Source organism: Sceloporus occidentalis, unplaced genomic scaffold (assembly GCF_023333645.1).
Source record: "Sceloporus occidentalis isolate IW3139 unplaced genomic scaffold, rSceOcc1.0.p SCAF_43, whole genome shotgun sequence".
Taxonomy (NCBI): domain Eukaryota; kingdom Metazoa; phylum Chordata; class Lepidosauria; order Squamata; family Phrynosomatidae; genus Sceloporus; species Sceloporus occidentalis.
In genome coordinates this window covers 4860328-4932416 of record NW_028317023.1, presented here as the reverse complement: position 1 = coordinate 4932416, position 72089 = coordinate 4860328, and the positions used below count along the sequence as shown (strand labels likewise).

At 37.2% G+C, this 72089-nt stretch overlaps 1 protein-coding gene across 1 annotated transcript; it reads left to right on the top strand.

The window, feature by feature from the left end:
* The first annotated feature begins 13973 nt into the window (after nt 1-13973).
* LOC149289747 (phosphate-regulating neutral endopeptidase PHEX-like) lies at nt 13974-70765 on the top strand. The gene is made up of 21 exons (XM_089490262.1): nt 13974-14145; nt 18035-18196; nt 20505-20591; nt 20994-21220; nt 22819-22887; nt 29984-30100; nt 31740-31823; nt 32538-32683; nt 35451-35544; nt 37141-37269; nt 38483-38584; nt 48777-48854; nt 50205-50308; nt 52914-52972; nt 60051-60105; nt 66532-66599; nt 67247-67377; nt 67704-67769; nt 68405-68509; nt 68728-68804; nt 70663-70765. Exons 1-21 carry the CDS (start codon nt 13974-13976, stop codon nt 70763-70765), a joined length of 2235 nt encoding a protein of 744 aa, XP_089346388.1.
* Nucleotides 70766-72089: the final 1324 nt, after the last annotated feature.

Below are 72089 nucleotides of genomic sequence, written 5' to 3'. Positions count from 1 at the left end.
ACTAGTTTGCATTTTGTCTCACTAAGTTGAATCTTCACAGGACTAAAGTTTTGTTATATTTAAGGTGTGATTAACATTCAGGCATCACCAGGCACAAAAACCACCGCATATATTCCAAAACATTCTCAACAAAAACTGGATGGAGACTAAGCAGTATCCAAACATCTCACAAGGAACCCAAGAACCCTTAACACAGTGTGTGTCCAACCGTATGAACCACTCATCAAAAGTAACTAGCATACTTGGAAACTTCCCAGAGTTGGCTGTCCCGACATTAGTCTCTCCTGGGCATGATAAGCAGTCAGGGCTAGCTGAGTGTGAGAGCAGAGCTAGACCCGGTTAGACTTCAACGGGGTGGGAGAGTAGGGGAACCAGGGTAGGGAGTGCGTGTGATCAAACACAGCTGCCTCGCCTGAAGATTAAACATATTAACCCAGAGACTCGTCAAGTTCCTTGGTATGGTGACCAGGCCAGGTCCTTTAATCAGGGACACACATAGAAACTGTATACAGCAAGACTACAACCTAATCAGTAATTCTGCCTAAAGACCTCTTTTTTCGGGCTCTGCCATGTGTCCATTTGCAGAATTACAAAAGGAGTCTTCAATCAAAGTATTTAACTTTTGGGCTAACACAGAAAAAGATTGATCATAATCTTTCGGGGACTGTGTTGGTGGCATGATGTTTTAAAACCCTAGAAGGATATAACATGTAATAATTATTAGTGCTAGTATGAAAAAATTAATTAGGATTTCTTCTACAGAGCAGATGCCACTGCTGAAAATAATCCAATTTATGTTCAGCAACATTACATGATTACAGGTGATAACCCTACATATTTCTAGAGGGGCACATCCTTCCCTCATATAGTACCCTATACTTTTAATGGTTTTTGTTATTTTTATGGCTCACTTCTCTTATTTATTAATTTTTTAACAATTTTTTTTATTATTATATTCTTTTTTTTTACTTTTCCCAAGGAAAAATGGATAGAGACCTCAGGGATCTCTCTCGTTCCTTATAGAGGCCAGTGACTTCTGGGTCTCTACTACTTCCCGGAGCCCTTCTGTTGGTGTCAATATTGATGTCCACTGAAATGAAATGCCTGAGGCATTCAAACAGTAACGGTGTACAGGCGCTCACACCAAGCAGGGCTAAAACAGATCTGTCAGGAGGATGCTGGCTCCTTCTAACAAGGGAGACTCCAGCCTTTCTTTAGAGAGCCTGTGGCATGGTGCAGAGGCTTGTAGGTGATCATTCAACTTACCCGGCAGCCGTGTTTGAATTTTTTTTTTTTAACTCTATGCCCTCAGTGCCTGACAGCAAATATATAATAGGGTTGAATTCAATCATTTATTTTTAAATTAGCTGGCACAACATATAAGCGCAACGTTACCCCTAGAAGCTAGCACCCTGTATTGTTTTAGTGACTTGCTTGAAATTCTCAATTCTCAAGACAGTGGCAGACTAAAGACTAAAGGAATACGGTTCTCGGTAACAGCGTAAAGGATGACAATGAGAAATTGAGTCAAAGGATATCCGCAGCAGATAAGTGCTTTAAAATGTCCTTATTTCTGGGCATTGGGCTATGGCATCATATCACAACGCCCATAGTGTTAATGGGCTGGTAGGGGAGATCAGTGATCTCCCTCTTAATCGACCTTAGTGGCATGGCAGGGAGCCTAAGGCTCTTTGTTATGCCGCAGATAAGCTGCTGCCCAAAACTGGTGACAGACAGTGAAGCAAATATTCTTTTGTTCCCTAATCACTGCAAAAAATTGGATTATTAGCCCTTTAATTGTTTCCAGTTTGAGAGAAACATTCATACAGAGAATACATGCCAAAAATCACAGAAAGCACAAAGGTTGACTACTGATGATATAATTGGAATTCATTCTTTAAAACAGACAATGATTCAGAACATATCTCGGAGCAAACATTTTTCTGTCCTAATTTTCTTTCTATTTAACACTATGCTTTAGTTGCTTAGAATCATTAATCTTTCTAATGCTTCCAACTGTAAACTGATTTCCCTGATGCCAACTTGGAAAAGAATGCTACATTATTAGTGTGTATTGCTGTGATGGTTAAAACAGTTCTTTTGACTATGTTGGGCTTATGGCTTCTTCAATCATTATCCAACAAATAATACATTTGAAAGCACTTATCTGTTGCGGATATCCTTTGACTCCATTTATCATTGTCATCCTTCAGGGTGTTGCCGAGAACCATATCCCTTAAGTCTTTAGTCTTTGCTATAATTAGCTGCATTCCATATCAATTAAATTGTTCAGACATATGCAACTACTTGACTTAATTTAAAGTTAAATAATATTTTTATGTTTGATTTCATAAATCTTTTTATTGGAAGTTGTAGCATTTATGTTCATATAATACATATAGATAATACATGTATTTCTACAGTAAATAACCTTTACTTGGGTACAACTTGGGTAGCACCAATGATTCTATCATTGTGACCCTGCCTCTGATAAGACAGAAAGGGGGGTAAATGCCCTAATATTTATTTTACAACATCTCACTCTTTTAAAGGAACTTAAGAGGACGCCTGGAAATCATTTGTTAAAGTGACAGTTTAATGTACCTAACGGCACCACCAAAGAAAAATTCACATTAAGGTATATTATGACTACTTAAATAAATAAATAACGCACATATCATGGAAAGAAGCTGCAGCTCCCCTTCTATTCCTATATTTTTGCACGGAAAATAGCGGAGAGCGGTAAGGGGCTAATGCATATGGAGGTATTCTGCAGAATATCCCCCATGCATTTGCAAGGGGAGACACCATGTCATCGTTATAATATGCATTAAAGTTCTTATGATGGCTAGAGAACTCCTTTAATGAGTCTGAAAGTTTGTTATTCCTAAACTCCCCATCGTTTGATTTTCACCTCCCGTACAACCCTCCAAACCTTTCCTCTTCTTTTCATTTTATTTATATAACCCTGAGCTGAGTTTTCTGGTCTCTCTGCTTTTCTTCATAGAACTAAACATAGATTGTGAGTGATAGGAACGGCCTTGTATACAGAGTAGGTAGGTCTGTAGGAACTGACCTAAATAAACATGACTAAATTAACCTATAGCCAAGGTACCTTGCTTTTTTTCAATGACTCAAATGTCTTATTGTTTTCACAATTCTCAAAGCCAAGACCCGATGAAAGTAAATAGCACAGGGCTGATGGCATACAGATCCCTTGTCTGCAGGAAAATGAAGAACAAATGAGATTGGGCAGACATTTACCAACTCTATTCCGGACCCGTATAATAATAAACCCTTACGAAAAAATTACTGCAGTTTTTCTGAAGTAATACTGCAGTTTTTTGGACATGAAAAAACTGCAATATTGCACTTTTACTGCAGTATTACTGCATATATTTATTGGTATTAGGTCACCTTGAAATATAACACGCATGCTATTCCAATAAATGAATCCATATTTCATGGCAATGTACCCAGTCTAATACTTTTTAGGAAAAAGTCTACCATTGACTCATAGAATTCAATGTACTTTGTCTCTGTAAATGTGTCTGTGTCACTGTATCAGGTGCTAGGTGTATTTATTACTGTATTTCTGTGGGTATCTACCTCTGCTTGACAAACTGGCCTGGGAAACCCCACAGGGTGAATATTTCCCTCTTGGGGTATTCTGTAAACGGCTACAAGGCCCAACCCATCTCTTTTCTCAAGGGAGGCTGGGCTGGTTTATTAGCTGCCACCCTGGCAAGAAAAACAGAACTTGCTGCAACTCATGAAACCTCAGAGAGTCTAAGAAAATTGATTTTTTTTATATACTTGTGTTCTACAACTTAACCATTTTGCTTCCTGCTCCTGTACCTACATTTTATTTTTTTATTTCATGGTTCAAAAAAAAAAACTAATCATGATTTTAGAAATACCAGACGGCCTGAAGATATATTTGCAGATATAGATGACAACCGATAGTTGGAAAATCTCGTCTCCGAGAATTACCAGATTTTACTATTTCATGATTTTATTAATGACACGGAGGCGAGTATTATGCTTTACTCTTTCTTTAATTCCCAACAGCAGCAAAGAGATATAAACAAAAAAACCACATAGCATCAGCCAATAAGCAGATAGCGCCTCCAATATCATCACGCCCAGTCCCATAATCCTCCTCTTTCTTGCTGGAACCGAAGATCCCGAAGACGAAAAACACGAACAACTCCTCAACAACCGCAAAACAGGAACAGAAGAAAACTCCATACCGATGCTTCAGGCTGAAAAATGGAAAAACATACGGTAAAACTGGCCCGAAACACAATCCAGGTCTAAAAAGAATGAAACAAATGCAGAAATGTAAAATACTAATAATAACACACTGCAATAAAGGAAACAATACACATCATTAGAAAGAAATCACCACCGTCAAACAATAGACTTACCTCATGAGAGATACCACATAAACCCCTGGAAAAACACGAGGGAATGGGAGGGAGGGAATAATACTCGCCTCCGTGTCATTAATAAAATCATGACTTTACGTCATGAAATAGTAAAATCTGGTAATTTTATTAAGACACGGAGGCTTCGTATTATGCTAGTTCAAAGCTGATGAACTACACGTAAAGCAAAATGTTGAACGGGCCGAAAATAAAAATTACGGAATGTAGATTCAGATGACCAGTCAGCCGCCTTCATAATGTCCTCCAAACGACACCCTAAAGAGGAAGCTTTAGAAGCCATAGCACCTCGGACAGAATGAGGTGCGAAAACGGAGACATCTACACCAGCCTGAGCCAGTAACCACTTGACCCAGCGAGCGAGAAAGACAGTAGAAACAGGAAGATGAGGTGAACGAAACGATAGGAACAAAGGAGCAACATCGACACCCCTAAGAGAAGCGGTACGATCCTCATAAGCATGGAGACACCTCACAGGACAAAGCCGGGGACGATCAGGAAAAGCCGGATAAAAAACTGACGAAATAGAAGTCTTGGTACGGCGAGAAATATCAAACCGTACACCCTCCGGCACGAAGGAACGAGCAGTGAAATCCAATGCCCTAACATCGGAAACCCGCTTGCACGAGATCAAACAAAATAAAGTAACCAATTTAGCCGACAACTGCTGCAAAGATAAATCCTCATCAGGACCCCACTGATCCAAGAAATCCAAGACCAGAGTAACATCCCAGAAGGACGTATAGCGTGAAGCAGGAGGACGAGAAAAACGAATACCCTTAAGAAGACGACAAACAAATGGGTGACGCCCAATGGGAACACCCTCAAAAGGAACATGGCCAGCCGAAATAGCCGACCTAAACACATTCACTGTACGATACGCTTTCCCTTCTTCAAAGAGCATAGTGAGGAATCCAAGGATATCATTCAAAGGAGCAGATACGGGATCCACGTGTCTTCCCACGCACCACTTAGACCAGGAACCCCATGCAGAATACAAAATTATGAATAATACCATAATATAATACAATACAGTGAGAGCAAAAAATCGGTACTTAGCTGTCTGAGGGAGCAGCAAAGAAAGAGGAGGATTATGGGACTGGGCGTGATGATATTGGAGGCGCTATCTGCTTATTGGCTGATGCTATGTGGTTTTTTTGTTTATATCTCTTTGCTGCTGTTGGGAATTAAAGAAAGAGTAAAGCATAATACGAAGCCTCCGTGTCTTAATAAAATCATTGCTTTCACCAATACTAGACAGATGAAATAATAACCACTAAAAATAAGAAAATATAGTGTGTGGCAAAATTGTGGCTATTGAATAATGGAAAGCCATCATTGAAACCTTCTGCATATCCAAAATTGACGATGTTTAAGGACACATAAATATTTTTATAATTTCTGTGGTTGTAGATTACTGTTTTTTTCTTCTATTTCCAAGCCAATATGTATATAAATCATAGTAAAATCAACATTAAAGTGTAGGTAAACTTGGCGTGCTTGTTCTGTGTATATTTGCTTGTTTGGAAGTACGTTAAGGTTAAGAGATGAAGTATAGATGTCTGGAGAGAACATAGCAATTTGGTTGGCTGAAATAATTATATTTAGTACATTAATTACAAGTTCAACTTTCTCTGTGTTGAGAAAGGAAAACATTTGGTTTCGATTATAAAACCCTACTGGACTCTTTGCGGTTTTCTGATTACCAAGTGTATGTGGCCTCCCCACATTGAAAGAACCTCAGTGATTAGGTGGGATTTAAATTGGCACTAAATGTTTTTGTTCTAAACCTGTCATGTTTTTTTAGATTAAAACGGAAACGCCGGCCAAGACTTAACTGCCTATGACGTAGTAAGCATTAAGCAGAGATAAGATATATTAAGACTTGTTTTCCATGGATGTGCATAGCTGCTCTTAAAGGCTACATTTTTAAAAATGCCAAGAACAATTAAGACTTACTATAAGTTATGTGTGCTATAATTGTTGAAACTAACTTTTTATATTTTTAGAGTACTTATTTTTGTTATATCCATACAAATGAATGGGCCACTGAATGTGCATATATATATATATATATATATATATATATATATATATATATATATATGTATATATATATATATATATGTATATATATATATACATACCAATATATACATATATGTGTATATATATATATATATATATGTGTGTCGATACCAATAGTTATTGTTATTTCAATAGAGTATCAAGACTACAATCACAAACAAACACACAGAGTTTGGAGAACATTCCATTGATAGATTATATAATTTTTGGCAATCTTGAATTCTGTAATTTGTAATTCACTTGGCCAATTTACTCACTCCTTTTTCACTCTCTCTGGAACTGAGGTGGTTAACTGTTTAATAACAAAGCCTGCTGTGAGCAGAACATCACACACATGGATGGAGTAGTTAAACCATCTGAACATGTGGCTAATAATGTGAAACCCTGACAGGCAGGGGAGAGGGGGTCATGACACTGGCACTTTGATGAAGTCTGGGTGGATATCACAGTTACCAGTTACTTTGTCAAGTTTCAGCTGATGACTTCTTCACCCCCATTTAAAAAGCAGAGTTAGGGTTATTGTGTGCCTGTTTTTTTTTTCTTTTCCTTATCCCACCCCTCTGGGAAGGAGGAGAAAGAAGGAAAAGTCTGATGTCAGAAAACTTGTAACATGTGTACTGTGTAAGGAAGACGTGGGAATCCAGGACTCATTTAGAACATGGATCTGTAAATAAAAGGAGTGTGGAGAAGTACTGCTCCTCAAGAGGTATCTGTGAAGTATGGAAGTAGAAGTGATGGGTACTACAAAGCCTAACAACAGGAGACCAGCCACTAGAGCCACCAAAGTGGCCCTTGCATTCTTCATTATCGTTACAGGAGTTCTTGCCATTCTGCTTTTACTGGGTAAGCCTTATATTCCCTTTTTATTTAAAAGACCTCCTTTATTATAACAAAATAGGCTATTACATGATATTGTTTCTGTACGTCATCTTGTTATGTTATATACTCATTGTTGTGTCTTGTCCTTTTGTACAGCGCTGCGGAATATAATGGCGCTATATAAAACAATAAATAATAATAATGATGCAGTCATATATAGAATGAGTGTATGTTTTTGTGTTTATATACAACCATACACATATTTATGTGTATGTTTACCATTTGGATTTTGTTATTTATTTGCTGATGTTATATGTTGGTTTATTTTGTTATAACAATGTATGATATAAGGCAGAATTACATCAGATATTTCCATAGATGGTCCTGCTCAGAAGTATGTCTTTGGCATATGCTAAGCATCCCGTGTGTCTACAGGTTACTGCTAAACCTGTGATTATACCATGTATTATTGTTATAATTTTTTTCTCTAGTAAATACATACTTTTTAAAGCTGTACATAGACGCTTGTGCCATAATAATATGTATAAACATAATACTTATTTGTGTTATGAATGGAATGACATTTTTTTGGATGTGATGGATAATTTTGTTTTGCTTTGGTGCAAAATTCTGTATGAGATGTATTATGTTTACAAATGTTCATTCGAGGATTTGCTTTTCGGCTTTCACAGTCTATAAAGTTTTGTCAGAAAGCCATTCACACATTGGCGCAGTTGCTATTTTGCAAGTATTTTGCCCCGGTCTTTGTACCTGTAGAAGTCATTCATTCCTTAATAGATTTAGGAATATTTTGCTGTGTTTATATTAAAGGAATAGTCAATTCAGAAAAATGTATATAACCATTCCTAGGAACTCTGGCTCCAGCTACCCAGAGCCCCCCTCATGGGATGCGAGTGGAAGGTCCCACTGATGTCAGTGGGCAGTCCCGCCGACGTTGCGGAAGACACTCCATTTTTGGAGAGAGAGTGGGCGGGTAGTGGGGCGTGCCGAAGCACCGCTCCTGCGACCCAGAGTTTCCAGGCAGTGACCCGGAGACCTGGAGAAGTGGCGCTTCAACTGGAGTCTCCGGGCAAAACCCGGAAAGTTCCCAAGTATGTATATAACATTCATTTGTAATGCTCACGTGGCACTTGGAATACCCCTTCCAAAGGGTTGGTGACATCACAGAGTAAAAGTGATTGACTCTATTTGTTGGCAAAACATTAATATTTCAGAAAAGTTCATGCATTGCAAAACTCATAGACATTCTAGCGTTTGATGGCGGCCCTATGGATGAAGAATGCTTATACTTTTATAATAATAGTACCTTTTATTTATATACCTCCAACAATGCATGCAGCATTTCTTACATACATACAGTGTATTAAAAGGGTACGACAAAAGTTGGCTAAGACAAACCGATAAATTAGGTAAAGCCAGCTCTACTCACAAGCTTACATGTATTCTTTAGCCATGTATTACAAGGCAGTTACCTTTAGGGGAAGCTGCAGCTCCAGAGCTGCAGGACACCGCTCCTTTCTGTACATCCGTGGAATACTCATTAGAGCCGCCGGGACTGTGTGAGGCAGTGCTGGAGCTGGATGGTGGTGATTATACTGTGTGTGTGCACATTGGGGGGCAGGAGATGCTTTTGACCAAACACATCTCGTGTAAGAAAGGAGCTGAGATACAGCGAAAAAGGCGAATACACTGGGGAGATCCTGCAGAACCCCCCATGCATTTGCATAGGGACACAAACATTTAAAGTGCATACGATGGTTGGAGGGTCCCATTAAATATAAAGCTAAGGGGCTTGCTTTTAGTACGGATCTGAGTACATTTTCAGTTGCATGCTGGGATATATCAGCTGTCAGCAACAGAAATGGGGGATATAAGTGCATGTCCCGTATTACAGATATCATAAATGTCTTATTGTTTTGTATAAATTGTAGCTTAACTGAAAACTTTTATGGGCTACTGATTAATATTACGTTTATTTTTGATGACGGGTCAGTTTTAAGCTATAATTTACATACATTCCAAGCATAACATAGGAGAAGTGTAGATGTGGGAGTTTTCTTCTCTTAAATACCGATGCTCTTTATCTGAGGTTAACTAGACCTCTTTCTTCATGAAAGGCTTGAGAACATATGGTACTTTTTACCATTAACTGGATAAAGGCTGAGTTATGGCTGTGTAGGGAAGTACTATAACAATAGTGGATGTCATAAATATAGTGTAGCCATATGGGCAATTAGTTTAGCTTAGCCGGCAGTATATCATTTTCCCGTTATGTACTATGGATGTCAGTATGATTCCATAGAATAAGTATCTGCACACCGCCTATGTTTCTCTGTAACCACATTGTCACAATGACTACGTTTGATGTCGCTTCCTCCTTTTTATTCTTAATAGTGGTATTTAATCCTACGTAAGGTTTTTACAGATTTCAGGTCCATATAGATGATACTTCATGCTGAACCATCTGCTGCTTGTAGCAGCACTTTATTTCTAGCATTTTGTGGCCTAGGGTATCAGCAGTGGCGTCACTACAGGGGGGCAAGGGGGGGCAATTGCCCCCCCAGGTTAATCCTTGCTCCCCCTCTTGCCCCCCTGCCGAATTTGGAATAATTTCAAATCCCGTCTTTTTTTTTTTTTTTTTTTTAATGCGGAGGAGAGAGAGGGTGCGGCCCGCGTAGGATCGGCAGCCAGGGCAACCGATCTTACGCGGGCCGCACCTCGAGCCAGGCTACTTACCTGTGGGAGGGTCTTCTGTACTGCATAGAGGAAGCGGAACCTAGCACAGTTCACGTGACATCACATGACTCTGCTCCAGTCCTGCTTCCTCTGTGCAGTACCAGAGAACGCAGAGGGAGGCCGCACCCTCTGCTGAAGTCTGTGAGCGGCATCGAGGAGCTGCAGTGCAGGTAAGAGGGTGGGGAGGGTGTTTGAATGAGTATGCGTGATTGAGGGAATTAATCTGTGAATGAATGAGTATATGAATGAATGAGTGTGTGTGTGATAGCATTGGTGTGTAAGTGCTGGAACCTAGGCATGATGGGACTGTGATTGCTGTTAGCAATCACACTCCTATCATGCCAAGTCAGCCAGTACATGCTGAAACCTAGCTAGCTGCCCCCCTTGTGTATTGATGCTGCCAGCAGTATGCGGTCTACACATCACTTACAGCCACCCTGTACCAGCATGTACTGGCTGACCTGGAATGATAGGAGTGTGATTGCTAACAGCAAATACAGGATTTATCCTGCAAATACAGGATTTATATGTCTGATTCTGTTTATTTTATATATACCTTCAGTGCTGAGATCACAAGTGAATTTCAGTTGATCTATACATGCAAAGCTTGGTTTGTGTGTTAATGTGTTGATCTATACCTGCTATCGGCAACTGGGGCTAATATTAATATATATGGGCAGCAGGGGCATCAATACACAAGGGGCAAAAACACTAAGGGGGGTATAAACAACAATGCAGTGCAAAAAAATCATCCTGATGTAGACGTCTGTGACGTAGATTGTGTCCTGCTGTTTGTGTATTTTTGGTTATCAGTGTAGCAGAGCCTGTCCCCGGGTGTGTGTGTATAGGTGTTGGTGTGGCAGTGCCTGTCCTGGTGTGTGTTTGGCTGTTGGTGTGGCAGAGCCTGTCCTGGTGTGTGTTCGGTTGTCAGTGTGTCAGAGCCTGTCCTAGGGTGTGTGTTTGGGTGTCAGTGTGTCAGAGCCTGTCCTGGTGTGTGTGTTTGTGTTTGAATGTGGGTGTGTCAGAGCCTGTCCTGCTGTGTGTGTGTTTGGATGTGGGTGTGGCAGAGCCTGTCCTGATGTGTGTGGGTGTCTGTGTGGCAGAGCCTGTCCTGGTGTGTGTGTGTTTGGTTGTCGGTGTGGCAGAGCCTGTCCTGGTGTGTGTGTCTGGGTGTTGGTGTGACAGAGCCTGTGTTGGTGTGTGTGATTGGTCATCTGTTTCCTGGCACTTAACTTACAGTAGGAATTATGTAATTTATATTTATCCAGAGATAAAATGCCCTCCTGAAGTTGTAGTGACTTCAGGGGACAAAACGTTCAAGGCCCTGAAATCATTTAGTGGAAAAGTTATTTATTGTGTTATAATATTTATTTCAAGGATTAGTCGCACTCAATTGTGGCTTCAGGCTTCCCATGTTGAATGATCAAGTATTATTTTAGCCCAATAACAAAAGTATAATTCCATAGCACATTACTTTTGGAAATTATGAATGCCCCCCCAGTTTGACTGTGGTATCTTGTGTGCCCCCCCTATATATTGTTTCTAGAGTCGCCACTAGGTATCAGTATCTCCTAAATAATAATGAAGGTGGCCTGGCTGGCTATATAATAGACCCTTTAATAATGGTTTCAGCTACTGAACCTGCTACTGAACTTCAGTATAAGTAGTTTTTTTGTATGCGTGCCAGCTAACCAATATAGGTACCTGGGCTGATTTTTAAGATAATATAGAGGGTACTTGTGAATAATATATTTTATTATTATTATTATTATTGACAATCCAGACGTATGCCATTTAATTACTTACAATAGCCGAACAAAGTTTTGGGGTTTTAAGGGTGTATAAGTGAAAGGGTATTGGGAGGCCCATCTCTAAAACAATCATGATAATTACGATGGCAAGTTTGTGTAAAAAAAAAAGATACATTATTGTGAAAAATACATTATGGAGAAAATAACATCTGATAGGGCCGTAATAACTGTAAGATCTAAAAAAGAAACTATTGTTTCAATGAAGACATATTAATACACATTAACCCCATTAACTGTGCATACTGCTAATTAAATTTCTACATTGGGTGTGTGTATATGCATGCAAAATGTCACAACTAACTAGTGTTTCTGAACCAAACAAGCACGATTTGGACTTTTTAAATAATGATACATACATATATATATATATATATATATATATATATATATATACTGTATGTATTTACACACGCACACAAACACACAAGTGTAAATGTGGTAGATGAGATTTTACACCTATGCTTTGCATGCCAGAGTGGTAACATGATAAATGACCCCTTTATGGCACTTTCTGTGCTTGTCCAAATATTTTGTCAGCCTCCTGAGGCATGACTGACCCCAACTGAAGTAATGTAGCAGATAATCACAGGCTGTGACAGGAAGCCAGGCATAGAAGTGCTCTTTAAAAAATTTGCATGATATCCAGCACCGGTGACAGGAACATAATGCATGGGATTGTAGGGAGACCGTCAGAGCGACATTCACATGGCAGATGAGATCACCAGCCAGAGTCAGGCAACATCCGGCACATAGACAAAGCTGAACAATACGCTGCACTCGCCCTCACAACAGATCACTGGTTATGCTCCACTTCAAACCATTTGGGATGCCAGGGCTTGCCTAATTAAGGTAGCCTAACTGGTAATGATATTTATCGGTTTATATAGTGCCAATAAATCTAAAATAAAATAATTTGTAACAAAGAAAATATTATTTACCTTTCATATTATATTAATAGTTCAAGGGACGCTGGAAGGCATATGCTAGCTGACTGTCAACCTATACATTTTTATGTAGATACATACGGTATATGAGAATGCCCTTATGCATTTACTCTTTCCCTGCACCTGGATATTTCCATTGGAGGAGAAGGGTTCGGCCAAACAAAAATGGCACCTGGACCACAAGATGATTAGAAACATTAAAGTTTGCCTGTACGCTGGTAACAATAACCCTGGAACACTTGCATCTGTTTCTATATATCACGTATGTGTTTAAGTACCTATCATACAACACTTTAGGATCTGTTGATGCTTTATAATTAAATACTTATAGTAAAAAGACAGCATTGCTCGAAAAATGAACCATCTGGTCACCCTGTCTCCCAGGTCATAGTAAAATGACAGTAACATTGCAGTTACACATGTGAATTTCTGGGGTGAGTTTAAGTAAATTTTTTATCTTTCTCTGCCTTAATGTATGGTTAGTTCAGAGACTTAGATGCGAAGATGTTTTTACTTTACAGAGAAGGTGTTACATATGTGAAACGGTGTTCTTTCATGCAGTGCTGCATGCCATAGGCCTATGACTATTGTGAAACAAATGACCAGATACGTTTTGAGGTTTTTACAGCGAGAAGTAATCAGCAGAATAGATGAGAAAAATGGTTCTTATCTGCATCTATAATGTTTTAAGAATTTTTACATGCCTTAGGCAGAGCACTAAAAACCTCTGACCATGGTCTTCAATTTATGGTTGTGTCATTCCCATAAAATCCTTATAGTCTTTGTGCCTAAGGTCATATGAAGAATAAACCTGATGCTATCTATCTATCTATCTATCTATCTATCTTTCTATCTATCTTCTGCTTCATGATTCACAAGGGGTGTACGTATTTGACGCTATTGCAACTGGTTTCTGTAAATAGAACATCAGTGGGCTCTGTGAACATGCTTATCTCACCTATTAAAGAGTTAACGTTCTAGGCAAAAAGGGTGTTTAGATTAGGTCAGTAAATTGATATCTCCGTCAAACGATGAACAGAACATTAAAAACAGATGTATGCACAGTAAGCATGTAAGGAGAGGACTGATCAGCAGTATCCATAGCAATGGCTATAGAAGGTAACATTGAAAGTTTTAGGTCTTTGTATTGCAGCACTCTGGCTAATGTCAACAACATGATAACTAATATAACGTATGCCTCTTATGTTACAGTCACTCAAGGACTCATTAGCTTCCAGAAGGAGAAGTATTGTTTAACCCCAGAATGCATCGAAGCAGGTAAGATATTACGTAATATAGGTACTGCGGGATTGCATACTTTTTTGAGGAAAAAAAAAAGATTTATTTAAATGCTTTCAGAGGGAGATTATTGAGCAAAATTCTACATAGGAAGCATTCCTAGATGTAATCTATTTACCGAGAGGTAAACAGCCTCCCGTCAGAAGCGGTAGAGGCTAATACAGTGGGAATTGGAACATTGCTGGGATGGACATAAAGCTATGCTGAATCTAAGAGAAAACCAAGAACTGATTAAGGTCTAAGTCTGTAAGTCTCTAAATCAGGAAAAGATGGTCTGAATTGTTTTTATCTGCCGTCAAATTCTATGTGTCCGTGTATTTTTTCTGTTTGTTTCAATATTTGGTCAACATTCACAGGACAGTGGAGATTATGAATAAACAAAATTATTCTTGTGTAAGGTTTCCATAGAGTAACCCATAAAAGGCTCCAGACAGCAAGAACATTTCAGCGGTTGTTATAAAGATGTGACAGCATTTGAAACGTTGCCCCGGAATCACTTTTATAGATAACCACACACATATCGGCATTCTCACAAAGGCACTCTCGATAATAAGCAGTTTGAAAGGTTTGCTTAGTGCTATACAGGGACTTGGGGTGACGGGGCAGCCCTGACACTTTAGGCCAGTGTCCTCCTAATGACATAATGTGCCGCCGACGGCTGGATGTGCGCAGCTGTACATTATGATACCTAACCATGCAGCCCCCGAGCAGCAGATCAGGTGAATATGATGTGCTCCAATCTGGGTCTTTCCTTTTAGCATATAATATATTTATGACACATTAGTTAGGTGTAAAGCCTGATGTTTGTACCTATTCTAATAGTGATATTACCATTACCACAGGGCCAACGGGCTCCAGGCATTATTTGTGGAAGTGTCTCATTCTATTGTTATTAGCCGTTATTAAATTAGCCGTTAGCGCCACAGTTTCACTTTTAACAACTACTTGAAGAATTTACATGCACGGCAACACACAAATAATTACAATTAAAAGTCTTGCAAAGATTAAAATTAAAAAACGCCCTGTACATAAAATATTATCATATATATGAACATAAAATATTCAAATTGGTAATTAGTTTATGTTCCCTCTCCTTTGCAGTTAATGTCTCCTTACTAGGCAAGACTCATGTAATTAATCCAATAGGAGATTAATTAAAGTCAGGAAATTTATGTTTCCTGGATCAATATCTTTATTAATCATTAGGGTAGTTTTTATTATATCCTTATATAAGAACATTTTACATTTTCACGGTATGTTACATTTGATTTGAGGATGCCCCTTTGCTGCCCATGATCACTGATGCATTTCATGATTTGCCGTGGAGGCTTTAGTTGAAGGTGATACCTTTTATTAGACCAACATAGTAGAAGATGTAGAGTTGCATAAGATCAAATAAGGGAATTAACATAAAGTTATAATCCATAGACAGTGTGCAACCATGAGACAGACATACATATCGGATTAGTGGGGGTGAATGAAATAAAAAAGGGTCTGTCCCTTCTTGACAGGGACACCTGGATAGTATGTTTTTTTGTTTCATATACATCCAATACAAAAGTATTGGGACACACCTCTTAATTATTGAATGCAGTCTGCATTTACAAACATTCGTGAAAAAATGGGTTGTTCTGAAGACCCACCTTTGCAATAAGTCCAATTCGTGAAATTTCATCCCTGATAGATATTTCACGGTCAACTGTAATTAGTATTATTGGAAAGTAGAAGCATTAAGGAACAGCAGCAACCCAGCCACAAAGCAGAAGACTATGTAAAGTCACAGAGCGAGGTCGCTGAGTGCTGAGGTGCATGGTGTGTAAAAATCTCCAATGCTCGGCTGATTCCATAGCTAAAGAGTTCAAATCACTGGCATTAATATTACTACACAAACTGTGCGGCGGGAGCTTCATGGAATGGGTTTCCTCGGCCGAGCAGCTTAATGCAAGCCTCACATCTCCAAGTACAATGCCAAGTGTCGAATCGAATGGTGTACAGCACACTACCACTGGACTCTGGAGCAGTGGAAACGTTTTCTATGGAGTTATGGATCGTACTTGTTTGTTTGGCAGTCTGATGGCGAGTCTGGGTTTGGTAGATGCCAGGAGAACGTTACCTTGCCTGACTGCATTATGCCTACTGTAAAGTTCGCTGGAGGAGGGATAATGGCATGGGGCTGTTTTTCAGGGGTTGGGCTAGGGCCCTTACTTCCAGTGAAGGGAAATGATTATGTTTCAGCATACCAAGACAATGTTTTGTTTTCAACTTTGTGGTAACAGTCTAGGGAAGACCCTTTTCTATTCCAACATGACTGTGCCCCAGTGCACAAAGCAAGGTCCATAAAGACATGGTTGGATGAGTTTGGTGTAGAAGAACTTGACCGGACGCACAGAGCCCTGATCTCAACCCCATGGAAAAGATTGCAAGCCAGGCTTCTCGCCCAACATTAGTGCCTCACCTCACAATTACACTACTGGACGAATGGGCAAAAATTCCTACAGAAATAATCTAAAATCTTGTAGTAAGCGTTCCCAGAAGAGAGGGAGCTGTTATTGCTGCAAAGGGGGGGCCAACTACATATTAATGTCTGTGTATTTAGAATGCAATGCCACCAAAGTCCCTGTTCATGTAATGGTCAGGTGTCCCAATACTTTTGTCTGTATAGTGTAGGTATCAAAGCAGCTATGTTGAAACCTAATGTTGACATTATGCTGAAAATTCTAGCACAACATAGTTGTATGCTCTAATTCTGAGGGGGCCACAGTTCCTCTTTAATGGCAGGGCACATAAACAAACTCTGCTTGACCACATACTACCATGTAACATTTAGTTCTGTTTTCGGAGTGCGACGGTTATGGTCGTTGTGGTTGCTGATAAATGAGTATGTATTTTTGCACTCTCTAAGAGATTCTTTGTTAGAAGTCCTTTTAATTCCCTGATTCAGCTTCCGGGTAGTTTGTGGTATTTGATTGAAATCATCTTTTAAAACAGGATTTTGATGAGCAATCAGTCTGCTTCTTTAATTTCTTTTCTGCCATCATTTTCCTGCATAAAAGCAAGGTTTTCACAACTCCTTTTTTCAATAATGATTGTGCCTTAACCCATTCTGCACCATTGAAGTGAGAAATGCACCGCTCAGGAAAGCTTACCCTACCATCTAGTAATGAAAGGGCTAAATAAGCCATAGCACTACAAATACAATATTTTATTTCTGATTTTGTGGTTTGTTATATGGTACCTAGACTAGAGTCAGGCAATTTTATTTTTTTGTATACACACTATGTGTAGGCTTCCATTTCATCAACTGTTCTTTCTCCATGCTTCAGCAATGCTAGGGTAGGTGCCCTCCCTTTGCACCTCTATTTGGACTTAGTTATTCACAATCACTGCACTTGGCACTGCATTTCACATTTTAAACCTTTAATTTGCTTAAAGGGTAGGTATGTCCCTCTGTACATCACCACTAATGAAATATGCATATTAAAATACTTATGTATGTGCTTTAATATGCATTCTTTGGCTATAAAAACATCTTTAGAAGAAGTTGCTTCCTCTGTGGTCTGGGTTTTGCAGCAGTTTTGGGTGCTTGAGTTGAAATCAAGGGGAGCGCTTTCATGCAAGCGGAGGGGTTTCATTAGACCTGCTGGAACTCTCACACAATCACTCGAGCTGGCTGGCAGCATGCATGGACAAGGAGAAAGGTCCCATCAAGTGCATTGAAGTTGATTGTCCCTTTGTTGAGAAGCTTTAAGAATCCAATATATATATATATATATATATATATATATATATATATATATATATATATATATATATATAGACTCTGAATAATGTATACTGTTGAAATAAAGCTTCTTTCTTATTTACACAGCTGCCCTTATCCAGTTTAAGATGAATCTTTCTGTGGATCCGTGCAACAACTTTTTTGAGTATGCCTGCAGTGGATGGATGCAAGATAATCCAATTCCAGATGATATGTCAAACTATGGGATCTACCCATGGCTCAGGAATAACGTTGATCTTAAAATTAAAGGTAAGCGTGTAAAATGATTAGACAGCTGAACGCACACACTGGGGGAACTAAACTGGGTTCACATTTAAAAAGAAGCAGTAAAGCTACAATATATGAAAAAGTGTTAGCCAATTTGGGCTACTTGCTCACAAAAAGCAGGACATGGTAGGCTATCATGGCTGAATAGACTTTCCAGTCTCACTTAATATGCAAATGTATAGTAGTTTTCTTGAGGATCAGTGGCAGGAGGTTAGGGGTAGGATGGCGGCTTCTAAGTCTCCGTTTTATACTACTATTTCCTTCTTTACAATATAGTTCTCTACTTCCTACCTTAGTACTGGATCATTGTGTAATACACATAGTGAACACTAATTTCTGCCAGAAAAGCTCCGAGGACATATACACCTAATAAAACTACAAGAAGTATATTTAATGAGCCTCACTGAAAATGCAAACTTGTAGGGATTGGTTGGTAGCCTCCCACACGGACCTTTAAGAATGATCCTCTCCCTCTTCAGAATGAATATGAACTCTATATATATATTATAAACTGTGTGTAGAGCCTCGTATTTACAGCAGATTAACATGTGTGTAACCACAGTGTGAATGATGTGTCATTATTATCTGGCCTCTTAGATCCTCGTTGCTTGGTTTATTATTCGGGATTGCTAGTTTTTCTTTTTGGATCACACACTGAAACAAGTGAGCCAAAATCTGAATTCTAGCCAGCTGATGACGCTTTATTACTGCTGTTAGCCAAGAACACTTTGTGAAATATTTACTTAAGACATTAAGGTCAATTTTATTTGTTCGGGATTGTACTAAAGTTCAGTTATAACTGAAAATGAGTTTTTTTCTCTCAGAAAATGAAATAAAGTATGGAAACTGTCAGTCTTGTCATGGAGACTGGTGTCTTTGTACAAACATTCTGCCTACCTATGACACTGACGTTTTTTATTTTGTAGGTTAATTATCTGTTCTGCGTTCTGTAAGGGGCAGGTTATTAAAAATTAAGTTTTGAAGGTGAGGCAGGCACAGAGTTTACCAAGAAATGTCTCCTAAAAATTTCCACCATCCTTTATGAATTTTGATGTTCTTCTACACCCTTCCTTGTAAAGTCTTACGAACAGCTGATAATGCATTTTCTCTTTGTAGCTCAACGCATGTAATTGCAGACTTTTTTCCTTCAGTGATGGTATATAAATGCAATGTGACAGGTCTTATTGATAGCCTAATTCCTTCTTAGAACGTCATTCTATGTTCCTGCTCTTTAAAGTCAACAAGAAGATTGGTTAAATAATGAGATACTATATTTGTCATTTTGGGACATTCCAGTGCTCCATGCTGCTCTACCAATGGAGACTTAAATACTTTTATATGTATTCTTTAGCTGAAAGGGAAACTTTAGGAGAAGCTGCAGTACAAAGTTCCCTCCGTTGTGAGGTTTTCACAGTAACTATGGCTGCTAGAACCACCGAATCCCTGGCAGCAAAGCTTTCCCATCTGCATGTGCTCTCTGACACAACCCTGTATGTTGAATAAGTCACTTTTGTTCGGGATCTTAAGCACAATCCTCTTATGCAGGCTTCATAAGAATCCCAGACTCGATCCTCCAACCATCCATTCTTTTGGAAATTTGGGCATTGGGCCGCCATGCTCTCTATGGCATAACATCTATGCATAAAAACACAACAAAACACTTGAGGCTTTAAAGTGTTACAGTGAGCTACAGTCATTGTAGATCACCTGGACGTCTTGCACAAGCCAGCTCCAGAACTTGCTGGGTTGGTGAACATAATGCGCAAGTAGGAGATGTATTTGGCAGATGGTTAGAGAGAGGATTTTGCTAAGTCCTTCTCTGCATTTGCTAGGCTGAAAATGTTCATGTAAAGCAAAAATGCTAGAATGTCCATTAGAGTTAAAAGAAAAATGCTAACAAGCATATGGTTAATTACTGTAACACTTCCCCACATCCCTCTACATGTGGCGGAGCATCCTGTAAGGTTCTCAGGTATAACTGATACGTGTAACACATTACAATGACGGGACTCCAAAATACAAAATGGATTCCAAAATGCATTTAACTTAAAAAGGTTGACCTTTAATGCAAATTTGCTACCTTTAATGATGATTTTCATGTCATGAAGTGAAGGCATTTGTGCTTTTACCTTTTTATTTAGCCTGTTTTGGGTATGCTTCCCTGAGTAAGCTTAAGTACTTCTATACACCCAAAACGTAGGCTTATAAAAAATGAATTGTGATACATATATGAATGTGTGATGTGTCTAGTTACATTTGCTGTTAATTGTATTTTGTTGCTATTGTCTAGCACTCCTAGAGAAACCATTAAGCAAGAGGCGAGATATAGAGGCTGTTCAAAAGGCGAAGATATTTTACATTTCCTGCATGAATGAAAGTAAGTGACATTATCACGTTAATCTTATAGTAATGTCGGTGCGTATGTTTATGGTATACCACAGTTTTTTGTTTTTTTTTAATTGTCAGAACCATATATAAATTTACATCTCTAAGGACATTTCACAAAATATAATGTTGAACACTTATTCTCATAATGCTTGTGAGGTCCTGTTTTGGTCACATGATATCCAACACGCTAGTCTAACATTTATCCAAGGTTGACTTGACTTATGCGTTGAGCTCATACATAAAACACTATGTGTATAAAGTGAATATGAAAAATTTTAATTGCTGCAAGGGCTAGTTAGCAAATAAAATCTTTTAATGGTCAGTACTGCATTTTTGTCTCTGTATTCTAAAATATTTTTTTTTACACATATTTCTTTATAATACGGTCTAGCTCAAATAGAGGAAGCCGATACAAAGCCCATTCTGAAGATACTGAAACAATCATCTATGCGATGGCCAGTACTGGAATCCAATATCGGAAATGATGGGAAATGGTCGGAGAGAAAATTCAATTTTCTTCAAACTCTAGCAGACCTGCGAGGAAAGTACAGTACTTCTGTGTTACTGCGAGCGTTTGTAGCAACAGATGACAAGCTGTCTAATAATTTCATTTTAAAGGTAAGGGTAATGAGTAGAGATCAAATTACAAACATAAATGTTTCAAGAAAATTTTCCAACTTCAACAGCCATTTTTTGGCAACCTGGGTGGACATGACATCCGCACTGATAACGAGTCAAATAAGAGATCACACACAGAGATGTGTTTTAATGTAAAGCATATATTCCACACAATATTGAGTAAATGAGCAAAATTAACAGTTTTAATCATGTTAATATAATCAACCTCCGTTATTAAGAACAATCCCACGCTGGGAAGGGCACCCTACCTTGAACCTCCTCCTAGTAGTATCCACCAAATGCCACCACCAAACCCCCAAACAGTGGATCAGGCACTACCCAGTAAAGCACCACAACTATGGATCCCTTTCCATCAACCACAGGTCTCAAAGGCTTGGTCATGCCGACCTTCTGTCTAGTCTTTTCTATGGGGACCCTTGAAGCTCTTATGTATTGTGTATTCCATCTGAGGTCACTGAGAGATAGAGGGAAGGGTAATAATGTGAAGGTATATTCCTATAGATGGAAGATACATTAAAATGAGTATTGTCAGGCACAACCCTATGTTTATTTTTTATGTTCACCCCCCATGCTATACTATCCACAAGGTCTATCTACAAAAGTTTAAATTCATTCAACTCAGCCTCCATCTAGACTACCAGGCAACATTTACCTTGGCAGCAGCTTGGTAGCTGCTCAGTGCATCACAAAATAACTAAAAAATGTCAGACTCAACAAAATTCACCATCAAGCTTGGTTTTGAGTCGGGTCTATGTATTTTGAGTTACCTCACTATGCTTTTTTATTAACTAAATTAACCACTGTTCTAATTTTCATATTCTCTTATTCCTTCACTTTCCGACCTGTCCTCTTCAGTTCAACACTATGAAAAGGTAGAACACAGTCTAACTGGAAACTGTTTTCTCTGTAATTATATTGAAACAACAGTAGATTGAATACAAATAAATTCCAATTGCAGTAGAGAACATATTTATTTCAGTGAGTGTGCTTGGAGTGGCAGGGACTCAACAGAAAATTTGTAACCTTATTGTTTTTATTTATCTTTTATTATGTCTCATTAAGTCATTTGTGGAATAAGGCTAAATTATTTTCTAGCACTAAATTATATTAATTATGGAAGTTTCTACTACTATGCATTCCCCGTGTGCCTGGCTAGCTGCCTGGTTTACCGGAGTGAGGCATTGTGTGTGTGTGCTGAGGTGGTAGGGTACTCTTTTTATTTTTGTAATTCTTGTAGTTTTCTAGTGTAACAACAGCTTTAGGGTCCCTATCTTGATCCTTTTTTTCCTTCCTTTATGGACTAATTCTAGAAAACGTGGTGATTTACTGTATGTATGTGACATTCTTACATACATTACTAATTTTTGGTGACATAACGTCTTCCAGTGTCTATATATATAACGTTCAACCAGAATTGTTTTTGTTGTTAAATGACAGTTTGGATGCAGTCCTAATCAGCAGCCGACATTGAAATATCTGCTTGTCAAAGCTCTTGGTAGCTGCTTAACATGTTTGTAACACCATCAGTGCATTGCATTATAACGTAGCACTGAATCAAATATGTATCTCATTCACAGCTGGACCAAGCATCGCTTTCCTTGTTATCTCATGAGGATTATCTTGACAATAGCACTACTACTAAATTAGTAAGTATTACCACTGTTGGTCTGTATTTGCTTTTCATTTTGTTTTTGCAGCAGTAATTTTTTTCAAATCAATCATTGTGGGATTTATTGTTTATTTTTAAGTAGAAAAAAAGGAATATAACCAGCAGTTCTGTTAAGAACCCTCAGGTATATCAACACGTTTATTTCAGAAGATTGTGTTTTGGCTCAACCACATTTACATCCCCCTTTATGATATGTTTTATTTTTCTACATCTCTTTTGTTACTTAATTATCAGGACTTCCTTCATGCCCGTACTCAACTTCTGAGGCAGAATACTCCCCTATGATATTCCCCTATCTATTTTATTTTGTTTATTTTCTGTAAATGTGAAAAATCAGTAGGAATTTTTTTTTTATCAATCATAGTGCCAAAAAGATTGGAAGGAAGGACTATTATTGTGATCAATCAGCCTTTAAGGAGGTGTCCCTTTTTGTTCTTTTTATAGGTGGTTGTAGGGCATGAAAGGCATAGCTCATCTATAAATTACTTAGTAGAAAAAATAAAACTATATTCCACCTTGTCCTGACTCTGATAATCTATTCCCTGGGTTTTCTCTATTTGTCGAAATGCTGAGTGGAAGTGAAAAGGAAGTGATGCTTGAGTGAGTACCTCAAGGGAGTGTAGGTCATTGACAGCTCTAACCTTTTGTTATTACAAGGCCTCTTGTGTATATGTAACATCCAGAAATATGCACAAGATAGATATTTTTCTAAAAATGAGAGAATGTACTGTATAACAACAAAAGGTTATAGTACAAAGCTCTCTAGAGAAGAATCATAATAATAGTTTTGGGAAAAAATCCTGGGGAACTTACCAGTTTTATGTTTGTTTTTATTAATGCTTAAAGGGACAGCCTAATGTCCCTAACATCCCCTGTAAACAAGAATGCATATTATATTTTGTCTTGTTTCTGAAGAGTATACATTCTTCCAAAACAAAACAAAAATAAAGCACTTACCTGACACAGACATGACTGCCCTGCAGCAGCAACTGCTCTCCTCTTCCACTTCTACTATTCTTGTCATTAAAAGGCTAATGAAAGCAGTCAGTCAGTGGCAGAAAAATGTTCCCATTGAAATCTGTTACATCGCTTTCTGCATATGCGCACTGGGGTCTGAACAGTCCCCTGCCCCCAGCTTTCCCTGAGCCAGAGATCTAGGTGAGTATATCAAGTGCTGGGTATTTGGGCAAACACATCTCCTGCAAGGTAGTTAGCTTGGGGTGGACAAATGCATATCCTCCCATGCATTTGCAAAATGGACATGAAAATGTAAAGGGACAGTGCAGCTATAATATACATTTAAGTGTATTATGGAGCACTGTGGTTTATGCAATGTATTTACTAAATATCAAAATTTATGTGATGTGGTGTTTGTTGTGGTGAAAAGTCCATAGTTAATGTGGTAAGATGATATTTCCTTTCCTCCATAATGCCTGTGCATGTACAGGAGCTTTAACATTTCTGTAATAAGTAACAATGTGGTAACATGTAAAAATAATTCTCACCACCAGGGGAACCATCCAGTTCCTACATAATGTAAAGAGAAGTCCAAAAAATGTTGTATGTTGTAAAAATTATGTATTTTATTAAGCAAGTCCCAAAATTGACACTTTCTTCCCAACAATCACAGCATGGAAAGAGTTAAAATACCAGCATTTGAAATACCCAGGGCTTTTTAGTTTTTAAAAGTGTGTTTTTTGATGGGGTAATTTGAATTTGCCAATTTCAACAATGTCCCAAATAGGACATTGGTGCATGCTGATCAGGTGTCAAATACAAAAAATATGCACTTCTAAATATTCTTGAAGCCCCCAAACAACCAGACCAACCCATGCATGGGGGGTATCACTGTACTTAGGAGATGTTGCTGAACAGATTTTTGGGTGTTGTTTGTCTTTTACATATACTATGAGCTATAAGTCCATACAGTGTGTATGAAAAAAAACACAAAACAAAAATACTGCCACAAACATTGACAAAGGCTGATGGCACAATTAGTGCAAGGAAAGAGTTAAAATACCAGCCTTTGAAATATCCTTGGATGTCTGGCTTTCAAAAATATATGTTTTCATGGGGTAAATTGAAGTGGCTGATATCAAAGATGTCTCAAATAGATTATGGGGGCAGTATGACCAGATGCCAAATTCCTAACAAACCTATGCATGGGTGATATCACTTTACTCAGGATATGTTGTTGAACACATATTGTGCTGTTGTTAGGCAGTGACATACACCATGAGCTGTACATTAACACCTAAAATACATGTGTAAAAAAATCACAAAAACTGTACTACCACAAACTGGTAGCATTAGTGCAAGAGTTAAAGAAAACGTTAAAGTACTAGCATTTGAAATACTCTGTGATGTCTAGTTTTCAAGAATATATAGTTTGATGGGGTGAATTGAATTGGCCAGTTTCAAAGTTGCCCCAAATTGGACATGGGTTCTGGATGGTTTTAAAATTCCAAATTGAAAAATGCACACCTCCCAAATGTGGCCTTTTAGCCCCAAAACAACCCGACAAACCTATGCATGCTTGGTATCACTATATTCAGGAGGTGTTGCTGAACACATATTTTGTGGTGTTTGGTTGTTAAATATACCTGGAGCTGTACATTTTCACCTGAAGTAAAATGTGTTTACAAAAAAAAATACTACCCCATAGTATCCGAAAATATATGGTTTGATGGGTTAAATTGACCTGGCCAACTTCAAAGATTTTTTCACCATATTTTATATAATAAATTAGAGGATATGGTTAAAATAATGGTATCTAAAGAAAGCAATTCTTGTCCTGAAAAACATGTGTGTCAACGCTAAATGAGAGAGAAGAAAATTACAGCTAAACAGCAATACTGCAAAAATGTTAAAACAGCCGTTGTCACAAAGGGTAATACAAATAAAAAACAGTCTTGTCAATAGGGGGTAAAACTGAGCACTTATGAGCCCAATGATTGCCATGGACAATGCTTGTTTTTATGAATACATAAAAAAAAAACTTTTTAGAGGTGATATAACAGCATCAGAAGTGATAGCTTTTTGTTTGTGAAATGGTGTGTTTGATGGATGAGCACTGACTTGTTTTTTATGTCAGTGAAGGTCATCAATAATGTCTCATAAATCCATAATCTACCTCTAGCTAATATGTAAATTTGCTAACTTCCTGCCCCTCCAAAAAAAGAAAACAAAAATATTCTAAATTATTAATTTTTTACATTAAATAAACAAAATTTGGCGTTGAAACGGAGTCATCTTAATAATCTAAATGGAGAAACCTCTTTTAGGAGTTTGAATGCTTACCATGCAAGTTACACCCAGACCAAGGCATTTAAATCAACACTGAGTCATTGATGCTGATTTGTTTAGAATGAACCTTTAGTGAATCATGTATCATTTTATTCTGTCCTCTGAAGGCTTAGTAACATAAAAACAACAAAGACACATTTAAGCCTTTTCATCTTATATGGCAACAACCTATCAGTGACTGCTTTTGTGTCACATGACAATGAAGTACTCATTGGCCAGTATATACGTTTAGAGGAAATGCTAATGTTTACATTTAAACATTTATGCTTCATCTAGAAGATCTTATCTGATATTCCCTGGCAGGGCTAGGAGATGAAGAAACAGTTGCGGTCTGTGCTGCAACTTGCATCTCCTTTGCAGCTCCCACACGATGCTGCTGTTACCAGTTGGTTAAGTGGGTAAGGTGGGCTGGTGACCTTGCCTCCCACTTGCATTCCCATTCTGGGATTGTCCATGCCCCTCCTCGCCTCTTGTCATACACCCCAAACACAGGTATCCCAACTTGGACAACTAAAATGTTGGGGGTGGTACGATGTATGTACAAAATATTTAATGGCTTTTTACTTTATTTGGTTTGGTATATATGGGAAGATAATGGGAGAAATACACATTTATACTATGTTATCATGTAATGTTATGGACAGTTTGCCTTAAGCAAGGTTTCTAGCATAAGTTTCCCTAGTTAAACTATAAGCTGGTTATAAAGCTGTCACTTACATCTAACTATAGCAAAACTATAAAAATTGGCCTGGCCAAGGAGAAAAATATGTCCCAACCCCATGCAATCAAAGTGTTAAAGCATATATTGTGAACATAAACACTATATATGTGTATATATATATATATATATATATATATATATATGTATATATATATAATATGCAGTATAATGCAGTATGTATTAACTAACTTATGCAAGATAACATTTTAGATCTTTTTAAATTGTAAAATATTAAAGGAATTTGGACTCAGTTACTAAGAAAACATGAAAAGTGATACATAACCATATTATAATACTTTATTATTACTTTATTATTACACCCCCCTTTTCCATTAGTCATTGATTAATGTGTCTGCAATAGAGTTGAAAACATCAGTAGATTGGAATAAGTACCATGTGTCTCTTACAGAACTAAAAGGCAACGTTGTATCTCAGAACAGGTCAGGAATTTCAAAAATGTATATCTAAACACAAATAAATTGGTTAATTTTAATATGGAAATGAATTCACTAATGGTAGGATGTTTATCTCAGAGTAAATATGGGGCAAAGTTTTAATATGCTGCTTCCTGCCATTAGAGAATTTGATATATAGGCTACTACACTGTTCTTCAAATATTTTGTTTCTTGGAACAATTTAGTAAAACATGTGTATGCTTAACATACACTATTCTTCAGATTTGGCAATAGGGATTTTCTGAGCAATAGCATACTAGGTAATCTTAATATGGGCTGTGATAAGAAAGTCCCTGTTCCCAAATTGGGCAGCATATATGGGATAAAGTGAGCACATACACTATATGTACATAATACTTTGAGTAAAAATAGCTAAAATGGACAGTCTAATGTCCCATGCAGCTTTATTAATTAAGAATGCCTATTAATGTACATTGTGAGTATTTTCATATGAATTAAAATGTAATAAAGTACTTACCTTTAAGAAAAGCTCAGTGGTCCAATGTTTTGTGCTACTGATTATCTCAGGAAATCATACCCATTGAAATCAATGACCTACCAAACCCTTGTTGAGTTGAGCTGACTGGGGGTAAGTATATCATGTACATAGCAAATAGTTGGGGAGCTTGGAAAGGGACAAGTGTATTTGCAACTGGGACCCGAAATTTAAAAGGGACCAAATCGGGAATAAGCGTGATAAAAGCACTCTCACTTACTGCATTGGTCTCATGGACCAGAAGATTTCTATTAGGTTGCTGGAAGCCTATGTTCCAATCCAAATCTGCAGAAGAAGGTGAGGTTTATATCTTGTATAAGTCTGTAAATATGTTATTGTGTATAATATTGAAAAAATAAGCATTTTTGACTTTTGTTTCTTGTTGTTTTGGGTTGATATACAGGGTCAGTTCAGTCCTTATTACAGGAGAAGCTCATTGGGGTCTGCTTCTGATACTATTGCATTGATATCAAGGAGGTTACATGTGAAAACACCCAGTTTCATAAATACACTTCACTGTCAGCCTGACACATGTTAAAAACATACCCTAACATTCAAATATACGCTACTTAGAAATCAAATAAATCTATTTTCAAACTGAGGATAGTACACAAAAAGATAGACCATCCACCCTGGCAAATAAAGGGTGGAACGTGCAGCAGAAGAGAGAGCACACTCCACTGTGTATCAGGTTAAAGAAATGTTTAAGCATCGTTCACATTAGTCCTCCTTGCCCTTGGCGGTAGTTGTAATTTGTTTGCTGTGTAAATAAGGGTCCACTTTTCTTCACTTACAAAATACGCTGTTGTTGAGAGGTATTCCACATAGTTCTTAAATTTTCAGGATGAGACAGGGATTATCTCCCCCAGCAGTGATTCTAGTGATGCCAGTTATTGATCCAGCTGAATTTGCCATCAAAAGCACAAAGCAAGGTCACTCTGTCTCTTCTCGGCAAAAGACCCGTCACCCTTTTTCTGGTCTGTTTAACACCAAATGAAGTGATTTTATTTCCTAGCTCCATGTAACAATACCACATGCTAACAGCCGCTATAATGTTATTATTCGATTTGATCTAATAATCCTTTGTTCGTCTGAGTCTAAAATCTGAAATTGGATTGTTCAAGGAACAGCCAGGAACCATTATCCTAAAACTGAAATTATGTATGCTGGGAAATGTTTAAAAAAAATAAATAATAAATAAATAAATATATATAAAACTCAGTCTACTAAGAATGTAGATTGTATTTAGAATTTTACTAATGTATGTACGGTAATTATGTATTTTTTTTTTAGATAGAGATGAAAGTACACAATTACGTCAAATGGGGGGGTTGTTTGTTAAGGTGATGCAGGTATAAAAATGAAGCATGAAGTAATGCATTCTCCACAAGAACAAAAAACAGGTTATTTTCCTTCAGAAAGATAAGATTATTCATTATTACCATACAAAGGAGTAATTTCACATCTGCAGCAGTATAAAGGGTTGTAATTCTGTTTATACATATCATGATACATAAACATGATTTCAGGCATTGGGTGTATTACGCATTGGGTGTATTAAGACAACTCCAGTATATCCAATCATGTATAAGAAATGAAGTCACTAGACGTATTAAAATCTATAAACCATATTTAACCCAATATAAGTACGACCAGGCCTGGACAGTCCAACTGGCACGATGGGGAGGTGCCTGGTGGTGCCGTATATTTACTGATACTGCTGCTCCAAAGGCAGATGTGTAGTGTGCGGCCACCGGCAGCTGCATGTACATCATTTGTCGGCCACTAGCCTTATAGTGCCATGGCCTCCTAGTTATCCCGAGTATAGTACTAGGCACAATTATGAGGTTTTTATCCCTACATTACCAAATAAAAATGTTTAAAATATATTTTTTATCTATATTAATGGCCATTTTATTTTTTTATATTGCTGAGTCTCTGCCAACCAAAGTATTGATCCATTCAACAGAAACACTTAATAGTTCAAGTTAGTATAAATCCGCTGTATTTATCAATGTAAAGGTGTCGAGGGATACTGTCTGATTTGGTTTCTCCTGCGAAGCCCCATTATTTGATCTCTTTTATTCACTCCCAGTACAGAGACTCTCTTCTACAGCTGATGGTTGATGTTGCTGTTTTTCTTGGAGCCAACAAGACCAGAGCTGAATCAGATATGAAAACAGTGATTGACCTGGAAACAAAGCTAGCCCAGGTAAGTGAAATAAATATATATTAAGAGCACTGCACTTTAATCTGCTGTGCAACATTATCCCAAGAATGAACTATGGTATACACCAGTGCTCCTCAACCTTCTTCTCAATGAACAGTCCAGGATTTAGGTGTTACTCAGGTGTGTCTAAGGTGTTTCAACTACGTAGCCTGCTCTATTCTTAGGCAGTAGCTGACTTTTAGAAATAAATTTCACTTTTCCCCAGTTAATTTCTGATTTTGTTTGTTAAGATATATATTTACCCTTTTCACTGCTTGGGTACATGAGAAACACTTAGCAAAACAGGATTTAATTCACAGTATCTTTTCCATCATAGCAATTCATTCACATCTAATATTGCCCGTAACTGCATTCTTATGTTCTATGGTTTTAGCAGGCACTTCCAGTTTTCATGCGTAGCTAGAAACATGTCAAATTTACACTTCCATAAACAATTGCTTTTTAGCACGAATGTTCTGGTTGTCCGGTTTACAACTATGTAACTATGGATAGATTTAAATGGCTTGTAGGCATTCCATAGGATGAGGGGTCAATATAGATAAGATTCATACCCCACCCATACATTGCATACCAAGCCTTTTATTATATTTATCCCACGAGACCAACTATGGTACTCTGGAAACAAAATTGCAAGTCCATATTAACTGGTTCCACAAGCTGATATAGGGATGTGGGTACTGCACACTAGGAAAGCCCCGGCAGTACTTTTTGCAGTAACTACTAGTACAGAGTATTACAGAGCCATTGCAGTGTAGCTTAGATTGGGGACATGCAGTAATTCAGTGTGGCGATGATGTCTTTAGCCCTTTAGGCAGCTACTAATGGGATCTTTGTCTAAGGGAAGTGTATTAGTAAAGGCTCGCTATAACATAAAGGATCAGCAGCCTATAAATGTATATAAATTACTTCTGAAATTGTTGGTTGTATACATTCTTTTGCATAGAAACAAATTAAACGATGGATATTGTCTGCTTATTGTGCACCCCATCTCATATCATTGTATTGATTTGCCCCATGCAACTACACAAAAGTTAACCCTTTAAGGATGAAGGCTCTTTTTACACAAGAACATTTTTGACCATGTCTTTATCCAACAGTAAAGGTCTTTCTCATTTAGAATATAGATCCGAACTATATATTGAGGTCTATTCCCTATGTTTAACTAAAGCACTCAAAATAATTCACTGATGCTAAAAGGAGTTTAGCTCATGAAGTGTTTGCTAGTAGTAAATGCAAAGTGGAACTTAACTTAGTTATAGTCAGTTAGCTATTATAGTCATCTTTATTTATATAAGACGTTTTTGTATAAGTGTAACACAGCTCATTACACAACGTGTAGGGTGTGACAATTGATATTTATTTTTGAAGGGTCCTGTATGTGTACTGTGCATGTGTCTTCACAGACAGATATAGAGCTTCAGTTCAGCTAACCAGTGATCAGTTAACCAATAGTCAGGAGTCCATGATTATTCTTTTTTAACTCTTTGGTTTTGAAATGAGGGAACACGTAGGCAGTAAAAGGGGTAGGGATAGGGCAAATACAGGGACACAAAAAAATCTTAGAAATCATGGAGATGAAGATAGTGTATGAATGCATTCTTTGTATTCTCTATTGTCCTAGATAACTGTTCCTCATGACAACAGGACGAGTGAAACAATGTATAACAAGATGAACATCTCTGAACTCAATGCTATGATCCCCCAGGTAAGTGTTGAAAATTATGCCTTTTCAGGGCCCATTCAGGGCACAATTTCAAAGGAATAGTTTTGCCGTATTTTGACATGTCTGTTCCATAGCATGAAATAGTGTTAAACACTCAGACAGAGTGTGGCCTCTTCCCACCATCCAACTATGTTATGCCAGTGGCATGGATGGGTCACAGCCCCTATTTCAGAACTACATTTTTGCAGCTTCACTGGCCCTGGAAAAAAATGGGCATGCATGTCTAGTGAACAATAAATACAACGTTATTATGAGTATCGGTAGCAATAATCATAGTAATAGTAATGAATAATTATGGTTTATATATATATATATATATATATATATATATATATATATATAAACCATAATTATTACCATCCTCCATATATATATATATATATATATATATATATATATATATATATATATATATATATATTGCTTAAGAGACCCAAGATCTCTTTAATGAGACAGTGGAGTGTAATATGATACATGTTACTGTTGCATTAAAGACGGCTGCAAACATCCTCCCATGGAGAGTATTGTATATATAAATTACTAAATGTAATATGGCAATATTAGGCCAATGCCATGCACATCTCGGAACTTAAATGCTAATTCTAAAACAAGTTGCTAATGAATTTGAAAACAGAAATCATAGTAATGCCACATAAAATGAGAACTAAATTCGTCAATCATATTTTCCTTTTGCAGTTTGACTGGTTGACCTACCTAAAGAAAATAATTGATTTCAACATGTACCCTGAACTTAAAGATATTGATTCTTCAGAAAATGTGATTGTGCGGGTGCCGCAGTATTTTAAAGAACTGTTTAAAATAATAGAAGCTGAGGATAAAAGGTAAGCGTTTTTCTGGATTGGCAGAATAAAAAAAATAAAAAATAAAAAGGAGGTCCGCAGACTTCCACTTAAACTGCAGCAAATGTTCCCCTCCCTAGCCTCAGGGAGCCCACCAGTGTCCATTTGCTTTCCCTTTCTGTGCCCAGGAGGAGACATGTAACTCAGTTGTGCCTTTCTGCATCCTCCATCGCCTGCGCTTTGGGATCAGGGCTTAAGTACAGGAAAATAAAATTCAGAAAAAGTTAAATTAAAATAAATAAATAAACCCTACCGTGTCGTTTACATCTAAGAGTTCCAGCTTGCAATTGTTACCTGCAAGCAACTCGGTTTAATAAATCCGTGAATTGTTTGTTTGTAAACTAAGATGGACCTGCACTTTAGCAAGTAGACCTCAAAGCCCATAATCTACAGCTCTGCAAATATAAAGCTACATAAAGTAACATCAAACTTCGATGTTGAGACTAGATGCTTCTTATCCTTGGTTCCAACACGTGTACTGGATACTTATGTGGAATTCCTTTTCTCTTTATTTATATTTTTGTGGCAGTGGGAATGTTTACTTGGCTCTGTATACATTTGCTGACGATTTTTCATGCTGGGTGCTGTTTTGACATATTTGTCTATAGATCCAAATATAAAATGATTCCCAGGCATTTTTGTCACCCCCTGATCAGTTGGACAAATGTTCCCTTGTATACGATACGATGCTGGGAATACAGAGGCTTTTCCTCTACTCGTAGGGGTTATTAAACTCATTTATACACACGTAGGAGATTTCTAGTATGAGGAAGCACTTGTCTCCTTCATCAGTGTTCAGTCTAGACACGGAGCTACCACCACAAGGTTAGCTAGAACAACACCAGTCATGGGCGCTGCACGTTTTATATTCTAAATTCTTTTACACACCTTCATTTGAGACACACGTTAAGTTAATTGGCTATAACAGGAGAATATCAATATGTGAATACATTTATGATATTATAGTTTACTCTAAATTAGCTGATGTATCAGATAAAAAATGCCCCTTTTATGAGCTATCCATAGGCTGTATAGGATGTTCAGAGCAAAAAACCTCAACACGTTCTGAATCTTCTTTTGGAAGTTGCCATGGAAACTATCATTGATCACGATCATTTGCTGTCATATTACTTAGTCTCAAAACATTCTGTTGTTCTGCAAGACTGTGTAAATACTCCCCGACCTTATTATTCATATGAGATGTATTATTCATGGAAAAATTCCCCTTAAGTCATGATAATAATGTAGATATCTTAGAATCAGTTTCCTGATATGCTTTCTTAAACTAATTCTGAAAGAATCAGTGCAAAAACATGCCTTGTCAGTTTAAATATCTCTAGCATTTCATTCCCCTCCCCCAAAAGGAAGCAACACAAAGTACGAAAAAGGACATTTGTATAGTTATTGGCCATTAATCAATAAACTCAATAGTTTTATATGCAAACTTAGGAATTCTGATCACTGTTTTGCTTGTTTTCCCTTTTTCTGGTTGCTGCCTTTGGCATACCTCAGACTGGAGTGTATAAAACACTTAGTGGTGTCTCGAGATTAATAGACTGTACATATTATGAAATGCCATGCATTTTACTGTAGCACTGGATTTAGCATTACATTCGTTACCGTGAAGGGCTGAATTGTTCCCTATAGCAATGTATGTTTCGCCAGTCACCCAGAAGAGAAGATACAGCGGATATGTTTCAGCCTCTGCATCATTTTTGGGGGGCTTCATGCTGCTTCTGTAAACATATTTCCACAGTTAAGTGCGGCTTTTGCCAAGTCATTTCAGAGATAAATGATTCCTGTTTTCAGATGTGCATCTTTTCATGGTCGGTTTCACTTTGAAAGAGTGATTTCACACCTAGAAAATGTTTTTATTTTTGTAGATCTGTAAAACAGGAAACAAAAAAAAAAAGAATTTGTAAATAGTTCTTTCTACAATCACACCCTCCACCTTAACAGAAAAAAACAAACTGAAAAAACCCCCCTTCTGATCCTAGTGTAAGGTCTTCACACCACATGGGCAGGAGCAAAATACTATGCCGATCGCATAGCAAACGAATGGTGCGAGTCCTTAGGTGTTCAGGCACCCCTGTGGTGCCCCCTCCCAGAGTCCCTTGCAGGTATAGTGCAACTGAAAATCCCATGTGAAATCAGCATTGAAGGTATAGATCAAATAAATAATGCATGGAAACCCTAAATAGATCACAGGTCACACACCCCAGAGGTCAGCCCTGGCACCCAGATTGCATACATAGGATACATAGAATATACCTGTTAGCAATGAATGTGTCTGAAACACGTAAACTCAATCATTCAGAAGGGTTTCCACATACATTGTGTTACATAGTTTGTGATAAACTAATTTAGCCATTAATGGCCTTTTTTAAAGATACAACTTTTATATACGGTACTTTTTCCACATAATAATTAAGAATTCCCAGCAAAAATTATAGGGAATCTGCTGGCACTTCATGTATAAATATAAAAGATTTTATAGACTTTAGATCTGTATGCCATGGTAATGAGTACACGGTTCTTTACAGAAAGGAATGGTATGTATTCCCTAAATACCACTTTGGTATGCATAATGAAATGGTATTTTTACCACCACTTTATTTTTGAGTTTTTAGAGACAAGGATTTCTTCCAGGTCATCACTGGCAACAAATGGAAGAACATTAAAATGAATTGAATATATTAGTCCCTCGTCAAAATATATTACTTATATGTGTCTGCTTATGTTTGCCCAGGACCCTTGCCAACTACCTGATATGGAGATTTGTGTACTCGAGAATATCCAACCTCAGTAGACGTTTTCAGTACAGACAGCTGGAATATGCCCGGGTAAGAAACGGATACGTGAAGTTAACTTTTTGGGGCAATACATTTGTCTTGTTGAGTAAAAGCTGTGATATGCATCTGGTACACCTAAAACAACCTCAACGGTAAAAAGACTTTAAAGGTATTTGCTTAGATGCCTTGTGCTGTCAGCATAGAGGTGCTAATATTACAGGGTGGCAAATATATTGAAAAGGTTTCATCTGGGATCACTGTAACACTTGCTCTTCCAAAAAAAAGAACACAAAAAACCCAACATAAATTACATTATCTGATACGTTCTTCTCATATCCATGAGTTCTTACGAAAGACCTTTCATTAAAAAAGTATCTTGTTTGTTGTCAATAGGTTTTGACTTGTATTGGAAAGAGTCTGGATATATTGTGTTAGGTTTGGGAGGAGTGTTCTTTTTGATAGTACTAATTTGTTATTTATGGGTATGTTGGGTTAATTCTACCTTCTATCGTGTCACAATAATTCACAGTACTTTTTTAAGTTTAAATATCTAAAGTATTTTGGCTTGCATTTACTGCATTGTATTGATTTTGTTTATTGGGAATGTTTTGTTAATTACTTTACACTTTCAGTATTATTTGAAACAATGTACTTCAAAATACGTGCATACTCTGATTCAAAGTGAGATTGGACCATGTTGCTAAAATAGATGAATGTTGATTTATGTAAAACAGCAAGTGGTAGATTCAAGGCTAACATTAGCAAAGATATTTGTTTATAAAGCATGGATGTAGGTCAATATGTAAAATAGTCTGGCAGGCATAATGTATGTGAAATAAATTAACCAAATTGTGGTATGGCCATTAGGTTGCCACTGTTAGCAGATATCTCAGTGTTCTGGTTTGAATGAGCGCAGACAGCTCTGTATGTATACATGGGAAGAACCAGGTCATTACATTGATTACATAATGCGTACCAATAAAACATGTTCTCACATAATGTTTCCGTGTGAGAAAGGATTAAGGTGTTTACCAGAAAAAAATAGAACACAGATATCATTTAGACTCAAAGAACATTTGTTCTGCACATGAGTGTATTACAATGTTCTACACAGGGATGAACCTAGGGTTAGAGGAGCTTACACATATACATCCTCTCCCACACACCATTAATCATAGACACACACCTGACACTCTAATACCAATTCGCTGACACACACATGCTAACACTATACACTAATACACTTTAACATCATACATTAATACACACACACGCTAACACCATATGCTCACATGCATACAGACACCATACACTAACACATACATATTCTACTGCCTTACAGTAACATACGCTTACACTGAGACCATATGCTCACACACATGCTACCACCATACACTAACAGACTCACGTTGCCACCATATACACACTCCATACATTAACATACATACACTCTAATACCATGCGCTTTAACATACATACATGCACACACACATGCTTGCACCCTGTGTGTGAGCTGCCACACTGCTGCTGCCCTACTACCATAGGATCGCACAATGTGCTTGGGTGCTGTGCTCATAGGTTAAAATTTTCAGTAAAAACCTATTGTCTCAAACCATATTTACCGGCATTTTATGATTTATCACACAGGTTCTTCTGGGTACCAATTCTCTGGCAGCTCGTTGGGACAGATGTGTAAATTACATAGAAAATTCTCTCCCTTATGCTGTGGGGAAGATGTTTGTGAATGCTCACTTCCAAGAGGACAAGAAAAAAATGGTATATTGTAACATATAGTTTTACATTGTCTGGTTTGTATATTCTGAATAACCTTGTATTCCTTATAGAACATATTTTCCAAAATATTTGCTTCTAGAAATGAAGTGAAGAACATGGTATTCCTAAGTAATGTGAACTTTTCCTGTAGATACATTATAGAGGAACTCTTACCTTTAAGAACTGTACATTAATATTTAGAGGAAAAAACTATATGTTGAATTTGCATTTTTTCAATATATTTTTAATACGGTTTTAAGATTAACATGTTTAAAAAAAACATTTAAATCCCAACCTCAATTTAATTTTGGCAACAGTTATACAACAAACCACTACTAAAGATATAATATGATAGAACAACTGCATTATGGGTATTGTTTCATTCTACATGCATTAGACATTTAATATTAATTTAAATGTATTATTCAAATACTGAATGTTAACATGCTCAATCATTTTTATGCTTAAACCAATTAATATAATGTACCGATGAGTAACAGCTTCTCTAAAGATTTAGATTCTTGTTAGCATCTAATATCTTTCAACTTTGTTTTTCAAACTGGTTTGTAAACATGGCACGCCATAAGATTTTCATACATTTTCTGCTGGGTAATCTAAGAGATTCCATTCTCCAAATGTTTGATTCTAAATGCACCTCAGATATCTTTGCCATACACAGGCAGTTTTCTCTAGAGAGTGCAAATTATGTTTACCCTAATACAAATTGCGCAAGAATGAAACCTTTTAACAACCAGTTGTCCATATGAAAACCATGTTTTTAGATCTGCCAGATGCACTAACTCTTTTAGTGAATTATCAACATTTATCACTGAGAGCATAGTATCTAGTTAGCCTCCGTTTAATCCTCACCTTTTGCCTACTATACCAATGGGAAATATGACACTGTTAACGAAAGGGTTATTTTATAGAATACATATGCATATGTGCATAAATAATATCTTTACAATTTTATTTAATAGAGCTGAATAATCTAAAATGTTTCAGTCTGTATGTGTCTTTCTGCTAATATATTTTGGACTATGTTCAATCTTTCCTACTGTAACATTAAATAATGTTTTGGTTTTTTTTAAATAAAAATGAAATTGCCAAAATAATTTAACATAAAATGCAGACTCAACAGACAGAAAGCTATAGCCATTGGTTTGTATGATATAACCAAAATCCATCTTTCTGAAAAATGGTGTTTGTTATCCAGATGCAAGAGCTGATTGAAGGTATCCGCTGGGCATTTATCGACATGCTAGAAAAAGAAAATGACTGGATGGATGAAGAAACCAAAAGAAAAGCAGAAGAGAAGGTACAACATACATGAATAATGCATGTCTCAAAGGATTTAAGTTGAATTCTATCAATAATAGGATTGTTGCTGGTAAAATCAGTGGTAGACTGCATAAAAAATGGCAACTATGTTTTAATTATGTCTCTCCAACATGTAGTGAATTTCTATGAAAAGAATACAGGTATCTGACTTGAGTAGAACTAACCTTCCAATTTGTATGATAGACTAGGATGACAACTCTACTCACAGATGATACCCTCATGTCTTATGTCGACTGACAAACTCAATGACCAACTCATCAGCAGTTGTCTTGAACTTGACAGTAAGGTGATAGCAACTCATCAGGGAGGCCCATAGTGTCCAACTCAACAGTGATCAACTCAACAGAACTCCATGGGAGACTAAAAAATTCCAATTCAACCCTGTAGACAACTGGCTTTACTTACACTGATTTTTGGTTGTTTCAATTCAAGTCAGTAACTCAGACAATAAAGAACAGACCTGGCTGTTTACATTTTTCTTGACCAATTTTGCAAGTCCATCCGCCTGCTTGCAGCTAGTGCTACTAAAGACGTATATGATTCATTGCGCCCAAGATGAGGACATGAGGTCAGTAAATTATTAGGTACTGTTTCTGTCCTGGGTGTCACTTTTTTCAGCTAAACTTTATGTTCACCTTTATTTTATTTCTGCATTGACTGTTCTAAAACAAGTTTAATCTACTCTGTCATCACCAAATGCCATTAAATAGTATGAATTATTAGTAATTATAAACATTCTGGTGCAAAGGTTTAACTTTCTAATATTATGTGACATTATTACCTGGGCCAGAGATTAAAAGAAAAAAATATAAAGTAGGTATGTAGACTATGTTACTTGTTATTTGACCATAGACTATGTAACTTATTGTTATACCTATACACAGGTAATTATAATCATTATTTATTGATGTAATAGTGCCTTTATATTCTACAGTGCTGTACAATATATAATAAAACAAAAAACGAAGTCTAACTTAAAATCTGATATATATTACAAGATTTGAGGTCCTGGCACATCCCTGACAAGCTGTCTGCAGACCTTTAATACGGACTGGAGGATAACCCTGACATTTGCCCAAATACTCAATTTATGTAGTTTGGGGGACAGATCTTATAATTTGGTCTTTTTCGAGGTAAAGACCGTAGAAACAAGCCATAAATGTATAATTATAGTCAGTTTTATATGTATAGTATTACTTCTAGTTTGAAAGATTTTGCATTTTGCTAAGTTTACATTAAACAAGTCTTTCCACTCAGTTCTTGCAGCCTAAGATGACAAGGTGGGAAGAAGGAAATGGAATTTAGGCCAGGACTTTAATTATTATTAATTTTACTGAACTCATCATAAGAGAGGTTAAATAGTACCTTAATTAAACTAAATATCTCCCAAACATTGCAAAAATCAGTGGTTTAAATAAGTCAGTGTAATCATGCCATGTAACAAGGTGAGTTAGTTGAAGGAGGCTGCATCTATATAGCACGTACCTGCGTAGAGCTGTGCTACAACAGTAGGCAAGTGGAGTCTAATCCCACCCTTTATGTGATCTTTATAACCCTTTTACCTATATGGACGTGTGATAATGTATTGGCATTATGTAAAAGCACCAACAAAGTATAGAAAAAAATATTTTTATTAGCCTCTTAAAGGGACACTGCAGTGTCCCATCACCCGACCAACAAAGAATGTAAATAAATAAAATCAATTACTCTGCCCTCCCTGATCCTGTTCTTCTCACCACTGTCAACGTTAGGGAAGCGCTCCCATTGAAGTGAGTGTGGTCTCATTAAATCCCCTAGAACTCTCATGCGAGTTAGCTCTGGGGATGGCGGGCAGTGAACATAGCCTTACCTGTAAATGCTTAGGATTTGACCCAGAGTATCTGGGTGACCCACTACACCCCCCAGGTCTCTTGGTCACATTCTTGTTTCTCCAGACAGGAGCTCTGCATTTGGTCATGTCTGTCTCCTGCCTACTCCATCCTACTCCCCTTCCAATAAAGGCACTTTGAGACTAACTATGCCCCTAAGCCTGGCTCCATAATTGTCTCGCCTCACACCTTCTCATGGATTCTCCCACAGAAGAGAGAGCTCCAGGTAGACTACCCTGAGTATGTATGCGCTTTAGTGAGCAGCAGTTGTGTTCTGCCAAAGACTTTCCCTGCAAACTTAGCCGCTAGGTGGTAGGGAAAGAGGTGAATACACATGGAGGAGCCTGCAAAAAATTAAAGGAACTACTAAGATATCATATGCATTAAAGTGAATATGATGGCCGGCGTGTCTCTTTTAACTTGTAACTATTGAATTCTGGGGAGACTTATGAGAAAGATTTTTGTGTGACTTCCCATGAAACCTGGGTCTACATCAATTACACATAATCTGTTTTTTTTTGTACAAACAAATGTGTTTGGAAGATGTGTCCGACATTGTTCTGCACTAGCTGTTATGAACAAAATTATCCATGAAGAGAATCCTAAATTATAGTGATAAGAATGAGACACTGAAATTGAATGTGTGTTTTTAAATACCTTTCTGAATTCCAAGCTTCATTAAGATTAGTTAAGATGATTAAGAGACGCTCTGGTTTTATATTCATAAAAGGATTTCTGGCTTCCATAGTCATTGTGTTTCAGACGATGGCAGATAATGACCAAAATATTTAACCCTTCCACTGCTTCAGAGGGTGGTGTTGATTACCGAGACCGATTTGTCTCGTGTAGGGTTTTTATAACAGAGCATTTAGCTAGAGACCTGGGGGCTCCCTGCTCGGTTGAGGCCTATGTTAAGTTATCAACAAATGTACCATGATGATTTTTATTGATGCAATAATAATATGAGCAGGATACTTGCTCATGCAATAAAAAAACCTTCATTTTTTTATGATTGACTTGTTTGTAGTGAGTGCAAATTATGCAGTAGGCAATAGGCAATATATATATATATATATTTACGGTTTATATATACATACTTTGCAGTAAACTAAATATTTTTTATTGAGAAAATTCCAGAAATTCACAACTACATAATATAAGTAAACAGATTTTCATATAAATTTGGGCGCTTCAGAAATCAAATATCTATACTACACTGATTGTGTTTAAACATAAATATAATGAGACAACAATTTGATTATGTATTCCTTTTAGCAGTGTTGTGGATAGTTGGTAAATACAAAATGTGATTTATCTTTCAGCATCTTCTTTTTCTATTATATTTTTATTTTGAACTATTTGCATGAATATTTAACAGTAATCTACATATTAATGAATTATTCATGCAAGTATATTATAATAGCTGTCATAACAGAATAGAAATAGACATTGTAATTCTTGTTTTCAAAATGAAATGTTCTATAGGCAAGATAGCTTTTGCCATTGTCTACTCGAGGTAGTTGTCAAGCATATGAATTACTGCTGCTGAGGGTTAAAATAAGTGAACATATGAACTTGTTGTACACGTCTATTAACACAAATTAGGAATTTAATATTTTGACTTATGGAAGTTTCTGACATATCAAACTAGTTGTTTCTCAATAACATTGATGATATTTTTTGTACTCGGTTATATACAACCAGGGCCTGCCTTGGGCATTCAGGCACCCGATGGGGGCCACCCTGTGGTGCCCCCATCATCACCCTAGAGTACCCTTGTCCCCTCCTACTACTGAGAAATGCAGGGAATTAGAAGAATACACAATACAAATACTAAGCACTTGAAATGCACTCAGAATGGCTTAAGGCATTGTGCTGCAAAGCCAACATGGCATCCCCCACTACAAAAAAAAAAATACTATATGGGGTTTAATTCAAAGTATAGATAAACTTAATACCAAATAACATAGAACTTAACTAAATGGCACATGATAACATAGCGAACTGAATAATACATACAAACCAATATAGCAGATGTAGATCAACTACATACAACCCTTCTAGTTCAAGTGTAGATCAAAAAAGAACAGATGGAAACACAACATTGCAGGCATAGATCAACTGAATAAGACAAACAAACAAATGTATATACAAACTTAAAATCATCAGTATGCGTCTGTTTCTGATTTAATTCCCAATGTAGGTTAATATAAAAAAGAAAAACACATACAGGTAAAAATTCTTAGTGAACTATTTCAGCAATAGTCATGTATATATCAACTGTCTATGGTCAGTTTTGATAAGATTCAACTACTTGTACAGTGGCAGGAAATACATTTAACCCCTAATCATAATTTAGAATGCATGTTTAAAAGCATTTCAGGTCATTAAATTATGATTTTTTGGGGGCACAAATAAATGAACATTATATTTTTTTAAATACATTTGCAGCCATTTGGTCTTAAATTGAATCCCTTTCCTCGATTCCTTATTTCCAATAAATAATGAGGAATAAGGTGGTATAATCAAGCAATATAGCAATGTATTTAAGATGGCTGCCTTCAAAGGCATACCTTTTGTAATAAATATACATTGGGAAAACATTATTGGATAAATACATGATTGGGGAAACATAATAAATACCAAGTCTCATCATAAGATGGCAGCAGATCCCAGCCAACATGTGCCTTAGCACTGCAGACGTTACACACCCAGTAAAATGTATCAGACTCTGTGTTAATATTCGTATTCAAATCATTATATGATGTTATTAACATATTTCTGTTGAGGCCCCATTTAATGTACATTTGTGAGGGTTTGTTTTGAAGAGACAAGCAGCTCTAGTTTTCTTAATCCTTTCTCTCACTTTTTCCGGTACCCCACCCTTGTTGCAGATATAATCCATGCTTCTCATTGCAAATAGGGACATATAATTTGACGGCAGATAAGAACGACTTGGACAGTTTTAAAGACTCAAACATTGACCGGTCCTTGGACTTGATGGATTCAGGATAGCAAATGTCTATAAATGCATGTTTAAATTCCCTCACAGTATCAACCTCCATCCTATACATCCTATTTTACGCCTGCTCTGTAAAGTAAAACATTTACATCTAGTTTTAGATTATCACCTCGTGTTCTAACAATTCCCTCAAGCACATGTCAAATAACTTATGTATTTAAATGTGTCTATAATATCCCAATTATCTCAACATAATTCTTCTTTTGAATTCAAGCAAACTGTACTGCGTTCAGTTTACGGTAATCTAATTTTCATATCAAACAGTTAGTCTATATTATTTAGCCAAAAATCCCAACATTCAGAATTCATTCTGTAGCAATGCAAGCAATTTTCATTTGCACGAAACCATCCCCATTCAGAGAAGCAACATAAATGCATTGGATTTGGACCAGTGCATATTACACCCCTCTAAAAACATATTACACCCCTCTAAACCCATATTACACCCCTCGCTTCTGCTTTGTGCCCCATAAATCCTATTCATAGGTTAGGCTAAATTAGGGTGACTAGTACTACCGGTATATATACTACCTTTTTGTTTTCAAGTTATTTAAACCAGTACTGTGCTAGAGACCCTATCTATACAAGGTTTTACATATTCCTATAAAGAAGCACAAGATTAAATGATCAGATAAGACTAATGCATCTTAAATATTGTAGTTTGTAAGAAGGGTGTGAGAGAACTGATGAGATTATTAATATATGGGTTAAATGGAAATGGTACGACAAGAGGTTATAGTCTAAAACTAAAACAGGGTTAATAAATAGAATAGCATTCCGGCTGAAGTTACGGTGGTTAATACAATGGGTAGGTTCTAGGCTTGAGAAAGACAGCTGTTTGATTTGAAATTAAGGACAAATTGTTCTGCACTTCCACATTTAATTTGACCTGGCGATGAAGAGAAACACTAGTGCCTGGTATATGAGGCAGGGTACAATAAAACCATCCTTAATTTCTTTAACATATTTCTACATGTCATCATTTCTTGTGACTACATGATATTTAGTGAGTAAAGCCAGCCTCACATGAGATGTTGTCTACATAGCACAGTTTAGGAAATCATACACTGGTTCTAATGATGTGTCTGCATATTCTTTCAGGAATCGTTGCAGACACATAATTAAGATACCTTTGTAGTTTTTTTTTACAGGGAAAAAGGCATGAAAAATGTGTTATAAGTCAGTTAACAAAAAGTGGTGGTTAATTGTTATAATAAAATAGTGTTTTAGGCAGGTGTAAGAAAATGCTGTGAAGTAAGAATGCTTTCAAAAATAGACATGTTAATAGACATGTTAATTGTTTATTTCTATCATTTAACAAATGTAAAGTGACAGAACAGAAGAAGAATCTAAATCTCATCAATATTTAGAATTAACACTTGCCTTCTAAACAGCATCAATTCTTGGATGGTAGGTTGGCAGGGAGGTTGTTCCAAACATCTTGCAGAACCAACTCCAGTTCTTCTGTGGATTTATGCAGCATCAGTAATCAGCATTCATGTAATCCCAGACAGATTTGATGATGTTGAGATCAGGGGCCTGTGGGGGCCACACGATCACTTGCTTCAGCCCGAAACTTGCCACCATGCTTAACTGTTGCCCTCAAGCCCTTTGGGGAACAGACTTCCTTCTGCTACAGCCAAATATATGCCATTTTCTTTACCCCAGTTCCTGTGTTTTCTTAAATAGTTGAGTAGCTTGGGCTTGTTTCCATGCCGGAGGTATGGCAAGTTGGCCACAAGTCTTTCATGAAGACAACTTCTAACCAGACTTCTTCAAACAGTAGATATGTGTACCAAGGTGTCTCTGTTTTCTGCCAATGCTGAGCTGATGGCACTGCTGGGCATCCTCTGATTGTGAAGGGAAGTATGATGTGTCTTTCATCTACTGCACTGTTATCTTGGCCGACCACTGCATCTACGGTCCTCAACATTGCCCTTTTCATTGTGCTTCTTCAAAATAGCTCAGTCTTACCATGGTGTATGACTTTTGACATTAAACTGTCTTCAACAATGTCACCTTGGTGAGTTTGGCTTGTCCTCAACCAGTTTAATCCCCCCCCCGAAGCTGTTTCAGCTTCAGTTAATGATTGTGTTTCAACCTACATTAAACTGATGACCATTAGTGGCTGTTTATAATAATTTTATGGTTAAAAAATTATACCAATTAATATATATATATATATATATATATATATATATATAATATGGAAATTCTGTGCTTTTGGGTGATTTATTGAATCAATATCTTACCGCATAACAAGTTATAAATATGAAATACAGGCTAAAAAACAATTTGTATTTTTTTCCATATAGCAAGACCAAAATATTTTATAAATGTATCCTCAAAGTTCAAAAGTTATATTATGTTTGAATTACAGCATTCAACTGGTACTCTGGCAAAACAGTAGTAAATTAGCTGGCTTGGGTAATTTATTCTCAGTAATATTTTTAAACAAATCTACATGACTGAGAAAAATCAGCCATGCTTTCTAATAAAGGCAAGTTGAATTAATCTTCATAATTAAATGGCTCATAACTTTGCCATTAAAATTCAAATTTAGTTTTAAGTCATTTCTAACTTTATCAAAACCTAGGCTAAAGATGTAAATAGCAGAGACCATCTCTGACTTGAAAGAAGTCGCGTTAATATGTTGGGTCGTAAATACAGTGCCATATACAGTAATGTAAATTAGCATTGAAGAAAACTTTGTGTTATTATATATTGTTTCAATAAACTTCTTTTATCTGTATACCTGGAGGTGGCCATTGTTGTCAGTTGTGATATTTTAGGTGACTTTCCCTACTCATGTGCGGCCGCCAGCTGGATACGTGTGGCCAAGTGTTACATTCCTGTACTCTTACAGCATGTGGCCGCACTAGCCAGCCAGTGGCCACACACTGCAGAACCTTATCTGCCTCTGAAGCAGCAATCATTCTAATTACTTGGCTCTATTGGCCACAGGCCCTCCAGCCATTTGCCAGATGTGCAAGATGGCCAGTCTTGGCGTTAGTAGATTTTACAGTAGTTTAGATAAGTTTGCATTGTAAATCAAAGGTCAAGATGAAACATGTTGGGTTATGGGGAGAGAAAATCGGTGAAATAATTTAATGTGAGGTAAAAATATGGAACAGAGATATAATGGGAGTTGTATATAAAGAGCCACTCTGGTTCAAAGTGATAAAAAAGCTGAGGTTCTCCCATAGGAACCATGTTTGTGCTGAATGCTCTACTTGTATGACTTAGTACCAGAACAGCTTTCTATTTGTAACCCCCATGTACATCTAGTTTGCTAATAGTGGCATTATTGGTAATGGAATATTTGGATGCTGATATAAAAAAGATGACAAAAAGTGTTTTCTTACAGCAAAGTTAAATATATCAAATAGAAAAAATGATAGGGTTACCCATTATATGAATTACCATATTTCCTGTACTGAAAGCTACATGTGATTTTTTATTTAGTCTTGACTTGCGTGTATATTTAGCATCTTTTTATATAGATTTTTAATTTATTGGGTCTAATATTTTTTACGTGTTTAGTAATGACAGACCATACTGCAGCTCCCAGCTTGTAGGGTTGTGGCACTTTGGTATATTTATGATTTTGCTGCAATCAGAATCAGCCTGTTTACAAAGTAATTGGATGCTCATAAAGTTGTTGAGTGTGGCATCTAGATACAATAGGCTTCCTCACATGGTGTTATTTATTACCTGTCATAATACATCCAGATGTTACTCCACAGTGATCATGCTCATCTTTCATGTTAACACATAGACTGCTGGATATCAGTTGTATTCGTGCAGCAGTAGAATGCACTATGAACTGATGGGCTTAAACTGCCTAAAATAATAGCAAGCTTATTAGGAAGATGTTCTAACTATACCCAGAGGTAATTTGTGCCAGAGGTAATTTGTGTTTGTGTGTGTTTTTTTCTCTTTTTTTTTAAAGACCTCAGTGGGTAGGTTGTTCCAAACATCTTAGAGAACCAACCACAGTTCTTCTGTGAATTTACGCAGCCTCAGTTGCTTCTGTTTCTTGATGTAATCCCAGACAGACTCAATGATGTTTAAAACCATCACTTCCAGGACTCCTTGTTCTTCTTTACACTGAAGATAGTTCTTGATGACTTTGGCTGTATGTTTTGGGTCATTGTCATGATGCAGCATAAATTGGGGCCAATTGGGGCCTGATACTTTTGCATGATGCATAAGTATTTGCCTGTACTTCTCAGGATTTAGGAGACCATTAATTCTGGTCAAACCCCTTAAATCCATTTGGAGAAATGCAGTCGAAAACTTACAAGGAACCTCCACCATGCCTTACTGTTGCCTGCAAACACACATTCTTATACCGCTCTCTAGCTCTTTGGCCAACAATCTGCCTTCTGCTATAGCCAAATATTAACACTTAGGACTTATCAGTCCAGAGCACATGCTGCAGTTCCTGCGATTTTGGGAATAGTTGAGTTGCACACCAGAGGTATGGCCGCAAGACCACTTTTGACCAGATGTCTCTGAACAGTAAATTGGTGTTCCAGGGATCTACTTTGTTCTGCCAATGCTGAGCACTGCTAGACATCTTCCGATTACGAAGTGATGCATGATGTGTCTTTCATCTCCTGCATCTCCTTGGCTGACCACTGTGTCTTCTTCAAAATAATTTGGGCAGAACATCAGAAAACCCCTGTCTGCCTTGACAATTCAGCCTGGGAAAGACATTGCTGTAGTATAACTACCTTTGTGTCTCATTACTGTGCTCAGTCTTACCATGGTGTATGACTTTCGACCTTAAATTGTCTTCAGCAACCTCACCTTGGTATTCCTCCTACACAGCTGTTTCGGTTAATGATTGTGTTTCAACCTACATATTGAATTGATGATCATTCGCACCCATTTGGTATAATTGTTTAATCATACATATTGCTATATGCCTACAAAATCCCTGACTTTGTGCAAGAGTACCTAGATGAATTCATGCTAATTTTGAGGCAAATTGTAGTCACACCAAATTTTGATTTAATTTAGATTTTCTTTATGTTCACTTACTTTACATTTTGTTAAATTATGAAAATACAGTATTACCATGTCTTGAAACATATTTAAAGCATTCTTACTTTACAGTATTTGTATGCACCTCCCTAAAACTCCTTTTGTATATAAGATTATTCTTTTGCTCCTTTTGTGCCACCATCAAGCCCTATTTATTAATTGCTAGTAAAGCAGGAATCTGCGTCATAGAAAGTTGTTTGATTTTTTTCCCCCATTTCCATTTCCAGGCAAAAACTGTGATGGCCAAAGTTGGATATCCAGAATTCCTTTTGAATGACACTTACATAAATGAAGAAGTCAAAATGGTGAGATCTTCAAGAGCCTTACGTTTATCTTCTGAGCATCATTTTGTGTGACAGTTGCCACACGTTCACAAAAACATTAGAGCCTGCTTTTTAATTGCCACATGATAAAGAAGAATACATATTACTGTGAATAATTTAATATGCATTCTTCCAAAACGGAATCTCCTTCTTGTCTCTGGTCTGACGGTTCTTGCTACTGGTTGGCTGCTTGAGAAGGGATTCCTCATAAAACAATAATAGCAACAGCAATGTATTTATCTTTGCTGCTGCCCTAGGTCTGACCCAGGGCAGCGCCCCCTCTGCGGGCACTGTTCTTACTGCTGAGCGCTTTGATATGATGTCATATCCTGGTACTTTGCCTATTAAAAACACGTGGCTTGAACAATGGAGGTTGTGCTGATGTATTTAAGGATAGATCTGGTACATCGTCTGTCCCATTCGAATTATGAAAATAAAATTGTTCTGTAAATTGTAGTTTAGGCTTGCATCATGGATTTAGAATAGGGTTTCTTTCAGGAGATGCCAAGAAACTCTTTTTTGAGCAATTATTTAATACTCCAGTATAACATTTTCATTTTTGTTTTTGCTGCATTATGATCTTTCTAATAGGAAACGAAATCCTTCCAGTATGAGAATGGCTATCTAATTTATATCTAATGCATGCAATAACTTGATGCCACACTACATTTACTGCTCATATAGTACATTAAATTTAATATGCATTGGGCCCTTCCAAAGAAGCTATTTACATAATTATTCGACCAGCTATAGAAGAGAAACATCACGCATCATTTTGGAACAAAATAATTTATTACAGTTTGTATAAAACAGCTTGGGTTGCCATTATGACTGGGATTGTTGTGAGATAAATTATTTTTTTGTAGGAACAAATCTGAATTCACAAGAGATGCACATAAGAAAATGTTAATTTGACAGAACTGCACAAAAATGTATGTGTTTCAGCTGCCCATATTTCATATACTGTATGTTTAAAATTTCGTTCTAAGAGAAGCCATTATACCTGACAGGTATAAAATGCAGTAACCGAGGGAAAACATTTTGCATGTTTATTCAGTAAGCATACACTATTGATTTTTAACCTAAAAATATATATTTATGACTGATATAGGCATAGCATAGGCAAATGCATAGCATTTACTAAATCCATGTTTAAGTATTAGGTATGCATATCAAATAAAAACAGCGTACACTTTAAGAATATTAATAAGCATCTTCTAAAAGTTTGCCTAATTTCTAATAGTGTGAAAAGAAAACAGACAGGAGCTTGAATTTTAATGAAGAATCATCACATTAATGTGCGAGTATATTTTTTTTATCTCCATTCTGCAGTTGAAATTTTCAGAATCGGATTATTTTGGGAATGTACTGCAGACCCTGCACTTTTTATCACAATCTGATTTCCATTGGTTGAGGAAAGAGGTTCCTAAAAAAGAGTAAGTTACATACAACATATAAACATTCAAGAAAATGTATTTGTTATATTACTAGGACTTTTTTTATTATTATTATTTTAAAAAAGTGTGGTTTTATTTTAGTATATTAGTTATTTCTGTTTTGTTATTTAGTATAGTATGTGTTTTAAGTTCATATGTTACATATTAAATTAGCATGCATTAGAGATGAAATCATAGATTTGCAATGCATCACTTTGGCTAACACTCATAGATATATTTCCTGATGGTTATTTTTTTTGTCCTTTTCTTGTTTTCTAGCTTATATGGTTAAGTTGTTAAAAATAAACATTACTATAGATCTGCTGAGTTCTGCACATTTACATTGACCTTGAAATTACCACAGTACATCAACTGGTGAAGAACATTAGATAGGATTATTACTACTGAATTTTGATTTTTAATCAAATAGTATAAATTAAATTATAAAAATAGTGTAATATTTATCAACAGGATAAATTGATTTGTGGTATGCCAAATATCTTAAAAACAAATATCTTTTAAAAAGTTAATTTATTTGAATATTGTAAGATAGGAATTAATAGATCGATTTATTGAATTATTTTATTGACTTTCCCATCTATAAAAGTTAATGCACATGTTACATAATCTGTTGTAGTATTAGCCATTTAAATACATCCATAGACAGAACTTTCTAGCAATAAAGAGGGATATTATTGGTCAGACTTAAATTTAAAATGAAAATCCCAAAGCTATTCCGTGGAGCTGAATTTGCTAATTAATCAACTCCATTATATAATGCTGATGTATTGATTGGAATTCCCCCTCTGGTATATCAGTGTTACCCTTCTCTAATTCACTGCATCCAACAATATCATTGATTAGACGATGGAGGGGCTTTGATAAACATACTGAAAAAATGGGTTTTGAATATCAGGCGCTACCTACTACAGTGCTGTGAAAAAGTATTTGCCCTATGCCATTTTTTTTTTCCATTTTTGCATATTTGTCACACTTAAATGTTTCAGACCTTCAAACTAATTTTAATACTAGAAAAGAGATAACCTGAGTTAACACTGCAGCTTTAACAAAAGTTACTAAATTAACCAATTAACCATTTTTAATTGATAATTGGGTTCACACACGCAGGCATGATTACTATCTGCCCCATTTAATTTAAACCTCAATTTAATAGAAAAGTGAAGTAGGCTAAAATGTCTCAAAAACCAGCACATGAAACTGCAATCTAAAGAAATGAGAAACAAATTTATTGACATCTATCAGTCTGGAAAGGGTTAAAAAGCCATGTCTAAGGCTCTAGGACTCCAGTGAACCACAGTGAGAGCCATTACCTACAAATGGAGAAAACCTGGAAAAGTGTGGAACCTTCCTTGGAGTGGCCTACCAAGATTCCTCCAAGAGCGCATTGATGACTCATCCAGGAGGTCACAAAAGAACCCAGACTAACATGTAAAGAACTGCAGACCTCACTTGCCTCAGCTAATGTTAATGTTCACAATTCCACAATAAGAAAGAGACTGTGCAAAAATGGTATCCATGGGAGTGTTGCAAGCCAGGAAAAAAGGGGACAGCATAAACCCTCTTGAAGTATACGAACACTGAAAAGAATCCCAGCACTCCAAACAGCTTCCAATCCTTAGGTTACTTTATTTAGAGAAAGCAAAACAAAAAAAACAAAACATTTTGGCCAAACAGGACCTGTGTCAAGCAAGCCAAAACCACTGCTGACCAAAAAGAACACAAAACCTTGTTTCGCCAAAAAGCATAATTATGTTTTCATGACTTTTGGAAGATGTGGGTCCTGTTACAATAAAATTAAGGTTTTGGAGTGGCCAATTTTTAAGCCCGGACTTAATGCTCAAAACCTTCCAATATGGCTGAATTAAAACAATGCTACCAAGAAAAGTGGCCAGAATTCCTCCACAGTGATGTAAAGAACATTTTATTACAAATATTTGATTTCAGCTGTTGCTATCAATGGTGATGCAACAGGTTATTAGGTTTAGGGGGGCAATTACTTTTTCACATGGATGATATAGCTTTTGATTAACTTTTTACCTTCAATGACATGATCACATAAAAGCTGCATTTTTTTGTTTACTAGCATGTTGTATTATATTAAAATTAGCTGGATGATCTGAAGCATTTAAACGTGACAAATAAGCAAAACTATAAGAAATTGGGAAGGGAATCAATCTTTTTTCACTGCACTGTATATTGTATATGGACTATTTAAATGAATTTAGTTAGGAAGTTTGATATCATCTGACATTATCCACATTCAGATACAGCTGATTTAACAGAGCATGTCTTCCAGACTAAGTCATCTGGCTCATGTTCCATATTGAATTACCTGCTGACATAAGTAGAACTCTGGTGGAATGATTAGAGTTTTGCAATTATGTTTAATGATGTAACACATTTTTCATGCTAGATTTTTTGGCCACTATATATTTTATTTGGAATGTTTTATTTAAATATATTTGAAATTCTATCGTATTCTAATGTTTTAGCTGTATTTGCTAAACTCCAGTGTTTGATTGGTTTTTATTTTTAATAGGATTGGAGATGAATGGGAAATAAAATGTCTTTTCTTTCCCAACAGGTGGTTTACAAGTCCGACAACAGTCAATGCTTTCTACAGTGCATCTACTAACCAAATTAGTAAGTACTTAATTAGGATTCTGTTGCTTTATCACTGTGAAAATTCCATGCCATTTATCCTTGCAATGATGAGTTTTTTTAAAATATGCCAAAAAATTGTAAGGTACTAATGGTGTGGTTACTTAAAACAATATGCAAGAACATATTCTTAAAAGCTTCTAAAGAGCTTAATGTAAAAGGATCTTTCCTACAAAAAATGTGATTTGAAAAAGGTGATTATTTTTCTAAAGAAGCAATAATTTGTTCAAATTGTTATGTGATCTACCACTGGCTATGTCCTCTTTACCCATTGTACAGAACTTCAGATACTGCTACTACTGATACTATGTATATCTGAAAGAATTAACATATTTTATTTAGTTATGGCATATACTGTAGTCTATATAAAAAAGTTTGACTTTTCAGGAACCAGCCTGGGATTATTAAATTATTATCAACTTGACTGTGAAGTCAGAACTCTTGTATTTCACCAGTCAAAACAAAAATATGGATTGCATATGTTAGGGGATATTTTCAGCAGCAAGGGCTGAATTTCCTATATGATTTAGAATATTTGGATGTTTATGCCACCTATCTCTTTTTTGTTTTGTCTATGTTCCTCCTACTTCCTCCATATGGCTCACCAATTAACATTCCAATCACATTTACACATAGGGAAATTGGGAGCTCTTGTTAACTATCAAAAGGCAAACAATAAGGGAGTTATAAGAGATAATTCCACATTATCATTAATTTATGCCCTCACTGCAAGCCATATGGAAATGTAAAAGTGAAATGACACATATAAATAAGGGTCAAGATTCCACACTGGAAGATGAACCATGGTATCAGTTACAGTTTTCTCTTTTAGGTCATTTAAATCCCTCTTTGATACTCTGGTTTGATCAAAACTCTACTAAAAATGATTGAAAAACTAGACATCACTTTAAGAATGAATAACAAACTTTCAATTTACTTCTCCATAGACATTCTTAATTAAAACATTGGTGATTTCAACCTCAATGATTGGCATGATTACAATAAATGACCTATGACTGGACAGGAGTTAAAACCATTTGAACAATTAATGTAGGTAACCTTTATACCTGTCACATACACTATCATATGGATAGCTGAGGTGCCACTTACCAGCTTCCCTGTTCCATGTGTGAATGGAGACTCCCCCTCCTCTGCTCACAGACACATTGCCGACCTCAGCTTTGTGACCTATCCTGGATTTTTTATTTAAACCATTCGGATACCTCGCCTTGCTCTTATTGTTGTGTGATTTCCTGCCAATAGGAACCTACTCTGTTTATCGGCTCACGGATACAATACCTGTTGAAATATATTTTTCTATTTTAGGATAAAACAATGTCTCTGTTTATTGGAATAGATAAGTGGTCCCAGGGATGTAATACCAAAGTAATGTCTAAATGTTATAGTCTAATACAAGCAATAGATCAAGATATTAAACCCAACCCATGGTTAAAATGGGAAAAGCATATTGGAAAAATATTTAATATAAAGCATTGATATAGAGCTAGTGTGGAAGTAACTAAAAAAAAATCACTGTTTAAGCCCGGTAGTATAAAATTCAAAATAGATGGTGGTTTTAGCCAAGTACCATACATAAGAAAAACCCAACCACCTTTGTTGGCTCTGTAACACTGAAGAAGGTAATTGTCAACACATATGGTGGAGATGTATAAGAGTTATAGGTTGATGGGCCTGACTAACCACATAAATAAAAACCACGTTGCTATAATTGAATCTTCCGAGTTTCCCTCTTGCTAAGCTCCACTTGGTGATTCACCTCAATGAAAACCGAATTATTAAGACTATGGTTACAATTTGGAATCCCATCCTAGGACCACTTTATACACCAAGTACAATATCAATATAGAATGGGGAAAGGAGTGTACTTTATTCATGGCAACAATAATGTATTTGAAAATAAGATGGAAACCCTAGCTCCTAAAATATCCCGATAGATATAATTCAGTATGTGTGGTCCCTGTGCCCAAGATAACAAATTAAAACACCACTTAGAGGAAGCTCCCTATATAAAACTCACCCCTTAAAAAGATCTCTAATAGATGTAAAAAAAAATAAAAAGATGGCAACAATACTTGTCAGTGGCTTTATATGTTGGTAAACGTAAGAACTTAAACAGTAGTTTTTGATGTATTATAAAACTTGGAATGTCATCATCAACTGTATTTCTCTTTTCTTGTATTTATTTCCACGTGGATACATAATTTTGAGTATTCTAATTCTCTACACTTATTTTAATAAAGATTATGAAGACGTGAATTGCAAAAAATATAACGCAGTACAACGGGACTTGGTCTTTAAAATTTGTCTTCTGTGGTCAGAAAGATAAAGTAAAATCAAAGCAGATTGTAGATAGTCAAATGTGTTACCTTAGTGATCAAGCAACCCGGTAGAAGCCTGTTCTTTTCATTATATTACAGGCAGCTGTAAACCATAGAAAAATAAACACATGTCACATTAAATTATCTTAAAAATCAGAATGAATCATCTGTGGATCACATAAACACAGCCAAGAATTACATTAAATCCAATAGGACCGTATGAGCAGGTTTTAGTGATTGGTAAAGTGGGGCATAGGCTGTCATAAGGTCATATAAAACCACCCAAGCTACACAATAATCCATTTGTGTATGCCAGTAATTTATTTAAGGTTATATCACATCATCTGAGCCACTCTGGCTTGGGTCTACATTAGTATACTAATACAAAACAGTAATTAAATGAAAATTAAAATCTACAGTTCCTCAGTTTTCAAGGTTCTATATTTTGGAATTGTATTTAATACACAGTGTTACAAAGAAAAAATAACATAAGAAAACAAATATTTAATGCATTCATTGTAAGATTGCATTCTCAAAAAGTGATTTATGTATTACATATTTAAAAATGTAAGAATGTTTTAATGGCAAAGCCATGGGAGTACATAAAAAGCAACCACAAAAAGTAGTCTTATTTGCATGAAATCTTTTGCTGATTTGTTGCTTGTTACGGTAGCACCAAGAGAGGTCTTTTCTTCCATCTTTTTATGGTAAGACACTAAAATATACGGTAGATAATAGTTACAGATCAACTGGCCATTTCTAGAATTATGAACCCAGGATGAAAAAACCCTACGAAACCATAATCTCATGTAGTGCCAGGCAGGGACATTTTTGACCCAGTGTTTTGACCTTGGTTTTCACGTTCCAACCTATGCTCTTCATGTCAGTTTTTACCTTTTAGTCAGTTGTTCTGGTGCTTGTGTTCATGGGACTTTGATCCATTGTACTCCCAGTATCCTTTTCTCTTGTTTCCTAAGCCCTCTTTTATCATTTCTAGATTCTGGTTATCTGACATTAGATCTGTTTCTTGTTTAACCTTATTAGCCTGCCCTGATCTCTGCGCTGTGTTTGACTTTGATTCTGGACTAAACCTCTATGCTCCCTGCAATGGCGACTCTAGAAACAATATATAGGGGGGGCACACAAGATACCACAGTCAAACTGGGGGGGCATTCATAATTTCCAAAAGTAATGTGCTATGGAATTATACTTTTGTTATTGGGCTAAAATAATACTTGATCATTCAACATGGGAAGCCTGAAGCCACAATTGAGTGCGACTAATCCTTGAAATAAATATTATAACACAATAAATAACTTTTCCACTAAATGATTTCAGGGCCTTGAACGTTTTGTCCCCGGAAGTCACTACAACTTAAGGAGGGCATTTTATCTCTGGATAAAGATAAATATAAATGAAATAATTCCTACTGCAAGTTAAGTGCCAGGAAACAGATGACCAAACACACACACCAACACAGGCTCTGTCACACCGACACCCAGACACACACACCAGGACAGGCTCTGCCACACAGACACCCACACACATCAGGACAGGCTCTGCCACACCCACATCCAAACACACACACACCAAGATAGGCTCTGACACACTGACACCCAAACACACACCCTAGGACAGGCTCTGCCACACTGGCAACTGAACACACACACACCAGGACAGGCTCTACCACACCAACACCTATATACACACACCCGAGGACAGGCTCTGCTACACTGATAACCAAAAACACAAAAAAAGGAAGGCCACAATCTACGTCACAGACGTCTACATCAGGATGGATTTTTCACACTGCATTGTCGTTTATACCCCCCCTTAGTGTTTTTGCCCCTTGTGTATGGATGCCCCTGCTGTCCATATATATTAATATTAGCCCCAGTTGCCGATAGCAGGTATAGATCAACACATTAACACACAAACCAAGCTTTGCATGTACAGATCAACTGAAATTCACTTGTGATCTCAGCACTGAAGGTATATATCAAATAAACAGAATCAGACAAATAAATCCTGTATTTGCAGGTATACAATAGTATATGAAACGTAGCATTGCAGGTATAGATCAAATAAATACATGGAAACAGCATTGCAGGTATTAATCAACTGAATAAGACATACAAACACTGTATTTGCAGGTATACATAAATAATGTATGGAAATATATAGATATGGATCTACAAAATAACACAAAACCCAGCTTTGCAGGCATAGATCAAATGGAATTCACATAAAAACACGTCATTAAAAGGTATATTTAAAACCCCCCTAAATTACAGGCATAGATCACAGGTTGCACACCCCAAAGCCAGCCATGGCGTCCACACTGCCCACACTGCCCACACTCCTATCATACCCAGGCAACCAGTAAATGCTGGTACCTAGGCATGATGGGACTGTGCTTGCTGTGATTGCCAGGTCAGCCAGTACATGCTGGTACAGGGTGGCTGTAAGTGATGTGTAGACCCCATACTGCTGGCAGCATCAATACACAAGGGGGGCAGCTAGCTAGGTTTCAGCATGTACTGGTTGACTTGGCATGATAGGAGTGTGATTGCTAACAGCAATCAAAGTCCCATCATGCCTAGGTTCCAGAACTTACACATCCAACCAGTAAATGCTGGAACCTACACATGATGGGACTGTGATTGCTGTTAGCAATCACACTCCTATCATGCCAAGTCAGCCAGTACATGCTGGTACAGGGTGGCTGTAAGTGATGTGCAGACCCCATACTGCTGGCAGCATCAATACACAAGGGGGGCAGCTAGCTAGGTCTCAGCATGTACTGGCTGACCTGGCATGATAGGAGTGTGATTGCTAACAGCAATCAAAGTCCCATCATGCCTAGGTTCCAGCACTTACACATCCATGCTATCACACACACACTCATTCATTCATATACTCATTCATTTACAGATTAATTTCCTCAATCACGCATACTCATTCAAACACCCTCCCCACCCTCTTACCTGCACTGCAGCTCCTCGATGCCGCTCACAGACTTCAGCAGAGGGCGCGGCCTCCCTCTGCGTTCTCTGGTACTGCACAGAGGAAGCAGGACTGGAGCAGAGTCATATGATGTTACGTGAACTCTGCTAGGTTCCGCTTCCTCTATGCAGTACAGAAGACCCTCCCACAGGTAAGTAGCAGGGCTCGAGGTGCGGCCCACGTAAGATCGGTTGCCCTGGCTGCCGATCTTACGCAGGGCCACACCCTCTCCTCTGCATTAAAAAAAAAAAAAAAAAAAGACGGGATTTAAAGTCGCATTGCAACTTTATTCCAAATTCGGCAGAGGGGGCAACAGGGGGGGGAATAACCTAGGGGTGGCAATTGCCCCCCCTTGCCCCCCTGTAGCGACGCCACTGGCTCCCTGTATAGGATTAGATTCTCCTTCATGTTATATACAAACTCCTGCAGAATCTGCTTTTTTAATAGCTCTTTTGAGGCATAAAGGCCTTCAAGAAGAGTTCTTCTAAATATACATAAATACAATATACATATTTGACATATAAACGAAGGACTATTGTGATGTCATGGGTTGGAACAAATTGTGTGTACCCTTACTGGATTGGTGTAGAGGAAAATAACCGTTAGAAAGACAACACTTAAAATAAAAACCATTTTCTTAGAATGGAGAGCAGGTTGAAATACAGGATCAGGATCATATACAAATCTTGTTAAAAAGTTTTATGGCAGTGTGCCGCATAAATGATATTAATATGTTTCAAATTAACAACTTAGTTTAAATATATGAATCCATCAGAGCTTTAACCCTCAAATCCAGTGGCATACAAGATTTCTAATGAACGCTGCTATTGTACAGAGGAGATATGCATAATGTAGACATTAGTTACAGGGCTAATTTTACAAAAGCCCATGAAAGACATTGACACTTTGACACTATCTGTATCTTTCAATTTGCACAGATGGCCAGAGGTGAAGAGCAATTCGATATAGCTTTCATTTATTCAACTGCCCAGCACATGGAAAATTGCTCTTTAAGGATACATTCTCTCTAGCAAGCACATATCTTATAGCTGTAAAAAAATAATGCCTGCTTTCAAAAAGCTTGAATCTGAAACATTGAATTTGGTTTGATGGTATGTCTTTAATACAGTTTGCATTTTAAAAAGGTACCTGCTGTGCTTTTTCTTCTTTCTAATATATATATATATATATATATATATATATATATATATAGACACATGTAACGTATTGATTTGTATAGGGCCATCATAATATATATATATATATATATATATATATATATATATATAGACACATGTAACGTATTGATTTGTATAGGGCCATCATTATCTACAACATTGTGCAATAGGTACACATCAAGGCGTTCAACCCTGTAATTTGGTTAGATTCATTATAAGTTTGATTGAAGTGCCAAATCATTTACATAGCATAATGTACATTTAGAGGCAAATAGTGAATGTTTTTAAATGTTCCAATTAAGGTACAGAACCTCTCTTCTTTGCACTTGGTGGTAGAACAGCAGGTTTAATAAGACGCATTGCTCATCTGGAAACTTCTGGGTTCTAGGTATTTAGATCTGAGTTTAAATCATTTATATTATTAAAGATTTGTGCATTTGTGGCTACAACACACTACACTGATATGAACAGATCTGAATCAGATTTGGTGTTTCTACATATTTACATTATTCACGAAATGTATTTTAATCATTGCAGGGTTCCCTGCAGGAGAACTTCAGAAGCCTTTTTTCTGGGGAACAGAATACCCACGGTAGGTAATAAAACAAAAGCACTAAGCAGTTGTAAACCTATATGAAATTTCAGCTTTGTCATTGTTGGTGCTATAAATAATAAATCTTCTGTCTGTACATAACAACATATCATAATATATTTGCATTGTTTCTACTTACTTGTCTTCTACTGATTAACTACTTTAACAAAAGTTATACCTTTCTTTAAGCAGTTCATCTCCCAAAACAGTTTTATGTTGGATTTAGCTGTGTACACAAATTTAACACTGTGTATAGAGTGATAGAGAAGAAGGTTGGTCATCATAGCTGTACTATAACATAACGCATTTTATTATGTGTCAGTTTTTCAAATGAAAAATATTTTGTTCATACAAGCAACAAAATGTTCAAGCCTGTGTGAGGTTTAGTATGAGTAAGGGACAATGCTGCCACATCCAAAAAATGCTCTTAAGGACCTTACCAGGGAGGAGTTTTAGCCGCTTGACTCTAGATTTTGCTTCTCCGCTGATGATCCAGTCTTAACAGGAGATGGGCTTGAGCCCACATGGGCTTTTCCAGCTCTATGAAAGCCTATAATTTGTTATTTCTTAAATTGGAGTTTTATTGAAAAGCCAGCCGTAATCACAATGGGTGCTTGGCTTATAAAACTGTTATAAAGCCCTAAAAGATTATTATAAGATGTATGGAGTAGTTCCAGCTGTAGCAGGCAGATAGTAAACGCTGCACCTTGCTCATGTCAGCCATCCTACAGAATATTAATGTCCACTGCTTAATCAGTGTTCACCTTTAGCGAGCCTTTACTAAATGTATGGTTTCTTATTTGCATAATTGTTATTAAAAGTATTCCAAGTCTGTAAGTAAAATAAAAGAGAGTTAAAATGTAACATCTCTTATATGTGTGTGTGTAATGGCATCATTTTTAGAGTAAAAGGGTTTAATGAAGGCAAGCTTCCAATTTGTCTGTGTTCCAGCTTCTCAATTATGCACAGAACCTACTCTATGCACCTGAAATTGTCTTCCTTCTCTGTATTTCTGACCTTGAAAAATTATCAGTAATAAGCTTTACATAATACAACACAAGTCAGGAAAAGCCATCTATCTATTGTACAGGGGTTGCCATTAAGGACACGAAATACTCCTAAATTGCATAATAGACAGCAGTAAAGAAAGTGAAATATCCTTGTCTGATTGATACAGAGTACACAAACTGTAACTGTTCTACAAGCATGTTTCTTACTGAAAAGTATACATAGTTATACACATTGTGATAATACATTTTAGGACATTCTTTCTTATAGAACTGCTTAAGCTCAGCCATAGTCTTTGGATGTCTGGTGTGAACAGCTCTCTTGAGGCCATTCCACAGCATCTATAATGGGTTAAGGTTTGGGCTCCGATTGGGCCACTCCAAAAGCGGATTTTCCTTTTTGAAGCCATTCTGTAGTAGATCTACTTCAATGTTGTCCTGCTGCATCACTGAACTTCTACTGAGCTTTAGCCATCCAAATACTCTCTGTATACTATCAAAATACTATCCTGTATTATACCTTGATAAATTTCATTGTCCCCTTGATGATGGCTTGCTGTCCAGGTCCGAGGCAGAAAAGCAGCCATAAATGATGTTTCGTCCACCGTACTTCGACATTAAGATTACATTTTTATGTATTCCCAGTAGAGCTGTGGAGTGTCAAGGCTTCCTCCGTCCTGTCCTGCCATAGACTCCATGTCTGTTCAGTGTTTTGTGTATTGTAGTCTCATGACCAGATACACCAATCAGCCATAACACTTTGACCACTGACAGGTAAAGAGAGTAACACCGATAATCTTGTTATCATGGCACCTGTCAGTGTGTGGGATATATTAGGCAGCAAGTGAACATTTCATACTCAAAGTTGATGTGTTAGAAGCAGGAAAAATGGGTAAGTGTAAGGATCTGAGCGACTTTGACAAGGGCAAAATTGTGATGACTAGACGACTGGGTCAGAGCATCTATAAAACTGCAGCTCTTGTGGGGTGTTCCCAGTCTGCAGTGGCCCAAGGAAGGAAAAGCAGTGTACCGGCAACCATGGCAAGGGTGGCCAAGGCTCAATGATGCACGGGGGGGGGCGAAGGCTGGCAGATGAACTACTGTAGCTCAAATTGCTGAAAAAGTTAATGCTGGTTGTGATGGAAAGGTGTCAGAACACACAGTGCATCGCAGTTTGTTGCTTATGGAGACCAGTCAGGGTGCCCATGCTGACCAGTGGCGACTCTAGAAACAATATATAGGGGGAGCACACAAGATACCACAGTCAAACTGGGGGGGCATTCATAATTTCCAAAAGTAATGTGCTATGGAATTATACTTTTGTTATTGGGCTAAAATAATACTTGATCATTCAACATGGGAAGCCTGAAGCCACAATTGAGTGCGACTAATCCTTGAAATAAATATTATAACACAATAAATAACTTTTCCACTAAATGATTTCAGGGCCTTGAACGTTTTGTCCCCTGAAGTCACTACAACTTCAGGAAGGCATTTTATCTCTGGATAAATATAAATGAAATAATTCCTACTGTAAGTTAAGTGCCAGGAAACAGATGACCAATCACACACACCAACACAGGCTCTGTCACACCAACACCCAGACACACACACCAGGACAGGCTCTGCCACACCGACAACCAAACACACACACACACACACCAACACAGGCTCTGCCACACAGACACCCACACACATCAGGACAGGCTCTGCCACACCCACATCCAAACACACACACACACACCAGGACAGGCTCTGACACACCCACATCCAAACACACACACCAGGACAGGCTCTGACACACTGACACCCAAACACACACCCTAGGACAGGCTCTGACACACTGACAACCGAACACACACCAGTACAGGCTCTGCCACACCAACACCCAAACACACACCAGGACAGGCTCTGCCACACCAACACCTATACACACACACCCGGGGACAGGCTCTGCTACACTGATAACCAAAAATACAGAAACAGCAGGACACAATCTACGTCACAGGATGAATTTTTTGCACTGCATTGTTGTTTATACCCCCCTTAGTGTTTTTGCCCCTTGTGTATTGATGCCCCTGCTGCCCATATATATTAATATTAGCCCCAGTTGCCGATAGCAGGTATAGATCAACACATTAACACACAAACCAAGCTTTGCATGTATAGATCAACTGAAATTCACTTGTGATCTCAGCACTGAAGGTATATATCAAATAAACAGAATCAGACAAATAAATCCTGTATTTGCAGGTATACAATAGTATATGAAAAGTAGCACTGCAGGTATAGATCAAATAAATACATGGAAACAGCATTGCAGGTATTAATCAACTGAATAAGACATACAAACACTGTATTTGCAGGTATACATAAATAATGTATGGAAAACCAGCTTTGCAGGTATAGATCAATTGGAATTCACATAAAAAGACGTCATTAAAAGGTATATTTAAAACCTCCTAAATTACAGGCATAGATCACAGGTTGCACACCCCAAAGCCAGCCCTGGTGTCCACACTGCCCACACAGCAATCACACTCCTATCATACCCAGGCAACCAGTAAATGCTGGTACCTAGGCATGATGGGACTGTGCTTGCTGTGATTGCTGTTAGCAATCACACTCCTATCATGCCAGGTCAGCCAGTACATGCTGGTACAGGGTGGCTGTAAGTGATGTGTAGACCCCATACTGCTGGCAGCATCAATACACAAGGGGGGCAGCTAGCTAGGTTTCAGCATGTACTGGCTGACTTGGCATGATAGGAGTTTGATTGCTAACAGCAATCACAGTCCCATCATGCCTATGTTCCAGCACTTACACATCCAACCAGTAAATGCTGGAACCTAGGCATGATGGGACTGTGATTGCAGTTAGCAATCACACTCCTATCATGCCAAGTCAGCCAGTACATGCTGGTACAGGGTGGCTGTAAGTGATGTGCAGACCCCATACTGCTGGCAGCATCAATACACAAGGGGCGTAGCTAGCTAGGTTTCAGCATGTACTGGCTGACTTGGCATGATAGGAGTGTGATTGCTAACAGCAATCACAGTCCCATCATGCCTAGGTTCCAGCACTTACACACCCATGCTATCACACACACACTCATTCATTCATATACTCATTCATTCACAGATTAATTCCCTCAATCACGCATACTCATTCAAACACCCTCCCCACCCTCTTACCTACACTGCAGCTCCTCGATGCCGCTCACAGACTTCAGCAGAGGGCGCGGCCTCCCTCTGCGTTCTTTGGTACTGCACAGAGGAAGCAGGACTGGAGCAGAGTCATGTGATGTCACGTGAACTCTGCTAGGTTCCGCTTCCTCTATGCAGTACAGAAGACCCTCCCACCGGTAAGTAGCCTGGCTCGAGGTGCGGCCTGCGTAAGATCGGTTGCCCTGGCTGTCGATCCTACGCGGGCCGCACCCTCTCTCTCCTCCGCATTAAAAAAAATAAATTTTTTTTAAAAAAGACGGGATTTGAAATTATTCCAAATTCGGCAGGGGGGGCAACAGGGGGGGCAAGGATTAACAATTAAGCAATTGCCCCCCTTGCCCCCCTGTAGCGACGCCACTGATGCTGACCCCTGGCCACTGCGGAAAGTGCATAAAATGGGCACATGAGCAAAAGAACTGGACCATGGAGCAATGAAAGAAGGTGGCCTGGTCTGATGAATCGCGTTTTCTTTTACATCACGTGGGTGGCCGGGTGGGTGTGACCTGGAGAACACATGGCACCAGGATGCATCCATGGAGGACCGACCTCGCAACATACAGTACTTAAAGGATCTACTACTAACCTTTTGGTGCTAGATACCACAGCACACCTTCAGAGGTCTCGTGGAGTCCATGCCTTGATGGGTCAGGGCTGTTTTGGCAGCAAAAGGGGGATCTACACAATATTATGCAGGTGGTCATACTGTTATGACTGGTTGGTGTAAGTTAACCTTCAAGCCTTTAGCTGTTCAAAAGGGTTCTTTATTACCTCTTTGAGCATTCTTTGTGTCCTTGGTGTCATCTTGGCTAGCAGCTAAGATGGCATGCTTCTCTGAGTGGGTTTTGAGATGTTTCTTGAATGTTGGGAGGGAGGGTGAAAGCTGAAGGTTTGGTGAAAGTAGGTTCCAGAGATATGGGGCAGCATGAGTGAAACCTTGTAGATGAGAAAAGGAAGAGGTGATAAGTGAGGAGGAGAGCCTTAGCCCATGGAATGAATGTAAAGATCGAGTAGGGGAGTATTTGTTTATGAGGGCAGAAATGTATGGAGGAGCAGTGTTATGAAGGCCCTTATATCAGTGGATGATTTCTGGAGAAGCAGAAGAGGCGCTGCATGCAAGGAAGATAAGTCTTGCAGCATTTAGGACTGCAGAGGAGAGAGTTGAGACAGTGGAATGCCAACCAGAAGAGTGTTGCAGTGGTCAAGACGGGAAATGATAAGTGAAGGAACCAGAGTTTTTGTTGATTCTTTGGTGAGGAATCTATACTTATGCAAACACCCAGTGCTCCTAGCCCCTTACATCCACCTTCAGGTTCACTCGGGTGGCCAATCTAACCTTAAGCATATGACTGATAGCTGGATACACACGGCACATGTCTACATATAGAAGGGTGTTAGAAAAGCTTAGGATGTGGCCATTTGTATCCAGCAGGTGACTCCATGACTCTGACTGCCTCTAAATTGCCAATTTTCAGCCCCATTACAGTCCTGATATTAATAGTTTTATTTTGCTTTTACTGAAGCATTAAAATAAAAATGCCACTAGATATTTATCAGTAGCGAATCTGATTGTGGTTCTATACAAGATGATAATACCCCTTTAAATGTCCATGGGCTACAAAGATCCTGTGCTGAGGGGGCAAATGAGATGTAAATTCAGCCCTAGGACTTGTTTATGAATGGCATCACTGATTGTTGAAGGAAAGAAGGAATCTTACCCTTCCTCCTGAAAATCCAAAGACTGATTAATCATATAATGTGGTGGATCTTACCTAATAAATATGTGAAAAGCAGACTTTATTGTCACAGTTGGTATTGATGTGTGTGTCTTCTCTCCCCTTTATAGACATGTAAAGGAGCATTAATTTCAGTTAAATTATGTGTATGTACAAGGAAAACGACTGTCAACTTAAAAATATATTGGAAAATGAATTTGCATGCATCAGTGTCAAACACTTCCCACCTTTCTCGGGGAGGAATTATTAGAACCGGCAGGCCGATGATCCCGTTTCATCTTTGATCTATGATATTCCAATGCAACATTATGAAAATGAATAATTACATTTTGAATCCTAGCAGATTCCTGATCAAAAAATAAATGGTCTTATGGAGAGCAGAATTCTTCACAAGAAGCAATGCTGGTGAATAATTTGTAATATTAACTTTATTTATACGTGTTTTCTTTAATTTGGCAGATCTCTGAGCTATGGAGCAATTGGGGTAATTGTTGGCCATGAGTTCACACATGGCTTTGACAGCAATGGTAAATGTGTTTTATGTATGCATGATATTAACTAAAATATAATGAAAAAAATATTTGTGACGTATGGAAAAGGTGAATTTAATAGGGGTATTTAATTAAGAAGCTTTTATATGTTTTAAAGGAACATGACATGATCTAAATCTAGAGGGTTTGAGTCTTAGATATAAAGTAAGGAAGTTTTACCTTTAGATGGTTCTAGATAAGTGGAACAGCATCTCAGCAGATGTGGTAGAGGTTAATACAGTTATGGAATTTAAACACGCATGGGATAAGCATATTGTTTTCCTAAATCTAAGACGAGACCAAGGTTTGATTAAGGTATGAGGAAAAAACACTAGATGGGCCGACTGGTTCTTTGGTCTAATTCTATTTTTCTATGTTTCTTGAACTTCAGCTTTATTGAACACTACTGAAATTTTTTTTCAAATTAGTTGGACAGTTAAAGTTGCAAGTGAAATAGCTTGTGGATGAAAATAGATGTCAAGTGTCATAATCACACATATGAACTCCCCTAGGATTTGCTCCATCAGTGAAATGTCTCTATAGAAGCCCTCAAATATGGATGTAACCCCAACAAATTATAGGTAGTGAGACCAAATCAGTCCTGTTTTTAATGTAACTAAAATTTTTTAATTTTCTCCTTGGAGGTCGTAAGTATGACAAAGATGGAAATTTGCATTCATGGTGGACCAGTGAATCAGAAGAAAGATTTAAAGACAAAACTAAATGCATAATAGACCAATATAATGATTACTACTGGAAGCAAGCTGGGTTACATGTAAGTAAATAAAGGAAATGTTATATTGTATATTCATTGTACGCTTTGACCTCAAGTAACAGAACTCATGAAGAAACCTAATATTAAAAAATAGAGATATAGAATATAAATATTTTTGAGTTCAGAAAAACACCTGTAATGGTCATTACAAAATTTCAATTACATTAATGCATATAAACAGCAGTTAACATAATTGCTTAATTAGACTGGAGTCTGCAGGGATATCAAAGATGTCTAATTTGAATTACTTATGAATATATTTCTCATTCATCCATTTTAATCAACATAAACGTATTGAAACTGCGTTACTCTGCCCTTTTTATTAGGTAAAGGGAACAAAGACATTGGCAGAAAATATTGCGGATAATGGAGGGATGAGAGAAGCTTTTCGGGTAAGAAAAACCTATGTGTCAATCATTAAAATATAAATGATACAATTTTCTTACCTAAAACTGGGAAAAATATGTGTTGTCAAAATCCTGGCATTATACCACTAGTTTTTATGGGTAGTCGAAATGCTCTGAATTTGATGTTGAATTTCTACAGCTATACTTTTGATGACATCGTGAGTGTATCTCTTTGAGATGTTCTGCTTTCCACTGTCCTACAGTTTGCTATTTTGTCTCATTATCTGTGTAGACAAAAGTTACCTTCAGCGTACACACTATATCTATCTCCGTCTGTCACAAAAGAGAGAAAGCAAAGTGGGAGATTTTTTTTTACTAGTGTCTATTAGAGTGTTTTAAGAATGGTTGAATTGGTCAATGCTAAACCATCTAATTTTCTTAATGTCAACATTATTATTGACAGCTGACCCATATCACATGTCAATTTGGAGACTTGAGTAGCATCTGGTTAGGTATAAAAATGGCTCATTTGATACCTTTATTGGCAAAACAATTGTAATAGAATACAAGCCTCTTCTTTTTATCTAGTGAATGAATGAATGAATGAATACAAATATTAACCATTATTTAATGTGTTCATTTTTCTTTTCTTTTTAATATATATTTTTTTATAATTTTAGGCTTACAGAAAATGGATCAGTGAAATGAGAAGTGGTAAGGAAGAGCTTCTTCTTCCTGGCCTAAAATTCACTAATAACCAGCTCTTTTTCTTGAGTTATGCACATGTAAGTAAGAGAAAACAAAGTCGTCATAATATTATATAAGCATAAGCAGTTATTTTATTAAAATAAATTTAAACCTAGAAATAAAAGAAAAAATCTTCAACTCATGCTCTTGTCTGTGTGTTAATCCCTTTGCTGTAGAAGATAATGTCTGTAATTCATATTGTTTTGTAGTTATTTCAGCTTAATAAAACATTTTAAAATGTATTATACCTTATTAGGTAAGGTGTAATGCCTTCCGGCCTGAAGCTGCAAGAGATCAAATTGTGAATGGTGTACATAGCCCTCCACAGTTCAGGTAATGTTATCTTACTAGTTCCAAACTTATTTAGTAGGCAGGTTAGGAGGATAACAATTTCCTACTGTTAGGGATTGACCACTCACACTAGTATAAGTATTGTCAGAAGCAGGCGATGAACTAGGAAAGGTGAGCTAAAGGAATATGGGAGGAAGGGCATTAACACATAAGCTCGTAGGCATCCTTAAGGAAGTGGGTCTTGAGGGATTTTATGAAGGACCGAAGCAAGGGGAAAGGCATTCCAGAGGATAGGGGCAGCTGTTGAAATCTTGCAAGAGCATATGAGAGCTAGAGATCAGAGCACAGGGCAGATGGAGACCTTTGGATGAGCAGAGAGACTGAGTATTAGTGTATTTGGAGTTGTAAGTAAAGTTTGAAGGAGAATAGGGTGGTCCACAGTGGTCCACAGTGTCAAAAGAAGCAGAAAGATCCAATAAGGTTAGCAAAGAGTATTGGCCCTTGGATTTAGAAGTGTGTAAGTCATAAGTAACTTTAATAAGAGCAGTATTAGTAGAATGTCAAGAGCGGAATCCAGATTGAATAGGGTCAAGTAAAGAGTTTGAGTCCTGAAACTTAGGCCTTTACAATTTGTTTAAGAAGCTTGGAGGCAAAAATAATTTTAGAGATAGGATGGTAGTTGGACAGATCAGTCAGGTCCAAGGAGGCCTTTTTCAAGATTAGAGTTATGGTAGCATGCTTGAAGGAGAATGTGACAGATCCCGTAGAGAGGGAGAAATTTAATATATGAGATATTGACAAGGGATAGGGTCAAGTGGACATGTGGTTGGACAAGAGGAAAGAAAAAGAGCATGGACCAGTTTAATCAGTTTAATGTAGGAGAGCTCAGTGTATGTAACTGTGAGAGTCTGAGGGAGGGCAAGAGCAGCAGGGGGACTGCGCAGGTATTTCACATCCGATAGTTTCATTTGTATTATTGAAGTATACGGGAAAGTCAGAGGGAGCAGTTAGTAGAAGGGGTAGCTGTGATACGGCGAAGAAAGGAATTGAAAGTACTGAAGAGGTTATGAGACAGGGAACAGTTTAGGGAGATGAAGTAGGTTTCCTTAGCAAAGGTGAGAGCAGAGTAGTAGGAATGCAGCATGAATTCATATTGCAGGAAATCAGAGGATTGTGGATATGGTACTTGGAGAATGCTGGTGATGGGAGTTAAGTAGTAGTAAAGAGTAAAGGGAGTGGAACAAACACAATAAGCCATTATGGCAGTGGTTGATGAATGATCAGCGGAGTATTGATTGATTTGTCCTTCCTTGTTGTACACCTTGTTGCACTCCTTGGTGAACTGGCACACAGATGGAAAATGGCCTGTGCCTCCGAAGTCAGTTCAAATCTAAGGCATAGCTGCTTTTTAGGTATTTACCAATTGATTAATCACCCCACAATAAAATCAAGGACACATGGGGAGAGGATAGCTTTCAGGGTACTAATAATTCAATATGGACAAAGTCAAACAACAACCAAAGAAATGATACTGACGCAAAATGTGGTATACCTAATTAATTAAGCAGGACAGTTAGTAATGATCCATATGACAAGCAGATGTAAATGCAAAAAAGTTTGCTCCAGAAGTGCTCTTTATAAATATTTACCTTTGAGTTAATATTAGAGCTCATGGAAATTAGCCCTCCATTAAAGCTGAAGTAGAAAAGTTGCAGCTACCATATCTGCTCATTTTTCAAAGCCTCTAATTTTTCTGATGATGGCTGTAGATGCAAGTATTACATTTAAACGTTTATTCACTAAAGAGGAAAAAATGCAGTTTATCCTATTAAAATACATATAAAGAAAAGACAGATATTGTAATAGATTTTTAAATACTTGTAATTTTTATTTTTTTTAGGGTAATTGGTACAATGAGCAATTTTGAAGAGTTTCGCAAAGCTTTTAACTGTCCAGAAAACTCTACAATGAATAGAGGGGGTGGTTCTTGTCGGATCTGGTAGAAGTGAAGATTTCTTTTTTCAATACTTCAAATATAATACATGGACTGCTGTTTTAACTGCTGTTTTTTTTAGAAGTGAAGAAAATCCACTGATTTCTGGAGAAACATATTTTTATACTCCATAAGGATTGAATGAGAATGTTTCTTGTTTTATTGAGCTATTTTATAAACCAATCACATTTCCTAATACAAATGTTACTGGCAATGTTTCAGTATTTTGAGTTTTTTTATGAGGTTAATCTCCAAAAATGTTCTTAATGTAAAAAAGAACACTGAATAACAACACCTATTTACATTTATATCACACAACTGTTCATCAGTGCTTCATTTATAAATATATGCAAAACTCAGAAATGACGATTTACATTAATGCTTTAATTCATATAAAGGATCAGTGTGAGAAGCATTGTCAATATATAACAATGTAATAATAATAATATAATAATGGAGCACAGGTGATCTAAGAACATAAGAACAAATACATTGCTTCATTCTTATTATATAATGAGGCAATACAATAGCATGTATCTTTTGTGAAGTATCAGTTGCTTTACAGAGTTTAAGCAATGTAGAAAAAAGGGATATGTATGGATCTCCTTTTTCTGTCTCTATAACCTATACTATATCATTCCTTAGTATGCCTTCCAAAGATAACTATTGCATGCTGTTTTTCTAAACTTTCAGATGGACAAATTTCCCAGATTGCCCACCTTTATATAGTTTATAACAGTGTTCGCATGACTACTTCCATAGTGATGTTCTAATGAAAATGAAATGTATCAGTTGGTTATGTTTGCACTTAAAGAAAACGCTACTGGGTGATCTGTTATGAGGGATGTAGCTTACATTCAAACAGAAAGGGCAAAATGGCAAAATTGTAAGAAAAAGTGAAATTGACAAGCATATATTTTAAATGGCCCCTTGCAGATTAAAACATTTATATTTTTTTATTATATTAGTACATTGAAAAGTCTACCCGTAACATTCAATTAAAAAATAAATGACATTAGCAATAACGGGAAAACACATAAACACGCACTGGTACAGAAGGACAAGAGAGCCTTTCTCTTGTGAACGTCAATATATCAGGAGGTATAGAGAGACAAAAGGTGAGGGCCTCTTTGGACAAGGATGAATTGATTGTAGCGAAAGTCCTTTGGAGGTTTTAGTGGCCTAGATATCTCGAAGGTTGAGGGACAGATGGTTTTAAGCATCAACAGAGGGTTAAAATATTATAATAATGGGTTCATAGTTGTCAGAGTGATGCACTTGGGAGACATACAAGGGTTAGTGTAGGAAAACAAATTTGCCAAATGTTAGCCAGA

Coding starts and splice junctions, on each gene's coding strand:
- LOC149289747 (XM_089490262.1), top strand. CDS start 13,974: ATGGCTATAGAAGGTAACATTGAAAGTTTTAGGTCTTTGTATTGCAGC. Junction 37,270..38,482: donor AAGAGGACAAGAAAAAAATG/GTATATTGTAAC, acceptor TTTGTTATCCAG/ATGCAAGAGCTGATTGAAGG. Junction 50,309..52,913: donor AAAGAGGTTCCTAAAAAAGA/GTAAGTTACATA, acceptor CTTTCCCAACAG/GTGGTTTACAAGTCCGACAA.